Source organism: Maylandia zebra, linkage group LG14 (genome assembly GCF_041146795.1).
Source record: "Maylandia zebra isolate NMK-2024a linkage group LG14, Mzebra_GT3a, whole genome shotgun sequence".
Lineage (NCBI taxonomy): Eukaryota > Metazoa > Chordata > Actinopteri > Cichliformes > Cichlidae > Maylandia > Maylandia zebra.
The window spans coordinates 26,282,247-26,353,177 of NC_135180.1; the positions used below are offsets into that span (position 1 = coordinate 26,282,247).

Below are 70,931 nucleotides of genomic sequence, written 5' to 3' on the forward strand. Positions count from 1 at the left end.
TTAAAAGATCATAAAGGAAACACTAACATTTATGTGAAACTAATTGTAATAAAAAATGAACAGGTGGTTTATAGATGTAAAAGAAAGAATCTGAAAACAACACTTTTTTGGTCTAAGTGATCAAAGTAGAAAACAGAACTGATGTTCAAGAACAAACCGTAGCTGCACTAATATTACACATCTCCATTGTTGTGGTGAACAGACATGTTGCTTTTAAAACCACATGCAGTGTGTGACCATGACTGTTCACTGAGACCATGAACGCCACTTCGCTGAAGCCTTCGCCTTCTTCTTCTTCTTCTTCTAAATTGGAAGCAGAAGGAGCACGAGCTGCTTTGATCTACTGAAAGGAAAAAGCAGAACATCTGAGCTGAAACCATTAAGACAGGAACAATCATTCAATGCAGTGTCTCACGTATCTTAGCCTGTTACAACTGTTGATACAAGCTAAATACGGTTAACACACAGTGTCAGGGAGCTCCAGTGTGGGAACTAGTGGCTTTACGTTTGTAGTCATTTAACTTTCATCCATTCATTCATTTAATTCAGGAGGAAGAAATGTCAGGTTGATGCAGGCTTATTACATGCATTTGGTCCCATGCTGTCTTTAACTAAATGACTTGGTTCACTTTATGGCTGGGCTGTATGTGGGGTTATATCATGTTATTTGGGCAGGAGTTCCTGTCCTCTGTTAGACTTATAAAGTTTCTCCATAAGTAGAGTTTCTAACTCTTCTAGCACATCTGTGGCTGACAGCTTTTTGGTGGCTCTTTTTACCCCACACTGGTTGTGAGTGTGTAAATAGCCCCACTAGTTCTTTTGGGTTGCAGTTAACTTGGGAGGAAGAGGTAGGTCTGCCATGACTAGATGAATAACAATTATCTGGGATACATAAATTTCATAGTGCATGCATGTATCTCTATAAACCTGCCTGTGGGCTGCCATTTTTACATTCAGTTATTTCTTTGTTGAATCTAAATAATGAATGTGTTACAGTTAAAGTGATACTGATCAGTGTAAATGGCTCATTGGTACACAGAAACCTTTAAATTAAACACTATCACCTGATATCGAGTGTCAAACAATATCAGAGCTGTAAACGCTGTTTACAGTCAGAATTTATAAAACTATGATTGTAAATAAATTCAAACAAGTGAGCTTTTCTCTTTGTGCTGAATATCAACACTGTGATTTCTTAGACTGTAAGCTTTACTTTAGCACAACCAGTTGTAGAAGCCGTCACTCCAAATGTCTTTTGATAACAAGACAAAAATACCTTTTCAGTACACGGCCTGAAGTTCTTCTCCGACATCTTCTGCCATCGGCTTTGTCTGCTGGATTGAAGACAATAAACCACAAAAAGATGATTTAGTCACTTTGTCTGCGTCATGCAGCTCGAATGTGTCGTGTAACGATGTTGAATAGCCGTCATTATCCCTCTGCTGTGTCAGTAGGATTGTACTGTACAGCATCTCATTGATATGTGAGGAATGCTAATGTAACACGATAACAGACTTACATCATTAAAACATAAAGGGCAGGAGATATTTAGATATTTTTATATTTATATTACATTTTATAGCTGACGGATATTACTAAATAGATAGAATTTACTAAATAGCTGGATGAACATGAAAAATATGTCTATAATAACAAATGACCATGAGAGCCAGTAGAATTAATTCAACTGGACACTCAAACGACGTCCTTAAATGCTCTTTAAGTGGCAGAACAGATGAACAAACAGTTAATTGCTTACTTGAGATGAAATCTGCTCAGCTACTTTGAAAACAGCTTCTAACTGGTTCCTCCTTTAACAGGATGACGGCTCAGGGGTAAGGCCATCATGCAGTCCAGCAACCTTTATGGTTCTGCTTTGATTCACCAGGAACTATTAGGGAAACCTTCCAGCGCCTCCTGTGAAAGACACAGGCATAAACACACAAACATTTATTAACATGTTCCACAGTCTTCCACTTTGATTTTCTCATCCTGTGGACAACAACGTACATGGATGCAGGTTTATTGTTAACTTTTGTAAGGTTTATTTAGTGAACATATCCAGCTGCAGCTCCACTGTGATCCTGAACTGGATAAGCACTTAAGAAAATGTGTCAATAAATGGACAAACATCAGGTTATTATATTTATCCAAACAGATGGGACCAATAATGCTTCACTGAGTTAGAGACTTCAACAGACTCTTCTATGTAAGAATGTCTCGTGCTGATAGACCTGCAAACTTGACAACAAAGGTTTTTCAGACTGCATGTAGCTGTCCTCTATGTCAGCTCACACATTTGCATTTATGTCACACTTATTTCTGCTTTCCCATTTTATAATTATTACTTACATTTTGATTAGATACCTTGAGTTTGTAAATGATCAGATTACATAATTGGAATACAATGTATCCAATTCAGGGTCGCGGGAGGATGAAGCCTATCCCAGCTGATACAGGACAAAGACAGGCTGCCAGTTTATCGCAGGGCTAACACAATATGTGTAACAGAAAATCCACTTAAATGTTTGATATTTCTTATAATAATCATAATTATGACTATTATTTAAAGGTTTCTTTATAAATACATTTTGATTTTTTATAACCTCTAAAATATAAACCTGAGCCGTTTCAGATTCTGACCTCTGACCTCACTGCAGCTCCCTCTTGGAAGTACGTCTGCTTCTTGTCTACCCCCAGTGTTAAGTGCATATATGAAGTGCATATTTGCTCTTCTGAAATCTGTGTTAAACAACAACAAACATAAGTTAGTAACAAAAATACAGCTGAGTAGAGGCTTTACAAACCACCAGCAGCCATAATGCTAAATTTTAATCTTCAAATGTTTCTGAGCCGTCTTCAACCTGCTTTTAACACATTAAAGTCCCACAGTCAATGCAGCCTGACTCAATCCTAAATGTTCAGCACACAGAGACACAGAGGTGCCGTTTAAAGTTTAGTGATAACCTGAGTCACTGATCATTTGCAGTATTACAGAGTCTGGCAGTCTTTGCATGATGTCCACGTCACTGTAAGTTTCTAGCTGACTCTCAGGTGTGACAGGTGTGCCAGCAGGAAAGAGTAATAATAGCCTGCATCCTGAGGTTTGTCATGCAGGATTAAAGCAGCCAGGCTTTGTTCACACAGCTAGGATTGTATTTTACACTGACCCTGGGTCAGTATAAGTATCATACAGTTTAAACGAAGCACTGAAACTTGCACATATTTATTACAGATGCACTGAAGCTAATCGAGATATTTGCTGTCAGTCTGTGGCTGCGATTAAACACTTTACTGGAAACTTTATTAACTAGTAACTTCATCAGTCATGACAGAAGCTAATATTTCTGTGCTAACATCGTTTAACCAGTAACAGCTTTACTCCAATATAGGCTAACGTTTACACCGCGTAAATTTAAGCTAGCACCATAAAGACGGTAAAACACGTAATAATATCTACAAATGCATCTTAAAGCTGTTATATTAGCACTCTGTGTATTACTAACATAACCACATTAACATTACTGACACTCGCTGACGTTTAATGGTCATTCTATAAATGCTGTCCGTTTAAATGGTCTTACCTGTAAACACTGCTGTATCCACCGGATTCCAGCCAGAGTGGATTCTGGAGTCTTCCAAGCTCCTGTTAGTGATCCTCCATCTGGATGGATGAGAACAACCTTCTGAACAATCTAGCAGGAGATGGCCCATATCTATGGGACTGATTTGTGCTAAAAACGCCCATTGTATGGACTGATAACAGCCGAAGCGGGTGAATAAAGTCACCCAGTAGCTAGCTGTGCCATTACCCAGCATACATCACTCCCTCCATAAATGCAATAAACCATACAAAAGTATCATTCTACCTGTTTTTCAGGTAGTTGTTTACATTATATAATTTATTGTGTTCAGTATACGTCACTACAAAGTGATTTCGGAAATATATAAATATACGGACAACAGGCTCTTCCGCGGCAATCTCTTCAATCGGAGGACCCTTCACGTCAATTCCCGACGCGAGGGGGGTACCCTGCGCGTCCATAAGTGCAGCAGAGGGAGCCTGACCATGCGTCACACGTTTGACGAGTTGGGAGTGAGAACGTGTTGACTATACAGGTCATCGGATGTTCAAGATGGGCTTTACATCTTCCAACAACTGCTCACACTGTCAAGGCAATGGACGCCTGGAGGACCCCTAGAGACATTATCCCTGGAGGGCTTAACCCGGGGGTTGTGTTCATAACCTGGTTAGTGGCTCTGGTCGCTCTTAGAGGTTGTTCTCCTCGTGGCTGCGTGCAGCGGGGCTGGAGGATGGTCTGTGCTGGCAAACGTAGGTTACTGGCCTGGTGGCCTGGCTGCCCCTGAGTGGATCCGGGGCAGGCGTGGGGGCTTGGGGTTCGGGGGTGCTTCGCCTCCGTGCTGGGGCCCCGGTCTGGATGGGCCTGGGCTCCCTTGCCTTGGTGGGTACCAGAGGACGGGGGGTGCCTACTGGGGTCAGCGGGGGAGCTGGCCCTAGGCAGGGGCATCCTCCCCTCCCTTCTTTTCCTCCCCCATCCCCGGCTACCTCCCTCTTCCCGCTCCACCACACCCACCCACACAGGTAGGGCCTTGGGGTGCGGGTGTGTCACCAGGGTGCAGGGGAGACATCCCCCCCCCCCCCCCCCCCCCCGTCCCCTTCTGGCCACCTGTGCCTCAATTTTATCTCACAACTTAGACATCCACATTACTTACACTCTCATAACACACACATATATATAGGGCCTTGAGGGTGGGCACGTTAACGGCGTCCAGTGGACGGTCTGTGTATTCAAACCTACCTCTGGCGCCGGTGCCCACCTCTCAATTTTAAATCCATGTAGACATTGAGGGTTCTGGGGATGGGCCGTGCTAACACCTGCTGCTCTCTGGCAGCAGCACCATGCTCTCCCTTGTTTTAAATGCACTTTAGAGCAACACGCAGCAACACTACACATGAGTGGGAGGAGGGAGGTATGGGGTCTTCACACACCCCCGTTCTCTACTAGCCACCAGGGCGGGGGGGCTGGGAGGAGATGTTGGCTGTCTGATTGGCCTCCCTGCTGCAGAGCCTGGGATGGTCTGCTTGCCTCTACCCCGGGGGGAAGGGTAACATCTCTTGGGTCTGGGTTCTGTTTCCCCCTCTGGGGTCGAGGGTACCTGGACCAAGTATGTTTGGGGAGGGTGATTGTGTGTACATGTCCATTTATGTCAATCCTTATGTTGGGTGAGTGCTGAGTGTTTGTATATGTGTGCATGAGTGTGGGAATGCATGTTTGTGTCTGTGTGTGCCTGTTTGTCTGTGTCTATATGTCATGTCGGGTCTTAGACTCCACCTCTCTGGGAACTCCCAGGCCCTCCAAAGTGTGGAGGCCTATCTCCCCTCACCACACTCCCTGCCGGTGACTGATGCCCTCAGGGGTCGGTGCATTGGTGGTTCTTGGTGTCCGGGGCTGGGCGCTCAGGTATGTACCAGCTCACACCCGGTGGCTACTTGGCGGGGCCTGGCGCCTGTTGCTCGGTCAGGCCTCTTCCGGGGTGCGGGGGGGGGCCCTCGGGCCTCTGGGCCTGCGGCTCGGTTCACTCTGGCACAACTGGCTGCCGGCAGAGTCGGCGGGCACACCGGTGCAGCCCCCTCTAGCTTCTGCTCGGTGGCTACTGGGTGACGCCTCGTCTGGGGATCCTCAGCCCTTCCCATGAGGGTGGCACGGATGCCCCTCCGGTGGTCCTCCTTGGGATCTCGCACTCTGGGGCCTCTGGATGTCTGGGGCCTGGATCTCCTCCATGCCTGCTTCATGCCCTGCGGGACGGGGCTATGGCTCTCTACATCCTCTTGCAGACCATTACATGTGGAAACCATTTGAATACAAGCGCGCTGATCCACACAGGTGTGCACACAGGTGTTCACTGTTCGCACACCTTTCTTGGCTGCTACTTCAAAGCACATTGTGTGCTGGCTCTCCTGCGTGCTGCACAACAACATTCAATATTTAGTATTTACTGCTGTTTACACTTAGCTAGATTAATGCGATGGTGTTGTGTTTAGTATGTTGCTTTTTCTTTTTTTTTTTTGCTTGTTTTCTATTCTTTTTCTCTCAACAGGTCATCCAGGAGATTTTTTTTCCCCTTTCTCACTGTCCCTCTCCCCTTCTGTTTTTCTTTTCCTTACTCTTTCTTTCTCCCTTTCCTATCCCTCACTCATGTCTGTCCCATTTGTAACAACTGAAAATAAAATAAAATAAATAATAAAAACAAAGGTCGATCAAATGGACCAATACGGCAATGCCACGATGATCCATTTGGCAAAATAAATCCATTGGGTATCTTTGTTGGTCTTCAGACAACAATTCTGACGGCTAAAGAACCAAATGGGACAGGCAAAAAAAAAAAAAAAAATAGTCTCGGAGATACAGGTGGGCGGTTCACAGACCTCTGCCAGACTAAAACCCCGTACTTTCTTTATGCGCCGCTTGACTAGAGCCAAGAGAAATTGCGCCGTGGGAGACCGGGAGGGTTCGGAACAACCCTTAATAGTATGGACAAATCATAAAAACGTAACATATTTACATAGTGTTAAAAGACTAAATGCTTGGCAAGCAAGGTGGTCACTGTTTTTCGCTCGTTTTAATTTTTCCATTTCATATTGCCCAGGTTCAAGAAATATTAAAACAGACACTCTTTCTCAGCAGTTTGAGTCAGGTGAAGAAACCATGGAGGTGGCACCCATTCTTCCTGCTAACTGTGAAGTGGGGGAAGTAATGTAGGAGGTGCAGGACACTATCACATGGAGTTTATACATAGAACCAGATCCTGGCTGGGTCCAGCTAACCGGCAGTATGTATGTATGTGGGAAGACTGCCACCCTACTCAAGAGGTATTTTTGGTGGGAGACATTAGAGAGATATGCAAGAGACTACCTGGCAGTTTGCACCGTCTGATCTAGAAATAAAGCCCAAAATCAACCCCAGGCTGGTCTGTTACAACCACTATCCATCCCACATCCATCGCCCGTGATCGCACATTGCCTTAGATTTTGTCACAGGACTCACAGCTTTTTCAGGAAAGATATAGTCATACTCATGATCATAGTCCATTTCTTCAAAGCCGCCAATTTCAATGCCTTGGAAAAATTGCCCACGGCGTCCGAGATTGCCATCTTTTAGTTGAACATGTTTTTAAATTACATGGCATTCTGGCTGAGATTGTTTCTGACTGGGGCCCAAAGCCTGTTTAAGCTCCGGTTACCACCCCCAAACTACAGGCAGACAGAACGGCAAGAACTCGAGACTACTTTTTGTTGTGTCACTGGCTACACTGAAAAAAGAAAATAGTTGAACCAACTTAATTGAATTATTTCAATTGGTAACACCAAATTTAATTAAGTTCTTTGAAATGAAGTTAATACATTAGATTAACACAACTGATTTAAGTTACATGTACTTAATAAATTAATTGTTGTCAAATAAACATTTTGCATTAATCCAACTTAAAATTAAGACATTTCAACTTAAAGTTTTCAGTTTTTCCAACCCAATAATTTGCATAACCCAAAAGTAAAATATTGCTCTTTGCTAACCTAATAATGTGGTTTAGTGTAAATTACTTTTTGTAGTGACTCTAAAATGAAATTTTAGTTTGTTTAATAAAGCTTAAATCAAATTTTTAAGTTGGCTGAAAATATTTTTCAAAAATTCAAAATCCAATGTTTTTTTTTTTAATGCTTTATTGTATAAATGTAATAAAGTATTACCTTTATGGCAACCAACACAGCTTTTGGTCAAACACATTACACATTTGTCCTTTTTAAAACACATATGCACAAAATGCAAGTAACGCTTAGTAGGACCACAAAGTTGTCATCAAAGTGTAAAGTGCAACACAGTATTACACAAATATCAATCTCAACACATATAGTGTCAACTATGAAAAAGTGCCCCAAGACTATACAGAAACTTCCATTCAGCGCTATCTCCTGCTAACTGGCTCCCCGCTTCACGGGGAAAGGCAAAAAGCCCCCAAACAAACCAAAAACCAAAACCCCCCCAAAAAAACAAAAAACAAAATGATGGTGGCTAACCAACTGGACATAGTAGTGGTAGACAAGCAGAAGAAGACCGCTGTAAAGACAGACATAGTGATCCAAAATGAAAGCAACATAGAAGAAAGAACAAGAAGCTGAAGAAGTGTCAAACTCGAGAAGATTTGGAGGGTCAGAGTAACAGTGGTCCCAGTGATAATCGGAGCACTAGGTGCAGTGACTCCCAAGCTTGGTGAGTGGCTCCAGCAGATCCCAGGAAAAACATCTGAGATTGCTGGGTAAAAGAGCGTCGTTTTAGAAACAGCTAAGATACTGCACAAGACCCTCAAGCTCCTAGGCCTCCGGTAGAGGTCCTAAGCTTGAAGGATATTCCGCCTCCAGGAGCGAGAGGTGAATTTTTATAGTTTGATTAGATTATTTTGCAAAGGGGCAAGGGCATAGATTTGGCATGGACGGAAGGGACATGTCCCCACCAATATCCAGCGATTATTGAATTGTCCCCACCAATAATTTGATCTCTTCGAGTAAAGAAAAACAAACCTGATAGAAAGAAAAAACGATCTGTCAACGTCTCATTCACCCAGCGGTGCAGATAGAGTTAAATTACGTTCTCTATTGGAGTCCTACCTCATGTGACAAATATGGCCAATGTGACTGGTTGTGCCTTTCAAGGAGCTCTGTTTAGTTTTAGCAGCGGCAAGCCTGCGCCGCGAGGAGGAGAGGAGGATGGCAGCAAAAAGGAAGAACCTGGATATAAGAAAGTATTTTTCAAAGAAACCTGTAAGTCACTTAAAGCCAAGTTCACTCATAAAATGTGTCCGTCATAATAATGTTACAGGCTGTGCTAGGCTTTGGCCCACATCAGTCTAAAAATGTAACCATGAATAACGTGTTTTGGAAAGTAACTGCACAACATGCATTAGTTCTCTCAGTCTCAGAGCAGCATTTCTAATTTTGATTGAAACTGTCAGAGAAAACGGCAGCCTCGAGCAAGCCAGGATATTAGTTTACAGAGGCTGTTAAAATTGTATGTCTAACGTTAAAATGTTGGTGAGACAATAATTTCATCCTAATGGTACTGACATATTCATAGGGTTAATTTTTGAGACAAAATATCATGAGGTAGTCATGATTTTGCAAATATTTCATCTTGTAGTGCAGTTTACACAAATTGTTTTAAAAATGCACTCACCCTACAAACATTACTGATGAGTCAAGATCTGCACAAATTGACAGAAACACTGAAGCAGCTCCACATTTTATTCTTATTGTCAGGTATGTCCTATTTGTCAGGTGATAGAAAATAATGGTGATACAAGATCACAGGTGAAATTGGATGATGACTTATTGGTTCATTACTGTATTTGAAGCACATATGTGACTGCATGTATTTGGAATGTCTCACTGTTATTTATCAGGTGACAGAGGCAGCTCTGCCATGTTGTAGCTCAGACAGAGGTGAAGATGCGAGGTCACAGGCGACTGACTGATGATTTGGTGCTATAGATTAACTAGTATTTATTATCATGACAATTGTTAGGCTGCTGAAGTAAATTGATTTATTAGTGTATATTTGACAAAGAATCTGAATTGACATGTCTCACTTTTTATATGGCACGAATCAATGTGTTATTTTATCAGGTGGCAATATGTCCTAGTGCAGTCAGAGGGGAAGAGCCAGGGCCAAAGGTGAGGTACATGTTGGGCGACCGTGGCTCAGGGGGTTGGAAATCGCATCTGTGACCGGAAGGTCGCCGGTTCAATCCCTGGGCTCTCTGTCCTGGTCGTTGTGTCCTTGGGCAAGACACTTTACCCTACTTACCTACTGGTGTTGGCCAGAGGGGCCGATGGCGCGATATGGCAGCCTCACTTCTGTCAGTCTGCCCCAGGGCAGCTGTGGCTACAATTGTAGCTGCCTCCACCAGTGTATGAATGTGAGAGTGAATGAATAGTGGTATTGAAAAGCGCTATATAAATCCAATCCATTATTATTATTATTACATCAAGCACATAGTAATAATTTTAATCTGAGGATAAAACGCATGTACTGAGGCTAAAAGAAGCTTCAGTGCTCTCAGAAGACTAAAAAGATGGGTAAGGTCAACAATGACTCAAATGAGATTAAACAATGCTGCTGTATGTCCACCAGGAGACACTGGACAGTATAGATGTAAAACCAATATGCCAGCAGTTTATCTCAGTTAACGAGAGGAGAAGGCATGTGTTTGGCTCCTTCACATAGCGGACATTGAGTTGTGGTGTGGGACACCAGTAGTCCATGTCTGTTGCTGTAACAGTAGTTCATGTTTAGAATAAAACATCTCAGCTCAGTGATCTGATCGGGGCAATGGTGCCTAAAATGTTGCATAATTTTGCTGAGAGATCTTTTACTTTGTGGTAATCTTAGATGAGTAGTTTTAAGGACAAAAACCACCAGGTCATTCAGTGTTCCCTTAGTGCTAATGTATCAGAGATGTTGGTGCAGTATAACTGAAGTAATGTTGTTAAGTCCTCAAAGTCATATTCTTTTATTGTCATGACTGTATTTGAAGCCATTTTTATTTTTGTATGATACCTGATTTATATGGAATATGACTGAAGTAAACTAAAGTCTAAAATACTTAGTCAGCCATTTGTTTAATAGTAATTTAACATTATCTAATTCACATATAAAACCATGAATTGTAATTTTAAATGGTTTAAAAGCATGTAGAATAGGATATGTAGGCAAGTATATTTCTCCTTTTTTTATCAAGAAGCAAAGAGAAAAAGGGAAAAAAAAAGAAACAAGGCACTGTTCGATGGTTGAATCATCTGTCCCCACCAATGCCAAAATCAAATCTACGCCCTTGCATAGGGGAATTGCAGTAAATGTAGTAGTAAATAAAGTATTTTTTTTAATTTACTGAAAATAAGTATGTCATCATTTTCAAAATTCAATGTAGTGTGCATTTCCTTGGCAATGCAAGAAAAATTTTTCTAAAGATCTCTTTCCACCTAAGTGCCACCTAAGGTGAGAGCCTTATATTTTCTTGTGAACTGTAAATCATAGGATTTATATAACCAGTGACTGGCATGTATTTTCAAAGAAATACAGGTAGATTAAGAATAGTCTTCTGATTTTCAAAGCAACAGTTTTTAAAAATTAACCTTATTTATAAAATGTGTAATATTGCTAAGAGCTTGGATTTTTCACAATACCTGCTGATGTAGCACAGTTATTATGAAATTTCTATTATGCCCATCCCACATTACTGTCCATGCCCTGGTGGGTGTGGATCAAAAAGTGATGAAAGGGGTTGACATAGGCTTCTATATAAAATCAAGGAGCCATGAATACAAATAAAAAAGAATGAGGCAGTTATGGGGGGCTTTCTTGTCAGATATTTGCTTATGTTTATCTGTCTGTTAATGATTTTATTGTCTTCCTTTCTGGAGTCTTCCTTTCCACCTTCATCCTGTAAATTGCAAAATAAATTTAATCTCAATGGCATACACAGGCCTGGGGATGTAATTCTGGGAGGGTTATTTGAAGTCCATTACAGTTCTGTATTCCCTGAGCGGACGTTCACCTCAGAGCCAGATCAGCCTAACTGCCGTGGGTAAGTCTCATCCATGTAGCTGACAAAATTCTCTCATTACTATTATTGCTTAGAATTTAGTTACTCTTTTTCATTTTTTGTGTATTTTAGATTTGACACCCCTGGATTCAGACATGCCATGACCATGGCCTTTGCTATTGATGAGATAAACAAGAATTCGAAGATACTTCCTAATGTGACTCTGGGATACAGCCTTTATGACAATTGTGCTACACTTGAGATTGGGTTCAGTGCAGCATTGTCATTAGCCAGCGGTCAAGAGGAGCAATTTTGGCTTCTGGAGAACTGTTCAGGGACCCCTTCAGTTGTGGGGATTGTGGGTGATCCTTTCTCCACATTTTCTATTGCTGCCTCAAGTGTTCTTGGTTTATTCAAGCTTCCTATTGTGAGTTTCCCAATTCTACTTTTTTGTGTGCTTCTGATATACTGCATTTTAATTGATCTACATTGTTAAATAAAATTATCTGAATGTCCCTTGCAATTTGCACAATTGGATTTTATAATATATGCTTCTTGACAGGTGAGTTATTTTGCCACTTGCTCCTGTCTGAGTGATCGACAGAGGTTTCCATCCTTCTTTAGAACAATCCCAAGTGATGCTTTCCAGGTAGAAAGTTGCACAATAAGAATTAAGTTTTTATCTGAGGTTAATTACTGACAGAAAACTTAGACATGAGCCAAACCAGTCAAAGAAATACTTTTTGCAAAATTTTGCATATTTGCAAAAAGTATTTCTTTAAATAAAAATACAATGTATTTAGGTAAAAAGTGTTATCATGAGAAGTTAACTTTTATTTAATGTTATTTTTTAAACTTTCATTAAATTAACTTTTTGATATTAGACATGAACAAGCAAATTTTCACTAAAAGAATATTTACACATGTACACTAACAACTTCAATCTCTTTTCATGTAGGTCCGTGCTGTGATTCAGATTCTAAAACACTTTGGCTGGACATGGGTAGGTCTGCTAGTCAGTGATGATGATTATGGCCTCCATGTTTCCAGATCCTTCAAGTCTGACTTTCTTCAATTAAGTGGAGGTTGTTTGGCCTACTCAGAGATTTTACCTTGGGAAGATCATCCAAATGAATATAAGAAAATTGTGGATCTGATGGCCAGATCCACAGCTCGTGTTGTCATTGTGTTTGCACATCAAATACACCTGATTCATCTCATGACAGAGGTTAGGGAAAATATCATAAAACACATTGCAGGTAATGTATTACAAGAGAGTAAAAACATAACTGCAATGCAATCCACAGGTGGTGAAACAAAATGTGACAGGCTTGCAGTGGATTGCCAGTGAAGCTTGGACAGTAGTTGGTGGACTCCATACCCCTGAATTTATGCCATTCCTTGGTGGAACACTAGGCATTGCCATCCGACGAGGAGAAATACCAGGCTTTAGAGACTACTTGTTAAAAATTAATCCCGCAGAACAGAATAGTGCAAACAACATGGTGAGAGGGTAACTTAATAAACTTCAAGTCAAATTTTCTGTAGGTTATTTTTGTTGACCTGTTTTTGTTTCTCTGGTTGTTGTGCATTTTAGGTGAAGCAGTTTTGGGAAGATACATTTCACTGTAGATTTTCAGCAGACTGGTTGGAAGATGGTGGGACACTTTGCACTGGAGAAGAAGAGCTTAGAAATGCTGAGACTGACCTTTTGGATGTGACTGAACTCAGGCCTGAGTATAATATTTATAAAGCTGTGTATGCTCTTGCACATGCCCTTGATGACATGCTGCACTGTGTTCCAGGGAGAGGACCTTTTATTGGGCACAGCTGTGCCACTTTGCAAAAATTAGAGCCATGGCAGGTTTGATGTCATTTTATACTCCAGTCATTCATATTTTACCAAAACTTTATGGAAGAAAGATAATTGTGTAGCAACTAATAATATAGTTTCATGTCTCGCTGCTTTAAAGAGACAATAGCAAGAAGTTTTATTATTAATTACTGTATGATTGTACATTGATGAACTAAGTAATAGACTTAATTCCAGGTTGCTCCAATAATTGGTGTATAAAAGAAGAAAAAAGTTCATAAGCCTTTATCTATCACTTTTATAGCTGATGTATTACTTGGAAAAAGTCAATTTCACAACTCCATTTGGTGATCAAGTATTTTTTGACGAGAATGGTGATGCCTTACCTATCTATGATATCATGAACTGGCTGTGGCTCCCTGATGGAAGCACTAAAGTTCAGAATGTGGGTGAGGTTAAGATGTCAGCTTTCAAAGGTGAAGAAGTCACACTTGATGAAAACAAAATCTTCTGGAACTTTAAATCAAAAGAGGTAAATTCTCCTATTCATACAATTTGCTTTCAAACAAAAGGATAGTAGAGTACACAATACAAGTATAATTGGTGTTAAATAACTTTTTAAAAATAATAATTTTTACCCTTAAGCCAACTACATCAGTTTGCAGTAATAACTGCCCTCCAGGAACACATATAGCAAGGAAGCGGGGAAAGCCTGTGTGTTGCTATGACTGCATCCCTTGCTCTGAGGGAAAGATCAGCAATAACACTGGTTTGTATCATTTGACATTATAATGCATGAGATGTGCGATGTTTCTTTGTGTTTAGCAGTGTACGGTCCTATGGTGGCTTTTATTAACACCAAGTCAAAATTATTGTGAGAGTGGTTTCCAGTTACACATCAATGAAAATATTACTAGATGAAAATACTGACTGTCCATTTTATTGTACAAGACACTCATAATATGACAAAACAGTGTGAAACCAAATGAAGAAATCAATCTCAATTCTTCCCATTTTTTTAGATTCCTTAGAGTGCACCAGTTGTCCAGAGGACTTCTGGTCAAGCCCCCAGAGAGATCACTGTGTTCTTAAGAGAACAGAGTTCCTCTCCTACCATGAGCCCCTGGGAATCTGCTTGACAACCACCTCACTGTTGGGCACATTTATCTGTACTGTTGTTCTAGGAATTTTCACATATCATCGCAGCACACCTATGGTGCGTGCAAACAATTCAGAATTGAGCTTTCTGCTTTTAGTGTCACTTAAGCTGTGTTTCCTTTGTTCACTGTTATTCATCGGAAGACCCAGACTTTGGACATGCCAACTGAGACATGCAGCATTTGGGATCAGCTTTGTGCTTTGTGTCTCATGTATCCTGGTGAAAACTATGGTTGTTTTGGCTGTGTTCAAAGCCTCCAAGCCAGGAGGGGGAACCAATCTTAAGTGGTTTGGTGCTATGCAGCAGAGAGGGACAGTTCTGGTTCTTACTTCCATTCAAGCTGCAATCTGCACTGCCTGGCTTGTCTCTTCCTCTCCAACTCCACATAAAAACACCCAATACTACAATGACAAAGTGGTGTATGAGTGTGCTGTTGGGTCTACAATTGGCTTTGGAGTGTTACTGGGTTACATTGGTGTGCTGGCTTTCCTTAGCTTTCTGCTAGCATTTCTAGCCAGGAATCTTCCAGATAATTTCAATGAGGCCAAATTCATCACATTCAGCATGCTGATTTTCTGTGCCGTGTGGGCGGCCTTTGTCCCTGCTTATGTAAATTCTCCTGGAAAATATGCAGATGCAGTAGAAGTATTTGCCATCTTGGCCTCAAGTTTCGGGCTATTGGTGGCACTGTTTGGACCCAAATGTTACATAATTCTGCTGAAACCAGAGCGAAACACAAAGAAGGCAATCATGGGTCGAGAGACCACCAAGCCATAAAACCAACATCTGTAGGATAATGACCAAAAATATATTCATATTAATGCAGCCATAATTTGTCCTTTAAATGTTTTTATACAGTTTTACACATTAGTATTGTTTATTTGTACTTTATTTGTACTATAACAAGTACCCATGCATATCTCCCACATCATTGAAAACGTCTCTGAATATCTCTCAGTGCACAACATTATTGGCGCTGTGTGTCAATTTTGGCTGCTCCTTAGCTTGTTATGTAAACATCTACAATCTTCATGGTCAGAATTCTTCTAATGAATTCCACCCATGATTCTTTAAGTGCAGTGACCTCTTGTTTTACGTCTCTAATGATATTATAATAGTTAACTGGTTGAATACTTCACAGCTTTTATCAAGCCCACTTATTATGGTCTACATCTATATATATCGATATAGATGACAGATATATATCTGTCAGTATAGGCTTTTCAAAGAAGAGAACCTATTGTCACAGAATTCACATATGCTTTGATTTTAGAAAAAGATGACTATATCAAAACGTGACTCATTTTCACCATTTTAAATGTAAATTTTCAGCAATGAAAAATGTTAATATTAAATGAGGACATATCAACTTGAATGATTCCATTGCCACAGGAATGGTATTTACTTAGAATAACCCCTTTCTTTCTTAAGATATGGTTAGTCAGAGCACTCAGAGAGCACAACTCTCCATGAAGGCCAAGGTCTATGCTAAAACTTTGTTTTATGTTGTTTTTATTTTGCTGGTGTCTGACCTTTGACCTATGATTTGAATGATTACATATTAAATAGTTAAATTTCTTTACCACAGAACTGGTTTGTTGGTATATTTGGCTTGTATATTGATATTTTAAGATATATTTATGCAGTGGGTAATTTTGCAAAACATTGTGGCATCATTGTGATACATTGGGTGTTGTATTTAAAAAAGTGTGTTGTAAAGGTTTTTTTTATCTGTGAAAAAATTTTCAAGAAACTCATTGTTTTCTTGAAAGTTTTTTCAAGGTCAATTCTATCCTCGGACTCTAACAATGAAGAGTGAAGTCATGTCCCCCAATGCCTAGTATATCATTGTTAAGTTTGAAAATGTCCCTAAAAACTGACTGACAGACAAGCAAATGGAACCAGTTACATATCCCTTCCTGATAATTAAACCAAATATCGATCTGTCTAATGATAAAGGAAAATGGGCTGGTTCTTATAGTTCTAATAGTGCTTTCCTACTCTGAGCACTCAAAGCTCAGAGTGGTACAGAGACACAACATGCCTCTTCCATCTAAAGTTCACATGCATACTCATTCATACTCCGGTGGATGCATCAGGGAGGAACTTGGGGTTAGTATATTGCCCAAGGGTATTTTGCAAGCATACTAAAACAGACAGGGATCAAATCAACCTTCCGATGAGTAGGTGATCTGCTCTACCTCCTAAGTGACATGCTCTACTAAAACAAATACCTGATAGTCAAACAGTCAAATATAGTGATAGCACCAGTACATATATGTAGGTTTATTCATACAAATAGGATATACTCAAACAAAAGACCCTGCTAGGCTATTTGTCATTAAACACATCAAAAATGTATTTGAATATTAAGCAAGATTGACATTCATTTTCCAAATCCAAAAGTACAAAATCTTTAAAGTACATTTTACAAAATATATGGTTCAGTGCTTTTATACATTTATTAATACAGCACAGCATTCAGACTATGTTTATATATTCATATTTATTTCAGTGTGGTGACATGTCTGCAGCCATACCCTTGAGAGTGCTGAAAAAAATTAAACAATGACGCAAAGCATGTTAAAGGGATAACACACCCCTCATATAAAGTAGAGAGACCTTATAAAAGAAACAATGATACTGAAGGTGGAGATCAGTTATGGGGGGCTTCCAGGTCACATATATTTTCACAGGTGTCTCTTTGGTCTTACTTTTTTTCCCTTTTTTCTTTTTATGCTTTGTGTCTTCTTCACTTTCTTTATCTTGTAAGTTAGAAAGAAAGTTTCATCTCAATGAAATGCACAAGCCTGGCGATGTGGTACTGGGTGGGTTGTTTGAGGTCCATTACACTTCTGTCTACCCAGAGAGAACATTTACCTCAGAGCCTCAACAGCCTCACTGCACTGGGTAAGTGTCACACAAATATGACATCAGCAGAGACATGTACAAATAATAACTATTCAAAATATTCATGACAGATCTAAATTATATACAAGATAACTTCTCTATCTTAGCGTACATATGTCAAAATATTAATTACACTTCTTATTTTGTATTAACATACACTCGTTTTAGGGTTCATTTTGTATATCTCTGCTTGTTTTCATGTTTGCAGATCTCTTTTAGTGAACAATACTGACGTAACGTTTGCTTGTTTGTTAGCTTTGATATTGTAGGGTTCAGGAATGCAATGACTATGGTATTTGCTATTGAAGAGATCAACAAGAATTTAAATTTGCTACCTAATGTGACTCTTGGATACAGTCTTTATGACAACTGTGGTGCCCTTGTTGTTGCACTCAGCGGTGCCTTATCACTAGCCAGTGGCCAGGAGGAGCAGTTTCTGCTTCAGGAGAACTGTTCAGGGATCCCTCCAGTCCTTGGGCTTGTTGGTGATCACTACTCAACATTTTCTATTGCTATTTCCAGTGTGCTAAGTTTATACAATATACCTATTGTAAGTTTTAAGTTTCATATTTTTATGCTTGCACTGTGCATTTCATTTAAGTGTAGTATTGATCCCCTGCGGTACATTTTGGCGGTACTTATAATAGCATTTGGACTGGCTTTTACTTGTATGATGTGTTAATATGTCTCTTGTATATTTGTAATAGGTGAGTTATTTTGCCACATGCTCCTGCCTCAGTGATCGTCAGCGTTTTCCAACTTTTTTCAGAACCATCCCAAGTGATGCTTTCCAGGTAAAACATAATTACCAAGTTAAATGAAATATACCATAGTTTCAGGAAAGGACTTTGAAATTATTTCTAATGACTTTGATGTATTTAATGAATAAGATAAATTATAGAGGTTGCATTAATTGGTTTCAGATGTATATTTATAATTTTTTTAAAATAATACACTCATCTCATATCCACTTAGGTGCGTGCTATGATTCAGATTCTAAAACACTTTGGCTGGACTTGGATAGGTCTTCTAGTCAGTGATGATGATTACGGACTCCATGTTGCCCAATCCTTCCAATCTGACCTGGCTAAATCTGGTGATGGTTGTCTGGCCTACTTAGAGATTTTGCCCTGGGACAGTGACCCAAGTGAACTGAAGAGGATTGTACATTTGATAAAGACATCAACAGCTCGTGTGGTCATAGTGTTTGCACATGAGATACACTTGATTCAACTAATGGAAGAGGTTGGAAATAAAAAAATGTTCACATAGATAATTTTTATTGCAGCATTGTACTTTATTTGTCTAGACAAAAATGACTGCCATTGAAGGTAAAATAGGTATTCTAATAATTAGATTAAACTGATAACATTAAAAAGCAGAAACATCACAATGAAACTTAATCAGTTTTATGTTATCAAAATGCCCCAAATGTGCAAGAAAAATAAACATTGTTTATTTAACTAACTTCATATCAATAACTTGATAACTTAATAGCTATAGTGAGAACCTACATAAATTTTGTATTCTAAATTTATTATCATAGGTAGCGAAGCAGAATGTGATAGGTCGCCAATGGATTGCAAGTGAAACATGGACAACAGCATCAGTGCTCCAAACAGCCCACCTCACTCCGTACCTGCGTGGCACATTGGGCATTGCCATCCGCAGAGGCGAATTACCAGGGCTGAGGGAATTCCTGTTAAAAATACACCCAGACCAAAGTGACAATGGAAGATACAACAATAATTTGGTAATAATTCTGAAATAAATATAATTTGAAAGTATATCTAAAATGAATGAGAATGAGACATGAAATAAATAAATATTTTCTATTATCTCTCAATACTTTTATTCCATTACAGGTAAATCAGTTTTGGGAATTCACATTTCAGTGCAGATTTGCACCAGCTCCTGCAGGCTGGCTGGAAGGTGGAGGAGCGCTATGCACTGGGCAGGAGCATATTGAAAATGTGGACACTGAGTTTTTTGATCTTTCTAATCTCAGGCCTGACTACAATGTGTACAAGGCCGTGTATTCTCTCGCATATGCTCTTAATGACATGTTGCATTGCAAGCCAGGAACAGGACCCTTCAGAGGGCACAGCTGTGCTACTTTGCAAACAATGGAACCATGGCAGGTATGGTATCAATTTATACATTTTTGTTTGAAAAGCTACTGTGTCACTGAAGTTTTTGTTATTGAAAAAGGTCCATTATTCTATAAGGGCACTGATATGTTTGCAATGAATTTCCATTATTTTCTTTCCAAAATAAAAGAAATGGTAGAAGTAGTATTTTTTTAAATAATTAAGAAAAATTAGATGAAACAACATTCTGAATTACAGTCTACCTTGATGCTGTTCCTTCTTTTTTTCCATTAACCTTCATTAGCTCATACATTATTTACAAAATGTCAACTTCACCACTCCATTTGGTGATCAAGTATCCTTTGATGAAAATGGTGATGCATTGCCAATATATGATGTCATGAACTGGTTACACCTACCTGATGGACAAATTAAAGTTCAGAATGTTGGTGAGGTTAAAAGGTCAGGCTTTAAAAGTGAAGAACTCACCATTGATGAAGACAAAATGTTCTGGAATTTTGAATCAGGAAAGGTTATTTTTACTTTTCTAAATAACTTCTTTTAAAAAAATACTGAGTGAAGTAGTGTATATTGAACCTTGTATGTAATCAGTTTGTCTTTCTCTAGCCACCCCGATCAGTGTGTAGTGAGAGCTGTCCTCCAGGCACCCGGATGGCTAGAAACAAAGGACAACCAGAGTGCTGTTTTACTTGCATTCCATGTTCAAAGGGAAAAATCAGCAAAAACAACAGTGGGTATTTGTAATTCAAGGATATTTTTATTTTAATTTTGAGAAATTATACATAGTTATATACAATTGATATCATCGATTATATGCCTTCCTATTGTTGTCAGATTCCTTGGAGTGCACCAGTTGTCCAGAAGATTTTTGGTCAAACCCTCAGAATGACCACTGTGTTCTTAAGAAGACAGAGTTCCTCTCCTACCATGAGCCTCTTGGTATTTGTTTGACAACTGCCTCTTTGTTGGGCACATTTATCTGTGCAGTTGTTTTAGGGATCTTTTTCTATCATCGACGTACACCCATGGTACGTGCAAACAATTCAGAGCTGAGCTTCTTGCTCTTAGTATCACTGAAACTATGCTTCCTGTGTTCACTGTTATTCATCGGAAGACCCAGGGTATGGACATGCCAGCTGAGGCATGCAGCATTTGGCATCAGTTTTGTGCTTTGCGTCTCATGTATCCTGGTGAAAACTATGGTTGTTCTGGCTGTGTTCAAAGCCTCCAAGCCAGGAGGGGGAACCATTCTTAAGTGGTTTGGGTCGATGCAACAGAGAGGGACAGTTCTGGCTCTTACTTGTATTCAGGCAGGAATCTGTACTGCCTGGCTTGTCTCTTCCTCTCCAGCTCCACATAAAAACATGCAATACCAAAATGACAAGATAGTGTATGAGTGTGCTGTTGGGTCTACAATTGGCTTTGCAGTGTTACTGGGTTACATTGGTGTGCTGGCTGTCCTTAGCTTTTTGCTAGCATTTCTAGCCAGGAATCTTCCAGATAATTTCAATGAGGCCCGACTCATCACATTCAGCATGCTAAGTTTCTGTGCCGTGTGGGTGGCCTTTGTCCCTGCTTATGTCAACTCTCCAGGTAAATATGCAGATGCAGTGGAAGTATTTGCCATTTTGGCTTCAAGTTTCGGGCTATTGGTGGCACTGTTTGGACCCAAATGTTACATAATTCTGCTGAAACCAGAGAGAAACACAAAGAAGGCAATCATGGGTCGGCTCACTATAAATGAATAGAATTAATATAATTTGGGTTATTTAAATTAATCACTTAATCGGTTGAATTCATTTCACATTTTGTCTCCAACAGTAATAATTTAGGGTCGCTAAAATCTTAAATCTTTTATCAAACAATAGTATGGCTAATAGATTTTTTTTAAGAGCATTATCATGGCAAAATGTTATCTTAGAGAAATTGTAACTTGCTGGATTGTTCGCCTCACCAGATCTTTTCTCCCCTCAAGTTGAAACTTTTGGATCTCAACCAAAAGAATGCACAAGAAATGAAGTTACAAATTCTAACATTCAAAGGAGTTGCAGCTGTAAGCTAAAGATATTCCATTCAGAGAAGATGATTTTTTGTGAATTCATCCTTAAAGGCTACCTGAGAAAACAAACAAACAAAACAAAAACAAACAAAAAAAATGAATGCTGCCATTGTAAAAAAAACTGACCTAATTTGAGCTCCTGCTCCTGAAAGCAATGGGCAGACACACACAGACACAGAAACAGAGACAGGGGCAAACAGAAAACAGAAACTGACCATTTGCCTTAAATGTGTTGTAACATTTTGGTTGTCCTCAGTATTTTAATCTTAATATGGGTGTATTGTTTCTCACAATAAATCGATGTGATAAAATCTGTTTCTGCCTAGAGAACATGAATGTAAAGGGTGAAATTCATATTGAGGTTAACAATTAATTAAAGCTTCTGTGCTTGGGTGTTTGTGTGTGTCTGTGCCTGTTGACAAATTTAGGTAGGGATACTATTAAAATAGCAATAATACATATGCTTTTTTCTTTATTGGGCAAAATTAGTAGGAGTTTCAGGGAGTGTAGAACACTGTCTAAACACCTAGATAAACCAGATCCAATAAAAATGCAGAGTCACAGACTAAACATCTACTGAATCTTAATCTATTCTTCACAGATATTCTGATGAAAACGTCAAATAAACAATTAAAAAAAACAATACAAAAATAGTTAGCATCTGCACTCCTAACTCAAATTAACAATAAGTGGTACCATTACGTCGTGAATTAACCTGTCAATAAAATACTTCAGGTTTAATATCTAACATATCATGTAAAATAAACTAACTTTAGCCAATACTTCCATGATGCTTCAATGCAGATGAAAGCAAATTGTGTTCAGCACATACTTAACATGGCTGCTATGCTAATTCTCAAAACAGGAAGTGATGTCATCATATTATACTCGGACAAGTTAAATGATCCACCCCCACCCCTTTTTTTACACAGAGTATAGCCTTTAAAGAATACAATTATCAAATTTGTTTAAAGTATCTTGGGTCTTATTCACAGCTAACTGAAAAGTATATGAATATATGAAACCAGAGGAATTGTACTTAAATCGTATGCATTCAGCTCTTCCTACGTCACGGTTTCCTTCAAAATATGTCTTTGCAAAAATTGCGTAAAAAGCATTTGCAGCAAAAAAAAACACAATATTCCAGAAACACGCTTTGCCAACTGATCAGCTGTTCATAACACTTCCTACGTTGGAATAAACATCACCACAATCTATCTGATGTTCGCCATTACCTGCCCGAAAACGGAAGGGACGTCATTTTCGCGGAAAACAAAGCTATGCTGCTGTTTTTAAAATTAATGTTTGAGTTTATGCCTTTCTGTATAGTCTCTGGGAAACTTAGAACTCAAATTACATTGTTGGAAATTGTTTATTTTGATGCACATGCTGTTTTTTTTTTTTTTTTTTGGGGGGGGGGTTTGCATATTCGCATTGTAGGATTTATTTTCGTTTTTCCTCCAGTATATAAAAATTGTTGTATCTCAAAAAAAAAAACTATAAAGACATTCAAAATGAATTTCCTGTGGTTGGAAACTATTTTGTGCAACTTCTTTGCATTTACAGTTTTGAGGGATAAACCTCTGAAATTTCTCTAACTAGAAATATATGTTGTTAAAAAACAAAATCAATTTTCAAATTTTTTGTAGTTTATTGCACATTTTTGCAATTTATGTAGTTAGTATGGACTTAATGCATACATATTATTAAAATTTGGAATATAATGTTTGTATTGATGTATATCAACTTGCGGACTTGGTTCTATGGTAGGTCTTAAAGGGTTAATATAGAAGGTTCTTGTGCATTTATTCAGATTATGGTCTTGAATTTATTTATTTATTCATTTGCTCACTGTATGTCTCAATGATTTAACCGCAAGAATATTTCTCCCCCCCCTTTTACTGCACTTGATAAATATGAAAAAAAAAACACAAAAATTATGTTTAACTTTCTAACTCTCTAACCTGCATAGTCACAAGTGAGTGTATGTTCAGTCATAGCATCTGCATCAATAAAAACTGATCTCAAATGAAATGTATTATAGGCCCTGCCCATCTGCTGTCTGCTCTGATAGGTTATTTACAGTACTGCATGTCAATAAGAAGAAATTGCAACGCCATGAAACCTGACTGGGCTGAGAAAAGGGGAAAAGCAGATAATAGTTATGTTGTCACTTGTACACGCCAATTTGCTCTTGTTCATTTTGATATATTGTTACTTTTCTTTTACTGCAGCCTCTTCTCTGTCTTCGTCCTCCTGCCACTCACGTGGACAGTTTCATCTAAATAGCATGCAGAAAAGTGGAGATCTGATCCTAGGAGGACTGTTTGAAGTTCACTTCTTTTCTATCTTCCCTGACCTGTCATTTACCTCAGAGCCACAACAGCCTACTTGCCATGGGTAAGTATGACAGTGAAACAGCACAAAAGACTTTGGGAAATCACTGCCAACAGTGGCATTAAGAACAAATACACACATCTTGCAATATGAACTTTCTTTATTTTTGTCATTTAGCATGTTACTTTAGTTGTTTCTGTTCTTTTCATTTGAGTAGTTGCAAAACGTGTATGGTTGCAAAATGTTTTCCAGGTATACTGCTATATTTTTCAATAGCAGACTGTGTTTTTTTGTTAGTTTTGATGTTCTAGGATTTAGGCAGGCAAAAACCATGGCCTTTGCAATTGATGAAATCAACAGAAACTCCAACCTATTGCCTAATGTGACTCTGGGATTCACTCTTTATGATAACTGCGTTGAACTTGGAATTGGATTCCGTGCTGCATTGTCATTAGCCAGTGGTCAAGAGGATCAAATAATATTACATAATACATGTGTTGGAAATCCTCCAGTCATAGGGATTGTGGGTGATTCATCCTCTACACGTTCAATTGCCATCTCCACTGTCTTAGGTTTGTACAGCATACCTATGGTAAGTTTCCAGTTTAACCATGAAATATTATTTTTGGTTATATTTAATATAAATATATAGACCTAATTGTAAATTTAATGACCAGATTGAAGCTTAAAAAAATGTAAGGAGGCAGTCAAGGCTTTGAATATTTCTACAATATACAGTCTGTATCTTTCACAGGTGAGTTATTTTGCCACATGTTCCTGCCTGAGTGACCGTAAAAAGTATCCATCCTTCTTTAGGACGATCCCAAGTGATGTTTTCCAGGTGAAAATTGATCAGCACAATTATAAACAGTCATCAGTAACTAATGAATAACTAAGTTTTGTCTTGTCTATGCATTCATGTTTTAATCTGTATTCACTTAGGTCCATGCTTTGATTCAGATTCTAAAACATTTTGGCTGGACTTGGGCAGGTCTGCTTGTCAGTGATGATGACTATGGACTCCATGCAGCAAGATCCTTCCAGTCTGAGTTAAGTCAGTCTGGTGAAGGTTGCCTGGCTTACACTGAAATTTTGTCCTTGCACAAAGAAACAGATGAACTCAGGAGGATTGTAAATGTGATGAAAAAATCCACAGCTCAAGTTGTCATTGTATTTGCACATGAGAGTCACATGATAAACCTTATGGAAGAGGTTTGAATTTAAAAGTTTTAAATTTTTACTAGCTATGTAGATTTGCATCACTACACTGTGTAACAGATGCATTATGTCTTTATATATTGATTGAGCAGAGAAAACTAGTAATAAAGAATTCATAATGTTACTAAATTAGTTGCTACTTACAATATGAGTTTGTACATTTGGTCAAACATAATGCACAGGTGGTGAGGCAAAATGTAACAGGCCTACAGTGGATGGCCAGTGAAGCCTGGACAACTGCTGTTGTGCTCCAAACACCTCACCTCATGCCATACCTGGGTGGTACACTGGGCATCGCTATTCGTCGAGGAGAAATAACAGGGCTCAGGGAATTCCTGTTACAAATACGTCCTGACTTGCATCACAACAATAGCTATGGAAATAGCATGGTGAGGGTTAAACTATTTACAGTGGTATTTGCAGGAATTGCATATTTTATTATGTATAACATCTAAAATAGTTTTCATAATATTTCAGGTGAATCAATTTTGGGAATTCACATTTCAGTGCAGATTTGAACCAGCTCCAGCAGGCTGGGTGGAAGGGGGTGGTATATTATGCACTGGACAGGAAGATTTGGAAAATGTGAACAATGAGTTCTTGGACGTTTCCGACCTCCGGCCTGAGTATAATGTGTACAAAGCTGTTTATGCTCTGGCACATTCCCTTGATGAGATGCTGCAATGCAAGCCTGGAAGAGGACCTTTCAGTGGGAACAGCTGTGCCACATTACAAACACTGGAGCCATGGCAGGTGTGATATCAGGTTACACTTTTTGTCTAAATTGATTGTTCTGTAATTACATTTAGAAAAGAATTTACCCTGTAAGGCAAAATGCAGTGCTATAAAATTAACTATGAAAAAGCTGGATTGAGGATTATATTTTCTCCTGAGCAAAAGTAGTGGTTACTGTAATTAGATCAGAGAAACCATTAATGGAATAAGTATGTCGCATTACTATAGGCCTTGTTTAAAAGCAATGAATTCCTATATTCAAATTTAATAGCTCTAATATTTGACTACTGAACAGCAGGGCCACAGTTTACATTGTTAAAAGTAATTTAATTCTTATACATCTGTTTTTAACAGCATGTTTATTACTTGGAAAGGGTAAACTTCACCACTGAATTTGGTGATCAAGTGTCATTTGATGAGAATGGTGATGTGGTGCCAATTTATGATGTGATGAACTGGTTGTGGCTCCCTGATGGAAGCACTAAAGTTCAGAATGTTGGTGAAGTTAAGAGGTCAGCTTTCAAAGGTGAAGAACTCATACTTGATGAAGATAAAATCTTCTGGAACTTTGAATCCAAAAAGGTTTAAAATGGTTTTTCTATCCTTTTATCTTTTGCCATATGTATATTTTTCATTTTTCTCATGTGCACAATATATTTAATTCTAGCAGGTAATATTAATTTCGTCTAACAGCCAGGTCGATCAGTATGTAGTGAGAGCTGTCCTCCTGGTACCCACATGGTGAGACGGAAGGGAGAACCCAAATGCTGTTTCGACTGCATCCCTTGCTCTGAGGGAAAAATAAACAATAAGAGCAGTAAGTGCTTGTCTTTGCATATTTTATTTAATTTATATTAAATGTAAAATGCATTTCACCATCTTAGCTTTTATTGTCAGATTCCTTGGAGTGTACCAGTTGTCCAGAGGATTTTTGGTCAAACCATCAGCGTGACCACTGTGTTCCCAAGAAGACAGAGTTTCTCTCCTACGATGAGCCTCTGGGATTTTGTTTAACAGCAACCTCTTTGCTGGGAACAATTATATGTGCTGTTGTTATAGGGATCTTTTTCTTCCATCGCAGAACACCTATAGTACTTGCCAACAATTCGGAACTTAGTTTCCAGCTATTGCTGTCACTTAAGTTATGTTTCCTGTGTTCACTGCTGTTCATTGGACGACCCAGGCTTTGGACATGCCAACTCAGGCATGCAGCATTTGGGATCAGCTTTGTGCTGTGTGTCTCATGCATCCTGGTAAAAACCATGGTTGTTCTGGCTGTTTTCAAAGCCTCCAAGCCAGGAGGGGGAGCCAGTCTGAAGTGGTTTGGTGCTATGCAGCAAAGAGGAACAATTCTGTTTCTTACATCTATTCAAGTAGTCATCTGCACTGCCTGGCTTGTTTCTGCTTCTCCTACTCCAAATAAAAACACCCAATACCACAATGATAAGATCATTTATGAGTGTTCAGTTGGGTCTAGTGTTGGTTTTGGAGTGTTATTGGGTTATATTGGCATGCTGGCTTTCCTCAGTTTTTTAATTGCTTTCCTGGCAAGGAATCTCCCTGATAGTTTTAATGAGGCCAAGCTCATCACATTCAGCATGCTGATCTTCTGTGCTGTATGGGTGGCCTTCGTTCCTGCTTATATCAGCTCACCTGGAAACCATGCAGATGCAGTGGAGGTATTTGCCATCTTGGCCTCAAGCTTTGGCCTGTTGGTCGCACTGTTTGGGCCCAAATGTTACATCATCCTGTTGAGACCAGAGATGAACACAAAAAAAGTTATAATGGGCCGTGGCACTCGATCATAAAAAAACATTTTCCACATGCAATAGAAAAATACATATGGTGAATACACATTTATATAAATATATTAAATAAAATATAAAAGTGAGAACATATAAAGAAAGTTTGGATTTCTCCTTTACTGTGTATGCTAGAATGTGCAAGCATTGACTCTGTGACACTACATTGTTAAATTTAACTTTAGACATAATTTAGCTATATCTGTCAGGGTTCCTGGGTCATGTTTGTTCATGTTCTGTTTATTTTCCACATGTTCATGTTTCCTGTTTTACCGTGCCAGCTTTATCTATGTGCATCATGTCTAGTTCTACTTCAAGTTCAAGGTTCAAGTTCAAGTTCAAGGTTCTTTATTTGTCACATGCATAGTTATACAAGTATAACACACAGTGAAATGTAGCCTGACATGCTCCTCGACGGGTGCAAAAAAATTTGGGGGGGGGTGTGTAGAGGAAGAACATTATATATATATATATATGTAGTATATACATTGGGTGAATGTGCAGTAGTAGCAGCAAGCAGATGAATTCTGTACATTAATATGAATAGACATCTGACTATTTTACAAGATAGACAATATAAACATATTTAAAATTAAAGGAATTGAAATGTACATTGTGCCTTGGTTTAGTGTCTGGAAGAGTCCTGACTCAGTCAATTATAGATGATGTGAGAGGGCGGGTGTGTGTGTTTATGTGTTATTAGTCAGATTATGTTTAGCTGTGTACTCATTGGTCTCTAATCATCATCAGTGTATTTAAGCCCTCAGTTTCTTCCTGTCCACTGTCTTGTCATTTTCGATTCCGTGAGTGTGTTCTCTGTTCAGCCAGCCAACCATTCAACCAGTCAGCTAGTCCGTTTCATATTCTGTTCTCACTGTCCTTAAAATAAACATCATCTTCATTCCACACTAACACGTGAGTCCTGCATTTGGGTTCTCTCTTTCTTCTCTCCACACTGCGATGCCTGACAGAATGACAAGACCCGTGGGGCGCGAAGACACGCAATGGACCCAGTGGACTCTGATTTAACCCTCTGGGGTCCAGGGTATAACTGGCCGTTTTTGACTACTTTCGATTTTACCTCTATATTTCACCTTTAAAATACGATTTTCTTGCCTTGTTTGGTATCATTATTTTCAGCACAACCTCAAATATCTGACATTTGAGTTATTTTGGCATACTATATTAGCACAGTTGATCTAAATTCAGACAAAAAATTCAAAAATTCGAGTAGAAAAATTATATTTTTTTATTTTTTTATTTTTTTATTGTAACATTCCAACTTCCCCCTTAGTGTGTTTGTTGGGCAGCTTAGATAATGTCACTTCAGAAAAGAATATAGCCCATATGGTTTTCATTGCCCTATGCATAGCCAAGAAAACTGTCCTCATGAACTAGAAAAATAAAACCAATCTTAATTCTAACCAATATAGAAATTATCTATTAGATTACATCAGTCTTGATACAGCCTCTGCCACCACATCAGATCAATTGCTCTGGGCTCGTTTGATCAGCTCCATCACCTAGTGGGGGTGGGGGGTCATAGTTTGGTCCCGCCTTCACTGTTGTGATTGGTGTGGGGGTAGGGACAGGCTTAGGGCGTCGGGGGGTTCCCCGGAGGCATCTTCCTTGGGGGGCTCAACCCAGGGTAGCGGTCATGTCCGTTTGGGGGCTCTTTTGGCTCTCGGGTGACTGTTTACTCGTGGCTGCGTGCAGCGGGGCTAGGGGAGGGTCTGTGCTGACGGACGTGGGTTACTGACCTGGTAGCCTGGCTGCCCCTGGGTGGGTCCGGGATGGGCGTGAGGTTCTGGGGGCTGGGGCCCTGGCCGGGCCTCAGGGCCTTGGGTCCTGGTTGGTGTGTTGCCGGGGTTGTGGGCGGGTGGGTGCATGGGGGCCCATCCCTGGCGCAGGGTGCCGCCGGTGCGTTGAGCCACCTGTGGGGCTCTTCAACTAGTGGGGGAGATTGTCACACCTTGCAGGAGCTTTCCTCTCCTCAGGAACTCTCTCTGCAGGAGGGGGAGATACAGGAGAGGTGGAGGAAGATCTCAGCCTGGGCGTCTGTTGTCTCATGTAGTCTGGAAGATGAGTGGATGGTGGGGTGGGTGCAGTTTTCTCTGTGGTGGGGTTGGGTGGACTGTCCCGGCCGGGGGGCGCTGCTGCACTGGGCCCCGGTCTGGATGGGCCTGGGCCCCCTTTCCCTGGCGGGTCGCGGAGTATGGGGGTGCCTACTGGGGTCAGCGGGGGTGCTGGCCCCAGGGAGGGGTCACTTGGCCCTCCCTTCCTTCCCTCCCCATCTCCAGCTGCCTCCCTCTTCCCGCTCCACCACAACCACCCACACATGCAGGGCCTTGGAGTAGGGGTATGTCACCAGGGAGAAGAGGAGGCTACCCCCCCCCCCCCCCCCCCCCCCCGTCCCCTTCTGGCTGCCTGTGCCTCAATTTTATCCCACAACTTAGACATTCACATTACTCACACTCTCATTACACATACATATAGGATCTTGGGGGTGGGCACGATACACGGAATCCAAAGTACCATCAGGGTGTACACCCCACCCCTGGCGTCGTTGCCCACCTCTCAAGGTTAAATACACGTAGACATTGAGGGCTAGCAGGAGGGACCATGCGCTTACCTGCTGCTCTCGGGCAGGTAGCTCCATGCCCTCCTGGGTTTTAAATGCACCTTAGAACACACATGCATCAACACTACAATGAGCGGGTGGAGGGAGGTTTGGAGTCTTCTCTCACCCCCGTTCTCTGCGACCTGCTGGAGCGGGGGGGCTAGGAGGAGGAGTTGGCCGTCCGACTGCGGTCTGGAGTGTGGGGCCTCCCTGCTGCTGCGGAGTCGGGGCGGTCTGCCTCCCCCCACCGCAGGGAAAAGGGTAACACCACCTGGGTCTGGGTGCAGTTCCCCCCTCCAGGGGCGGGGGCACCTAGACCCGGTTTGTAGAGTACGCTTGGGGAGTGTGATCGTGTGTACAGCGTCTCTTTATGTCTGTCTCCACGTTGGTTGAGTGTGGAGTAAGTGCATATGAGAGCATGAGGGTGGGAATGGATGTTTGTATCTGTGTGTGCCTGTATGTCTGTGTCTATATGTCAGGTTGGGTGTCAGGCGCCACCTCTCTGGGGACATCTTAGGCCCTCCAAGGTTTGGAGGCCTATCTCCCCCTACCACCACTTCCCCTGCCAGTGGCGGACTCCCTCAGACATCGGTGCATTGGTGGTTCTTTGTGTCCGGGGGTGGGCGTCCAGGTACACACCGGCTCACTCCTTGGCGGCCGCTTATCAGGGCCAGGAGCCTGGGGCTCGCTCGGGCCACTTCGGAGGCGGGGTGCCCCCGGCCTCTCGGCCTGGGGCTTGGTCACTCAGGCACGGCTGGCTGCCGGCGGAGCTCACGGGCGCGTCACTGCAACTCCCCCTGGCTTCTGCTCCGCGGCTGCTGAGTGAGCCCTCATCTGGGACTCTCCTCAGCTCTTTCTGGGACAGTGGCGCGGCTGCCCCTCTGTTGGTCTTCCTTGGTCTCTTGTGTTCTGGGGGCCTCTGGATGTCTGGAGTTTTGATCTCCTCCATACCTGATTCATGCCCTGGAGGACGGGGCTGTGGCCTCCCCACACCCTCTAGCAGATCATTACATGAAGGAACCTTTTAAAAAAAACAAGCGCGTCCATGCTCACAGGTGTACACACGGGTATTCACAGACGCGGACTACACCTTTCTTGGCTGCTGCCTCAAAGCACATTGTGCGCTGTCTATCTTGCATGCTGCACAATATCGTTTATTATTTAGTATCTACTGATATCTACTGCTAGCTAGTTTATTGTGATGGTGCTGTTTTTTTTATTATGTTGCTCTTTGTTGTTTGCTTTCTCTTCTGCTTTTTTTTCTCCATACAGGTGACCCAGGTGTTTTGTTTGTTTTGTTTTTTTTTCTTTCTTCCCCCCTTTCTCACCGTCTCTTCTCCCCTTTGGTTTTCTTTCTCTCCCTCTCTTTCTTTCATTCTTTCTCCCTGCCCTATCCCCCAGTCATGTCTGTCCCGTTTGTAGCAACTGAAAATAAAATAAATTCATAATTATAATAAAGGTCAATCAAATGGACCAATATGGCAAGGCCATGATGATCCACTTGGTAAAATAAATCCGCTTGGCATCTTTCTTAGCCTTAAGACAACAATTCTGATGGCTAAAGATCCAAACGGGACACAAAAAAAAAAAATCTATTTACAGAACAATCAGGTGTGCTGCATCAAATAAGAAGGCACACAAATTATTTGTGCCAGTCCAAAAAATGTAGTTTGTGTTCAGTATAAGACAGAGGAGAACACCAAAGGCCTAAACCCTGCAGTTCTGACAGCAGGAGGTGCATCAGTCCAGTTTTCCATGTGGGAACAACGTTTACACTGGAATCTGCCTTTGACGGCTTTTTTAGAGCAAATGTGAAATTCAGCAGTCTAACTGACACACAATACAAAACAATAACTACACAACAAACTAGCTATAGCCTCCAAACACGCTAAAGGTCACTAATGTCTCACATATGTAAACTCGCTCTTTCTCTTTCTTTCGCTCGCCCGCTTTCCATTGCGGGTGTCACTCCTAAAAACTTCCCCTTCTCCCTAAACAACCAAATGTCACATGTTGCCATATAATTTTTTTGATTGGCTGACATGGTAAACTCTAACACCAATAGGGAAGGGGTGTTTTTTCTTCTTCTTTTTTCACTCGCAAAGGGAGAGTGTTTGCTAGCGCTGTCTCTAGAAAACGCCGTTTTTACCGTTTACAGAAAAAAACATTGCGTGTATTTTGTATCATAACTCTGGTTTTATGTGACCCATCGACACAATTCAAAAACTGGTATGTAGTCTGAAGTACGCACTTTTGACCCAAGTTGAAATCGAGACTCTGAATCGCTGCATCTTGTAGCTGGGTAGTCTTAAAATGGTCATGTGATTTTGATGCTCCGGCGCGTCCAGCGGCCCCAGAGGGTTAATTGAGCGGCAGGAAGCAGCGCTTTCTCTTTTGGTGGGAAAGCTCAGGCGGAAACAGCAGCTCTACTCAGAGTATGAGCACGTCTTCGTGGGGACTCGTCTGGCTCTCGGTGGACTTTGGAGATGCAACGGCCCCCCACCTGCTGCCTTACCTGGGGAGAGTGGTCTTCAGCTTCTCACTGTCTCGCAGCTCCACTCCGCGCACCAGCCGCTTCTCTCACCGGTGCTTCCACCTCGCCGTGGCACAGTGGCTCTGACTCCCATCTCGGCTCAATGGAGGCTTCCTGCTGTCACAGCTAAGGGGAAGCGAGGCTCATTTCACCGTCGCTCATACTGTTTGGTGCAGCAATATCACCATAACCCAGGGACTGTTAATCCTCCCAAGACTTTAATGGCCGCTGTTCATAATCCACCTAATCCAAAGACTGTGTACTGTAATCATATTTTGGGCTATCCAATCAATATTAATTGAGACCTGAACCCATTAAGGACATTCATGCTGCTAAGTCTGATAACATTTCTCATCCTGTCATTATTTCCACATCAATCTATCAGCCTTTTCCTGCTAGCAGTGTGGCTCAGACCCTTCCTCTCCCTTCACCTGTTCCAGTTACTCGGGTGAGGGTGGCTAAGGCTCAGCCTGTCCCCACACCAGATCTTCGGGCAGCTAGGGCTCAGCACGTCTTCGCACCCATGCCAGTTCCTTGGGTGATGGGGCAGCTTACGTCCAGCCATCACCTGTTCCTGTGCCAGCTCCCAGGATGAGGGCAGCTAAGACCCAGTCCATTCCTGCACCCGTTCTTGTTCCTCGGGTGGGGGTGGCTAGTGTTCAGTTTACTCCTGCACCTATTCCAAAACCCAGGATGAGGGCAGCCAGGACCCAACCCGTCCCTGCACTTGTTCCTATTTCTCGGGTGTGGAAGGCTAGGGTTTGACCAATTCCTCAACCTGACCTCGCCAAAGCTCAGGTGAGCTTGTCCAGCATTTTCCTCATGTTCTGGAGGCTGGGAAGAGTTAGCTCAGCAACCTGCTGGTCCACCACTTAATCCACCTCTACAACCTATACTTTAGTCATTAGCTCAATCACTAACCTTGTTATCATCTCTGTTACCCACTCAGTTACCGGCTTAGGCATAGGCTCTATCACTCCTACCAGCTCAGGCACCAGCTCAATTACCAGCTCAGCCATCTATTCAGTCACCAGCTATTCAGTCACCAGTTCAGGCTTTAGCTCAGTCACCTGGCCTGCAGCCACAGCATCCAGAGCCGGCTGTGAGCTCTTCCTCGTCCCAGGCAGAAGTTTCCACACCTGCTGGCCCTGACTCGTCTCAGCCAGAGGTTTCCCCACCTGCTGGCCCTGCCTCGTCTCAGCCAGAAGTTTCCGCACCTTCTGGCCTTGCGTCGTTTGCAGCTCCACTGCCGGCGGCTCCCACACCACTGCCCTCCTGACCTGTTTCACCTCAGTTGCTGGCCACGCGGTTGCCCAACAGAACTGATTTGGCCCAGCCACTGGCCACACGGTCACCTGCCAGAACTATTTCTTTTGGGACTCTGGACTCAGGACTCTCTAATCATCATCAGTCAGTGTATTTAAGTCTGTCTTGTCATCGTTAATTCTGTGTCTGTGTTTTCTGTTCAGCCAGCCAGCCATTCAGTCACTCAGCTAGTCTGTTTGATGTTTGTGGTGAGGCGTGGTCGGCGGTGCCGTCTGGACGCACCTACAACTGAGCCAGAGGGAGGAGCTGGCCCAAAGAGTGGCCTAGATGGCGGCCCACAGAGGTGTGCCGCCAGCGGGAAGAGCTGCGGGTCCAGACCGAGCGTCACCTGGAGAGAATGGCAAACCTGGCGATACTGCTTCAAGCCTGGTCAGCATCGCCGCCGCCACCCCCGCCGGTGTAACCTGACAGTGGGGAAGCAGTGGAGGAGCCGCTTTGGGCCACCTTTAGCATTTGGCATTTTCCCAACAACATAATGTAATACCATAATCTAAATCCAGTCAATAAAACAGAATTTTCTTAAAGCAAACATCAGCAACCCAAAATTAGCAACCCCAGGGTTAAGTCTCCAGCTCCACACTCATGTGAAACTACACTCTTCCCCTCTGGTCTCTCTTCTCCTCTGGTCTCTCTTCTCCTCCTGCTCATGGCAAAGCAAAACATAGCAAAACAAAGCATTCACCCTTCTCTTACCGGCGTGGTGAACTGTTTGTCAACCTTTACTCAAAACTTCAGTCCACTTCGTCAGTCCATCACAATTCAGTCACACATACACTCACACACATCCACACAAGATATTGCTGATAGTGGAGACTCCCGTGCAAATAATCAGATTCTCCACCCTCAGCAACATGAGCTCATTAATTTTGTTTTGTTTTGTTTTGTTTTTGTTTTAACTGGATTGACTTGCTACGATCCTTTTGGACGGGAACTCAAACGGTGATCGGTTCCCACAGTTAGGCTTTTCCTCAGCCCATTATAATCTGGAAAAGCTCACCTTATATTTGTTCTCCTGAAAATTTTACAGCGCTGTTAATTCAATCTTGCAGGCCTGCTTAGAACAAAAATCAGAAAAAGAGAGCTGATTATTAGCTCATCTAAGCACAAAACATCGTCACCTGACAGGTTTTCTCTAAGTGCACTGTTACAAAAATAATGGGCCCAGTTACAGACATGTCCATGACTAGTAAAACTCCCTCTATTAAAATAAGAAAACAACCCAAACCTAACTGACAGAATTAACCCATCACTAAAATAACAACCCCAAAAATCTTAATCCCAGAAAAGTTTTGCTTGCTAATCTAACAATATGTTGTGGGAATTAGAACTTTGTGGGCCACAAAAGTTTTGCCCTACTCTTGGCTTAAGTAATACATGGTCTGAAATCAGACTTAAAAATCACTCCCTCTGTTCATTTTCCCCACATCATATTTCAGTGGTTGCTCCAGCGTCCTCACAGTCTGAGGTCAACTGACATAATTTCACCTGCTAAATACACAGAAAATCTTGTTAAAAGCCACACAGTTTTGCACAACCTTAATATTCCCATTACGCACTTTCTAAACACTTTATAACGATCTATTATCACTAAATTCTAGATTTATATTCCAAATCTGGACTACTGGACAGACCTGACCACTTTATTTACTTATCCTGTATTTTACCATTATATATTTTACCAAGCAATTCTTCTCAGTCACAGCTATGTTTCCTTCAGTGGAAGCCTCAGACACACTGCCAGACAGGAAGCTTCTTTGTCACCATTGATTCAGCTAATTTGCATACTGACTCATCTCAGAAAAAGTTGCCTTGACAAGAGAAATGCATATTTAACCCTTTAAGACCTACCATAGAACCAAGTCCGCCAGAGCTTATATTATATTTTTACATGTTGCAGTGCCATTTTTGGGAGCATTTCAAGTTGATATACATCAATACAACCATTATAGCCCAAAATTTAATAATATGTCTGCATTAAGTGCATAGTAATTACATACATTGCAAAAAAGTGCAATAAACTACAAAAAAATTGAAAATCATTTTTGTTTTTTTAACATATATTTCTTGTTAGAGAAATTTAAGAGGCTTATCCCTCAAAACTGTAAGTACAAAAAAGTTGCACAAAATAGTTTCCCACCACAGGAAATTTATTTTAAGTGTCTTCATAGTTTTATTTTTGAAATACACCAATTTTTAGCAGTGCTACCGGGATTTAAAAATAGTTACGCAAAACGGAGCGTGCCCGCTCCGACCGGCTTTAAAGGGTTTAAACATTACCACATTATTGAATTATTTTTACTTTCTACAGTAATCACTTCTTTTGGTCAATCGGCACTATTATAAAAACTAATTTAAGCTTTTAATCACTGGTTTATCCTTTTTTCCTTTTTCACAAAAGTGACTGTATTATCATGGAACTTCCCTGAGTTATTTCTGAACTTCAAGCTTTAAGTGTGTTAAATCTACACCATTTAGCATTTAAGTCATGTATTCACATTCATGAATGTAAGCATGTCTCTTTATTGCGTGTATGTATTTGTATTCAGATTAATATTGAGTGTAAGCTGATCTTCATTGCATATTTGTTTTATAATCAGATTTAATTCATGCATCTTTGTGCTGAGCTGTGGATTCAAACTGTCTCACTTCTGATTCTCTCCAAAAATAATTTTACATGTGACAATTTGTATATGTGTCTTTTCTATTCATTCATGCAACTGTTAGTTTATTTATTTCTTTATCTCTCTCTCTCTCTCTTTTTTTTACCTTTCTGTTGTTATGCTGTGGACATTTCTAAACCTCCATGAGTTCAGTCTCAATCTTCAATCCAATTTCCCATATGCTTTCACTGTATTACGTCTAGGTTCACCTCTCACTGGTCCTCGTCCCTGTTCTCACAGTTTCCTGTGTGGCCTCCCAAATCAAACACAGGCCAAAATCAGCTGTTTCTTCTCTCCATTCCTTCTCTCTTGATCTTTTCAGTCTTTTCTTTGAGGTTAACTCCCAGCATGGCAAATATGAAACTCAGTGTCCAGTGCTGTCCAGTGCGTTCACACTCTTGTCACTGTTGAAGTGCATGTTCCATCCACAATAGTATTCATACATGCTGCTTGACCCTTCAGTATTTTACATCAGTTGCACTGTCTTTTTTGCCTGCTGTTAATTCTTCTTCGTCCACGGTGTTGTTCTGTCTGTCTTCTGTCTTCATCAGGAGATTCACACAATGAGATTTCCTGAATTGTTTTTTAAATGCTGTCTCTCACAGTGGCAATGCACCTACAATGTGAATTTCAGACCCCTCCATGATTTCTAAGTGGGAGAACTGACCTACTGCCGCACACTCTGGTTTAACTGCTGTACTATGGAGGACGAGGAAACTGCAGCGGGTGGTGAGGGTGGCAGAGCGGACAATTGGCACTTCACTTTACTGCTTAAATTTAATTAAAAAATTTGATTTTATTGTTTTAATTTAATTTTAATTAATATTATTTATTTATGTATTTTTAATTTGTTATTGTATCATATTTTTTGTCATGTCAAGTGTACAGCACTTTGTTTTCGGCTGGGAGTTGTCTGAAAGTGCTATGTAACTTAACTGCTTGCTTGTTTACCACCCACCTGTCATGCCTTGTTAGCCTCTAACTCAGGGATGTGAAAATCATTTTACATTGATAAATGTGTAAAATTACAGAGAAGGTTCTGGTAGCTTAACGCCCAGAGTGTCCTGTATTTTTGACACATAACAGTTTTCTTTATTGATGTCTTTTTAAATCAAAATTTCTATATCAGAGAGATACAAACAGGAACCTATAGAAACCTATCTATTACTTAATTAATTTGGTATAGTATGGATGGCTTCCGGGGAGTAGGAAAAGCTGTAAAACCAAAAAAAATTCTTTTAAAAGTCCACAAATGTATACATTTATGGACGACATATTTTCCAACCCTGACCAGTGGGCTGATTGGAATATTTGCCAGGTTGATTATGGCCACCAAGTCTTACGCTTAACACCCCTGGTCTAACTCATCCATCAGATGGGCTCAGGAAATAGAAACAAATACCTTTGCACAGTGAAGTTTACTTAGTGTGTCATTCAAAAAAATTTATAAATAAAAACTAAAACCCTCCGCAAATCACCGGCTTGCTGCAATGGAGGGATTTGTATGATCCTGTGAACTCAGGGGCTATGCTATTTTATTGCCTACTGGTAGGGTTTCCCAAGGCAACCTAGCCCTGGGTGAGATGCCAGATTAAGACTGATTCAGTTGACCCCTATGATAGGAATCAAGGGATCAGTCTACCCTGCCTGGGCCCCACTCTGGAGCCAGGCCTGGGGGAAGGCGCTTGAATGAGAATATCTGGTGTCTTAGTCTTGAGCACAAAAAACCCTGTTTCTTTTGTTTTGTGTGTGCTACAAAACATTCCACACACACAACATGCTCACGGTGTTACCTAAGCCTACCTGGATACAACAACAGTATATGACCAAATGTATTTGAGGCCCACCCCTTTCTTCATCTTTTTCCCTGATGGGCGTTATAAAAGAATAGTCAACACAGCATGCTATTAAAAGGGAATGGGAAAGTAATAAAATGCCACAACTAGGCTCAAAAAACCAGAAAGCTGTCATGTGTTCATTTTTACAAACCAATTTAGTCCTGGTCATTTTATTGTATTCCTACTTCACTCATACTGTATCCTCTTCTTTGTTTCCCTCCTCGTGTCAGCTGCAGGGACAATTTCATCTAAATGGAATGAACAAGGTTGGAGATATCATTCTGGGTGGACTGTTTCCAGTCCACTTTTTCTCAAGTGTTCCTCATCCATCTTTTACCTCAGAGCCACAACAGCCTACTTGCCATGGGTAAGTATGACAGGAAAACAGCACAAAAAAACCCCAGAACAACTTAATGCCAATATGTGGGTTAATGCATAAAATGCATACATTTTATGCGTGTATGCATGCATAAAATGCATACTAATGCATACATTTTATGCATTAGTGCATACATAAATAAGTCATGTATATTGAATGGGGAATCTTCTTGATTTTTCAAATAAAATATCTCATAAATTATTATTCAGGTTTCTTAATTTTTTGTATAAGTCATTTTGCAACATTTTTCCTGATATATTTTTTAATTTAAATTTATTTTGTTAGTTTCTATGTACAAGGATTTAGGCAGGCACAAACCATGGCATTTGCTATTGATGAAATCAACAGAAATGCCAATCTGTTACCTAATGTGACTCTGGGATACACTCTTTATGACAACTGTGTTGAACTTGGAATTGGATTCCGTGGAGCATTATCATTAGCCGGCGGTCAAGAGGAGCAGATTGTATCAAATGGTACATGTACTGGAAATCCTCCTGTTCTAGGGATTGTGGGTGATTCTTCCTCTACACCTTCTATTGCCATCTCCAGTGTCTTAGGTTTATACCGAGTACCGATAGTAAGTTATCAGTTTAACTATACCATATTATTGTTGTATGACTTTAGATATTTTTCAGTGTTTGTATATACTGACTTAATTGTAAATTTAATGACAAGAACAATGTACAATATACAGTCTTTGTTTTTCACACGTGAGTTATTTTGCCACATTTTCCTGTTTGAGTGACAGTTATTGATTTAATTGTAAATTTAATGACAAGACCAATGTACGCAATACCCAGTTTAAAGGAGGCAGTAAAGACTTTGAATATTTCTAAAATATATTGTCTGTATCTTTCACAGGTGAGTTATTTTGCCACATGTTCTTGTTTGAGTGACCATCGAAAATATCCATCCTTCTTTAGGACGATTCCAAGTGATGCTTTCCAGGTGAAAATCAATCAGCAGAATTATTACAATTGCCAGTAGATGATGAGCAGCTAATCCACTAAAATTTTTCTTATTATCTATGCTCTCATGTTTTCTCATGTTTCTCATGTTGCTTTCACTTAGGTACGTGCTATAATTAAAATTCTAAAACATTTTGGCTGGACTTGGGCAGGTCTGCTTATCAGTGATGATGATTATGGACGCCACGCTGCCAGATCCTTACAATTCGAGCTAAGTTTGTCTGGTGAAGGGTGCCTAGACTACATTGAAGTTTTACCTTGGGACAAAGACACAGATGAACTCAGGAGGATTGTGAATGTGATGAAAAAATCAACAGCTCGTGTGGTCATTGCCTTTGTACATGAGAGTCACATGATAAACCTTATGGAAGAGGTGAAGTTTAAAAGAAAACTTGATTATTTCTTGTTATAAAGATCTGTATCTATACACTGTGTAAAAGATGTATTATGTCTTTAAATGAATGACTACAGAAACGTAAAGAAACAATTTATAACATATAACAATTTATAGCAAATACCTAAGTTGGATGTTAATGTCACAAAAGTAGGGGATAGTTACATCACTTTTTGCATTTGGTAAAATATAATGCACAGGTAGTAAAGGAGAATGTAACAAGTCTACAGTGGATGGCCAGTGAAGGCTGGACAGCAACAGCTGGTGTGCTCCAAACACCTCAGTTCATGCCATACCTGGGTGGTACACTGGGCATTGCTATTCGTCGAGGAGAAATACCAGGGCTCAGGGAATTCCTATTACAAATACGTCCTGACCTACATCACAACAATAACAATGGAAATAGCATGGTGGGAGTTGAAATGTTACCGTGATGTTGACAAGAATTTCATTATGCCATGTTTTTTTAAATGGAAAAGAAAAAACAGTTGTCAACAATATATTTCAGGTGAATCAGTTTTGGGAATTTACATTTCAGTGCAGATTTGCACCAGCTCCAGCAGGCTGGCTGGAAGGTGGAGGTGCACTATGCACTGGACAGGAAGATCTAGAAAATGTGAACACTGAGATCTTGGACATTTCCAACCTCCGGCCTGAGTATAATGTGTATAAAGCTGTTTATGCCCTGGCATATTCCCTTGATGACATGCTGCAGCGCAACCCAGGAAGAGGGCCTTTCAGTAGGCAAAGCTGTGCCACTTTGCAATCACTGCAGCCATGGCAGGTGTGATATGAATTTACACACTATGTTAATTAGATATCAATCTATGAGTAAATTATTTGATCTGTAATTACTTTCAGAACAAAATTCACCCTGTATGACTGAAAGCAGGGTGATTAAATTAATTATGAAAAAGCTGAAGTCAGCTAAATGAGTTTTCAATATTTCTGAGTAAAAGAAATGTTTAATATATTTAGATCAGAGCACTTTAACGAGTATGCATGTAATGTATCATTAGAGTTCTTGAAATTGTTAAAGATATTGCATATTAAGGAGCCCTCTTTAATATACAATTTGATTTTATTACGTTTATATGTATAGGTATAATAGGTATAATATTCCATTTCGCTATCAAATAGAGGGTGCCACTGTTTGGATTGTTAAAAATAATTTATTTCTTATGAATCCCTTTTTAACAGCTTCTTTATTACTTGGAAAGGGTAAATTTCACCACTCCATTTGGGGATCAAGTGTCATTTGACGAAAATGGTGATGTGGTGCCAATTTATGATGTGATGAACTGGTTGTGGCTCCCTGATGGAAGCACTGAAGTTCAGAATGTGGGTGAGGTTAAGAGTTCAGCTTTATACGGGGAAGAACTCATACTTGATGAAGACAAGATTTTCTGGAACTTTATTTCAAAAAAGGTTATGTGTTTTTCTGATTTTTATATTTTGTCAGTTGTACAGTATATTTATATGTAATATTTGATTTCATCCAATAGCCACCTCGATCAGTATGCAGTGAAAGCTGTCTTTCTGGTACCCACATGGTGAGAAAGAAGGGGGAACCCAAATGCTGTTTCGACTGCATCCCTTGTTCTGAGGGAAAAGTCACTAATGAGACCAGTAAGGTGTTTTGTTTTGTTTTCAGCACGATATATTTATTTTCATTCATATTAAAAATAGTATGCATTTCACCATCTTCCGCTTTCTTGATCTTTCTCCTTTTGCCAGACTCCTTGGAGTGCACCAGTTGTCCAGAGGATTTTTGGTCAAACCCCCAGCGTGACCACTGCGTTCCCAAGAAGACAGAGTTTCTGTCCTACCATGAGCCTCTGGGTATTTGTCTGACAGCTACCTCACTGCTGGGCACATGTATATGTGCTGTTGTTCTAGGGATCTTTATCTACCATCACAGAACACCTATAATACGTGCCAATAATTCAGAACTTAGTTTCCAGGTACTGCTGTCACTCAAGTTGTGCTTTCTTTGTTCACTGCTGTTCATTGGACGACCCAGACTGTGGACATGCCAACTCAGGCATGCAGCATTTGGCATCAGCTTTGTGCTGTGTGTCTCATGCATCCTGGTAAAAACCATGGTTGTTCTGGCTGTGTTCAAAGCCTCCAAGCCAGGAGGGGGAACCAGTCTGAAGTGGTTTGGTGCAATGCAGCAGAGAGGAACAGTTCTGTTTCTTACATCTATTCAGGCAGCCATTTGCACTACCTGGCTTGTTTCTTCCTCTCCAACTCCACATAAAAACACCCAATACCAAAATGATAAGATTGTTTATGAGTGTGCATTTGGGTCCACTGTGGGTTTTGCAGTGTTATTGGGTTATATTGGTATACTGGCTTTCCTCAGTTTTTTAATTGCATTCCTGGTAAGGAATCTCCCTGACAGTTTTAATGAGGCCAAGCTCATCACATTCAGCATGCTGATCTTCTGTGCTGTGTGGGTGGCCTTTGTTCCTGTCTATATCAGCTCACCAGGAAATTATGCAGATGCAGTGGAGGTATTTGCTATCCTGGCCTCAAGTTTTGGACTCTTGATCACACTGTTTGGACCTAAATGTTACATAATCCTGTTGAGACCAGAACTGAACACGAAAAAAGCTATAATGGGTCGTGGCACTTAGTCATAAACATTTTTCCTCACAGGTTAGAAAAGTAGCTTTACAGTATAATAGAAATGGGAAAGGCTTCAGAAGTTTCTGCCAACAAATAGAGATTTGGAAGAGGTGTAATTTAGTGGGTATGTCTGTGAAGGTTCTCAGTCATCCAGGTCATCGTAGTTTAAGGAGCTTGGAAAGAAAGGTGTCTGGACTTTATTAAGTTGCTTGAAGACGTTTCATCTCTCATCCGAGAAGCCGCTTTTCTTTCCAAGCTCCTTAGGTTCAGTGAGTATTTTTTTATTGTACACACTGAGCATTTTCACTTAAAATCTTCTTAAATCATCTTAAAAGTCTTCATGTTTATCTTGAATACAAATAAACTACTCAGAAAATTAAGAGAACCCTTGAATGAACAAATGAATGTTGATGAATGAAATATTACTAAAGTTGACAGTCTTTACTTATATACATTGTGTAATTTATTAAGAACAAAATGAAGCACTCAGTAAAAACCATAATCATCAATCCTTTAACCCTTTAAGACTGTCAGAGATTTACAGTTAACAAACAGTCAGGTGAATAAACAACAATGAGACACTTGAGATAGTTAACGTGCTGCATGGGTGAACTACTCAGAGAGCAATCACCCCGAACTGCAGTATTCGTTTATTTTTATAGGTTACATCGTCAATATGCAAATATAATCACATTTCCTGTTACGCAGGTCCTGATGCTGTCTGTGTGAAAGCTGTGTGTGTAAGCTGTATGTGTGTGTGTCACAAAGTATGTGTGTTGCAAGTCAATTTCTAAGAATAATATAATGCAAGTCAACTTCTGCGGATATGTATTTCTGGACTGGTCTCTTGTCAGTGTCGCAGGGACAGCTTCCTGTTTCAACAGAAAACTGTGTCTGGTGAAATATGTGTAACATAACTTTTGAAGCATAATCAAATAAAACAATAAAAATTCCTTAACATTCCCTCCTGATGTTAAAATATTTCACCACTTAATCATACTTTATTATCAGCCAACAATCACTTGCTTTCAACACTTTCAATTGTAGCATCATTCAGTATGTGTGAGTGTGTGTATTCCTATACTAAATCTTCTTCGTCCGGTTCATCTTCTTGTGGCAGTCCAACATAGGTGATTACTGTGGCCTGTACCATCTTGCCAATCATTGATCTGATACAGGGTAGAATGCATGTAGAGAACATGCAAAGCAATAAAAGAAGAACTCCTATCAAGACAAGTCCTTTGATCACGAGGGTCGTCCAGCCGCCGCTCAGTAGCCAGGTCAGCCAGTCCTCTGTGTTCATGACATAGTCTTGTTGCTGTGCATTACTCAGTTGTCGTAACTTCTCCAGGGCGGTGGTCATGGTCAAGGAATGCACGTTATCTGGAATATAGGTGCAGCAAGTGGTGTTGAATAAGACACAGAGACCCCCTCTCTCAGCGAGAATCATGTCCAGGGCGACTCTGTGTTGCATGACCACTATTCTGATCGCGTCGATTTCCTCATTCTGAGCCTTGTTTTATCCATGTTGAGCTGTTCAGGAAAAGTCCAAATCGGTAGTCAAGAGTCTCGATTCTTAGCATGTTTTTTCCATTCCCGATCCATGGGAAAAGTGAGTGCAGGACTTTCTGTCCGGTGGTCCACAACTTGAACTCCGCTGTTGCCGTATGCGAAGGTGAAACACATTGGATGTTGTATTCCTGGTTCCCTCCTGACGTTGAAAGATTTTCCCTTGTCATTGGTCGCATTCAGGTGTACCCAGTATTGGTCATCACAGCTGTAGTTCCAGTCTGAGACCTCTGGCGCACAAGAAACTACCTCATTAGGTTTAAAGTTGATCAGTGTTCCATTACACCGTCGCAGGTCGATTTTTGTGACTTGTCTTTTTAACTCAAGCTCGAAGGCGAAGATGTCTTCGGGGGAAAATGTTCCGCTGGTGGCTTTGTAGAATATACATAGGGCTTCGGAAAGGCTGGGTGATTTTCCATATAGGGTGGCTTGCATTGCTGTTGTTGGGAGGTGAGAACAGACGTAGCAGCCAGTGTGGTTGTCTTCTGTATGTACTCGGTTGTAGACGTACCGGTTCCAGGCATTGTTCAGTCAGGGGTGGTTGTGCTCTTTGTCCATATCCTTTAGGTGTAAGTTGTCATATGACCATTTCTTCTGCAGGTGGTGCTGTGGGTCCTCGTCTGTCCAGGTGAGTATCAGTAGGCTCACTAGGAGCGCAATGCCAGCCACTATGAGGACAAGGTTCTTCATGATGACCAGGCACACCCGGGCTCCAGGTGAGTAGACCACTGGCGAGAAGACAAAAGGGCGGGATATACCCAAACAGCCCTTTCGTCCACCAGGGAACACCTAGGAGTCAGGGGAACCGGCGTCTATGCTTGTGTTGTCACTCACTTTTTTGCAGTGGCTTCGGTGGATCCAATCACCTGGTTGCAACCTGCAAAACACTGGAGAGAATCTCTTTATTCTCAAATAATTTAGTCATCCACTCTGCTAGGGTGGTTTCTCTTATAGACTTATTAATAGGCTCACCAGTGAGAGGCAGCGGAAATTGCCTCCCATGAACGATTTCAAAGGGTGTGAGCTTTTGCGAACCCTGGGTTAGTCGCATCCACATCTTCACCAGGCCCAAACACTCAGGCCTTTGTCTGATTTTATCAGAGTAGGAATAAAATGGTTGCATAAACATTTTGCTACTGAGATTACATCTGCTCTTTTTACTGGATAGATTTCTGGCCATTTTGAGAACACATCCACAATTACTAGAGCGTATTTTGATGTTTGACATTCGTTCAGTTCAATAAAATCCATGTGGATTGTGTGAAATGGGTGCGGTGGTGTTGGGGAAAAGCCTCTTTTAGGCCTGAGGTTTCCCTGTGCATTATGTTTCTGGCAAATCATGCATGTTCTGATAAACTCTTGTGCTGAAGCTTCAAAATTTTGAGTATAGAAGTGTTTGGGGAGGATACTCATCATTCCACCCCTTGACAAATGCTTTAAGCTATTTGTCACTAATGCTGCTGTCTTGTGTAGCAATTTTGTAGCCGTGCTCCACACTTTAGCCATTTCTTTCGCTCCGCTATAGGAGCGGCTTCCTATTCATCTCTAAGTACATCAAGTGGTATTAGCTGTGAAGTTTCAGACATTAAAGTTCATATTGGTTGCTGTGCGGCCTTCTTTGCGGCTTGGCCTGCGAAGTTATTGCCTTTAGTAACCTCTGAATTACCTTTTGTGGTGTGCAATGCATATTGACTGTCAGTGTGAATATATATATCTTGACCTTTGCGCAGCATGCACGTATGATAGCCGTTAGTTCTGCACTCTGTGCCGAAAAAGAGGAAGTTAGGGCTTTACTTCTATAACTGTTTTTAGATGCAGAGCCATCTACAAAACGTCTGCGAATGTAGACTGTGGTACTGTGGTAAACTGTAAATATCACTTCTCTGTTTCGTTTCCTCTTCTAGCTTCTTTAGACAGCAGTGCGCGTCTGCAATGCAAGTTTCAGAACATTAAATGCTTTTTCTGCTTCTGGGGTCCATTCTATTTTATCTTTCAGTGCTTGATTTTTTCCATAAATTAAGTTTTGCAATGGACCAGCCAACAGAGCATATGCAGGTATCCAGCATCTGCAAAAATTGCAGAGACCTAAATAACTCATCATTTGTTGTTTTGTGAGCGGTTTTTTGTAGCATTTTGCACCGCTAGTTTTCTGCTGTCTAATAGCTGTCTGCCTTGTCCTGTCAGTCTGTGGCCAAGGTACGTGACCTCTTTGCTCTAAGGTCATGTACTAGCCGATATTTCCCCGTGTTTGCTTTTTTTTTTTTTTTTTTTTACTGGGAAAATCGGAGTATTACATGTTGCTTCAGTTGTTTTTATTAAAAGGCCTATTGTTAAAATACTGCACGCTTTTTCTTCTCTATAGATGCAACATTACATTTTCACTTAAGGCATGTTTAAATAATTTCTTGTTTCTCAAAGAATTCACACATTTCACTCATCTTACATATTTCAACTTTGAAGTTAAAGTTTTCTTATTTCATCTCTCTCTCTCTACATATATATATATATATATATCTATATATATATAGATATATATATATATATTTAAACTTTGAATTGCTCACAGTTTACAGCTCTAAAACTGGGCATTTGTAAATCATATGCCTAATCACTATGTGTCACTGTGATCCAGAAGTATTGCCACAAATTTGTTTCCAAACCAACAAAATAAAATAATCAAATAAAACAAAAAACACAAAAAAACATATATGAGTCAGGACACAAAAAGAAAAATGCTGCTACTGAAACAGAGCAGAAGTGTGAGGGAAAACTGAGCTCACATTCTATCACTCATACAAATAGCAAGCTGTTCTTCATTGCGCATGTTTGTGTTCTTGCTTGTCCTTGTAAGGTTAATGCATTTTCTGCTTGTCCAGGTCTGTTTTGCTCCTGAAGAAACACAACTAAGACATTTTCATTATTATCCTGAGTACTTAAACTACCCGTTTCCCTCTCTCTGGTCAGAAATACCAACTTATGTTATGTGTATAAGTGTAAGCAGGTCTTCATTACTTTTCCTATGCATGTTAATGTTCAGTGAGTGTAAGCTGCTTTCTTCATTGCCTCTGCATGTTATAATCAGGTGTAATTCATGCATCTTTTCACTGATTTCTTAATTCAAAACCATCTCACTTCTGATTCTTTCCAAAAATAATTTCACATGTAACAATTTGTGTATGTGTGTTTTCTATTCATTGACAGACAGCTCCCTGTGCTGTCCTTTATGCAGCTTCTGTTCTAAAAACAAATAAATAAAAATGTTTAACTCGCTCATTAGCTTAGTAGTGTCCACATATTTAATTCAGCTTCTCAATCTTGTAGCTTTAGCTGTCATCTACAGGGTTTGGCTTATTAGTTGTCATTATAAATGTGCTCTACATCTCAGTAATATTTATCTAGGATAAATGACAGATTTTCAAGCAGGTTAAGTAGTGCCTCTATGCACTTAATTGGTTTAGATATTGCCTTTATTTTCTTCATCTCATATGTCATTATACTGAGTTTGAGCAAACCTTAAGCTTGATGCAGACTACTTCATATCAATTATCCATCTCACATCATACTGACTAGGATACTTCTTGTCATTAATATTATATTTTTATTAATATTATCATCTTTTTCTTACTATATAATAACAACAGTATATTACAACATTTTATCAGTGTAAATCACTATACTACTACTGAGCCAATTTAATAGTTAGGATCATCTTACTCAGCAAACAGATAATTTAGAATTCATCCGTACAAATTTGCTTTTTCTCTGAACAGGTTTGTACCTACTTTTTAGACTGGTCTTCTTTTTGCCTCATCTCAGATCCAATCTTCAGTCACATTCATTCTCTCTGTTGCATGTCGAACCAAGTAATTTATTATTATTTTTATTTCTATATTTTATTTTGTATCCATCAAGGGCTCTGGGTGGGCTGCAGTCCCACCCGTCATCCAGGCTGGAGACATTTACCTTTCCACACACTTTCCTTGGCTGAACAATGACACAGCCTTAATCTACCTTATGCATCTCTCTTTTTTATAGAAAAGGTTTTCATGTGAATGATTTCCTTTTATTTATTTTATACAATCTGGGCATGATCGTCATGCAAACTATATTTCATTGTTCAGTTCTGTTTCTAAGGTTCCTCTTAAAATAGTTACTGCAGGGGGACTGCAAACCATTTAGTTTCGTTTTGTAGAAGGTTTGATTACAATGTATTTTATTGAGTTAAATATACAGTCAGACCCGTGAAGCTGTCACTGGCACGAAGGACGAGATAAGTTATCAACAACAGGCTTCTACTTTCAAGCTATTCTTGAAAGCGGTTGTCGATTTTACGTGATGACGCACAACTTTTTTTCTCATTCAGCCAGTACGTGAGCTATCAACGGTAAACAATTCAGTGGAGTAGTTCAGCCACCTTAATGTGCTGTTAAATCAACTTACTCCACCAACAAAACAATGGAAACAGTTTATGCGCGCAATTTCTATCCTATGTTAGTTGACACTTTCCGTACACTTATTTACTTTCCAGTAAAGTTAGACTTCCAGCCTTTTTTACCTGCAAAACGAGTGTCTATTACACTACCAGTTTCGTCTTACAAGCGAGTCTTAAAACTGCCAGTCCCCGTAGGACGAGTTTTCTTGGAACAGTGTCACCCTAAACACCGATAATTTTACGCAAGGTGTGTCAAATGTGGAATAATCACCTGGCTTCGCTGTTGCCGGTCTGTCGGGCGTCCTTTTCAAGCCCCAGCGCCGTGGGCCTGTATGACCTCGGCCAGGACCCGAATTTTAGTGTCCCTGGACTTTCAACCCTTCCTGGAGGGCGCTCTGCAGAAACTTCGACGCAGGCTTGTCACGGCGTCGGGACTTGAGGAAGGATACCACTGTGAAATGGAGCATAATATTATTATTAATACCAGTCCATTAACGGCTTCAAAGGACCAATTAAATGTCAGAGATTTACAGTTAACAAACAGTCAGGTGAATAAACAACAATGAGACACTTGAGATAGTTAACGTGCTGCACGGGTGAACTACTCAGAGAGCAATCACCCCGAACTGCAGTATTCGTTTATTTTTATAGGTTACATCGTCAATATGCAAATATAATCACATTTCCTGTTACGCAGGTCCTGATGCTGTCTGTGTGAAAGCTGTGTGTGTAAGCTGTATGTGTGTGTGTCACAAAGTATGTGTGTTGCAAGTCAATTTCTAAGAATAATATAATGCAAGTCAACTTCTGCGGATATGTATTTCTGGACTGGTCTCTTGTCAGTGTCGCAGGGACAGCTTCCTGTTTCAACAGAAAACTGTGTCTGGTGAAATATGTGTAACATAACTTTTGAAGCATAATCAAATAAAACAATAAAAATTCCTTAACAAAGACCTACCATAGAACCAAGTCTGCCAGAGCTTATATTATATTTTTACATGCTGTGGAGCCATTTTTGGGAGCATTTCAAGTTGCTATACATCAATACAACCATTATAGCCCAGATTTTAATAATATGTATTCATTAAGTGCATAGTAATTACATAAATTGCAAAAAAGTGCAATAAACTACAAAAAAAATGAAAATCGTTTTTGCTTTTTTAACATATATTTGTAGTTAGAGAAATTTAAGAGGCTTATCCCTCAAAACTGTAAATACAAAAAAGTTGCACAAAATAGATTCCCACTACAGGAAATTTATTTTGAGTGTCTTCATAATTTTATTTTTGAAATACACTAATTTTTATACAATGCAGGAAAAACGAAAATAAATATTATAGTGCAAATTTGCAAAAAAGCAGCATATGCATCAAAATAAACTATTTCCAGCAGTGCAATATGAGTCCTAAGCATCCCAGAAACGACACAGAAAGTCATAAAGTCAAAGATAACTTTTAAAAAGACCAGTATAGGCCCTCAGGCCCTGATGGTAAAAAAAGACTACATTTCCGCGAAAATGACGTCACTTCCGGTTTCGGGCAGGTCATGGCGGACATGCGATAGTTCGTGCTGATGGACGTAGGAAGTGTTATGAACAGCTGATCGGATCGGCAAAGCGTGTTTCTGGAATATTATGTTTTTGTTCCTGCAAGTGCTTTTTATGCAGTTTTTGCAAAGCTTTATGTGGAAGGAAACCGTGACCTAAGACAAGCTGATGGCATAAGATGTAAGTACAACTCCTCCGGTTTCATATGCAAAAAAAATTTTTGCGCTAGCTTACGTGGTTGCAGAGCTACCAGGATTTAAAAATAGTTACGCAAAATGGAGCGTGTCCGCTCCGATCGGCTCTAAAGGGTTAAAAGATGGATTCAAAATCACACCAAAACACATGATCCCTCTGTCCATCCATCTGTCTATCCATCTATTCATCCATTTTCTTCCACTTATCTGGATCAGGTTGCAGGAGCAGTCATATGAGGAAATATGCCCAGACCTTCCTCCCTAAAGCCACCTCCTCTAGCTTATGCGGGAGAACGCTTTATAGGCTAGAAGTATAGTCTCTCCAGTATGCTATCGGTCTCACCAAGTGGCCTTCTTCTATGAGATGAGATGAGATAGCCTTTATTTGTCAGTTGCAGGTCTTTTGCTCACAACCGAGATGACAGACCTTGCCGACTGTACATACAATACAAACATCACATTGGGGAGACAGGTCAGGCCAGGTAGCGAGAAAAATAACATTGAAATGTGCAACACAAAAGGATAATACAGGAATGCACAGGTATCAACACATCATAGCACAATAAACACAGACAAGCAACATGGAAAAGTGTTCCAGTGTGTACATTTGATCTGGGACCGCTGCAATCTTCGACTGCGCCTCCAGCTGACCCGATGTCCACATGATGGGGGAGGTAAGCGTTGGAGGTGGCGTTGGATAGAGAGGGTGATGCATCAGTGAGTGCTTATCAGTATCAGTATATGTGTGTGCGTGTCCGTAGTTCAGCTGAGACAGTGTCCTTCGCCCCGCCAGGCTAAGTAAACAGTCTTCCAGCCAACCCAGGTGGCCTTGCATGGAATGGGAAGGAACAGACTCAACACAGTCGTTATCAGGGAGTTTTTGTTCGGCTCCAGCCTTGAGCCCACAGCTGGCGCCGAAGGGGTAGCCGCATTATGATGGTGATTTTTCTTTTGCAAACAACTCATGAGAATTTCAAGCTGTTTTTAACACTCCGACAGTGTGATATGCCCAAAATACTCCATCTAGGAGGCGCCCAGGAGGCATCATTGCCAGATCCCCAAACCACCTCAACTGGCAGCTTTCAGTGTGGAGGAGTAGTCACTCTATTCTGAATCCCTTTTGAATGGCTGAACTCCTCACCCTATCTCTAAGGGAGAGGCCAGCCACCCTTTAGAGACAGCTCATTTCCGTTGCTCCTTCCTCCTTACTCATGAACAAGACCCTGAGATACTCTCTCTTTTCGGACAGTAACTTGGACAGTAAAAGGATAAAGAGTTGGTCCAGCTCTTTATTGAGTAGGACAAAACCCCATTGTTCTTCCTAACCGTGTACCTGACGCTTGACTAAGAATGAAATTTCCTCACCAGAACTTTGACATAGACCTTCCCAGGTAGGCTGAGGGTTAGGGTAGGCTGATCCTCTGTAGTTTTAGCACACCCTCTGGTGCTCAGGAGGTCAGGGTGAACCTCAAGGCAACACTCAGGGGCCCAGCCATCATTTATGTGTGTAAATACATTAATGACGACCTTGCTCCTAGTGATCGGGAAGTTGTCCTCCTTGTCCCCAGACTCTGCTTTCTCTACAAAAAAAAGTGACATCCCCCCCCCCCCACTATGCACAGTGTGACTAGAACACCGCTTTCCCTTCTGAGTAATTTGACAATTTTCCAGTTTGTGTCAGACAGAAAGTCTATGGTGCACCTAACTTATAATCTGTCCTTCTCCGTTAATACGACAACAGTTATCAAAAAAGCACATGAGCACCTCCACTCCCTCAGGAGACTCAGAAATGCAGGACTCTCCATACTTCATCTCACAACTTTTTACAGAGGCACCACTGAAAACATGCTGACAAAATACGCAGAGCTATCTCCATCATCAGAGACTCCCACCACCCCTCTCATTGCCTGTTGTCCCTCCTGCTGTCTGGCAAGAGGTACAGGAGCATCAGCTGCAGAACAACCAGGATGCTGGAAGGGTTCTTTGCACAAGCATGAGAGTGATAAATGGATTGTGCCTCCTCCCCATCCATTCAGCTATTCACACAGCTGTACTGTGAGATCCACAAGCGGACTTTGATGCCCCCTATTTGCACACAGATGGACACACACACACACGCACACACATGCAATATACTCCTCAGATAGACCCACTAGTTGATTTAATTTTCCCCTTCTGTGAAAGGACTGCTGCTACCTGGATGAGTGTGACTATTTAGACTTGAGTTTGTTTTAGAATTTAGATTTTATGTTATTTATCCCTATTTATTGTTACGATTTATTACTGCCTTTTTACTGCTCTCTTTTAAAACTTTTTTTTTAAGTGACTATTGCACTAAAGAGGCTGGTGAGAAACAGCATTTTGTTCCAGCTTCTGTAACACCATACGAAATGACAATTCACTAGCTGGGCCCACGTCTTCATTTTAGGTTTAACAGCATTTTAGTAGGCAAAGTTGAATGCTTGGACATGAATTGAGCTGCAGTTTGGGGAAGGCCTTGAAGGGGACTGGCAATGGCTCTTGGGTCTGGCAGATCCCCATGTACTAAATAAAAGTGAAGAAGTTGAAGAATTGAAAAAGGGAGGCAGGGTGGGGCATGTAAACGAGATTGAACATCTTGGAGAACTGTGGGAACCTATATAGATGAGAACCGGAAGGATCATGTTTGGAGGCGTGGTCCCGCTCCTGAAATTCTGATACATAATTTCCAATAAACTTCTTGAAACCTCAAAACTGGACTGGACTCAAAATTCAGATGTCCTCTACAGGAAAGGGCAGAGCAGGCTGTACCTCCTGTGCAGACTCAGGTCTTTTGGAGTGAAGGGCCCACTCCTGAAGACCTTCTATGACTCAGTTGTGGCCTCAGCCATCTTTTACGGTGTGGTCTGCTGGGGAGGCAGCATCTCGCAGCATCTCTGCTGGGGACCGGAAAAGACTGCACAGACTTATCTGGGGGGCCAGATCTGTTCTAGAATGCCCTCTGGACCCGGTGGAGGTGGTGAGTGACAGGAGAATGGTGACTAAACCAAAGACCAAAAGATTTCCCTCATGGGGAACTAATAAAGGTTTATCTTACCTTATATTAGCTATAGATAATTTTCTCAATGTTATTGTAGGGTCGTTACCTTATTATATAAAGTACATTGAAGCCAGTGTTTTGATTTGGTGCTGTATAAATAAAACCAAATTGAATTTCACATTGTTTTGATAACATTCATTGTAAACCTCTTTACCAATTAAAATATAAAAACTTAAAGTTATGTTTAGAAGATGTAAAATAAATGGATCAAACTTTATAGTCAGTTTGACCATTCAGACATTTTACACTGGAAATGAGAAATAAGCAGAGAGCAATTTTCCCATGGGGATCAATAAAGTATACATTATTATTAAGTTGTCTGTTGGGAACAGGAGAACAATATGACAACAGTTATCAAAAAAAGCACATGAGCACCTCCACTCCCTCAGGAGACTCAGAAATGCAGGACTCTCCATACTTCATCTCACAACTTTTTACAGAGGCACCACTGAAAACATGCTGACAAAATACGCAGAGCTTCGGGAACAGCCTTCCCGAAAACAGAATATTAGAAGCCTACCAAAAAACATGAACTCTATATTACTATGTGAATTCCATAAATGTAAGGTTTTTCTACTTGAAATTCAGTTGTTGTTGCTTTTGTTAAGATATTAAATTTGTTTGAAGGAGGAGAGCACATGCTCTCGCACTTACACAAAGATTAATAAAAAAGAAAAAACACTGATGTTCTCACGTCAGAGTTTTCATGTACACAGCTCTGCACTTGAAAATCTGTCTTCAGATATTTCTTAGCCCAGTCTTGACATTTCAGATTGTACGTTTTGTTCAGTGGTGGTTGGGTTTCAGCCTTGCTTATGTTATGCAAAATCTTGAATAAAACTGCAAACGCCAGGTGAGTGTGTCTTTTGAAGTGACGTTTATTAAAAAGAGAAAAGAAAAGGAAACACTGCAGTGGAGAAAATGTTCAGATCAAACACCAAACAATTTTCTGAGGAAGGACACCAACCTGAACCATTCCCAGAACACTTTCAAAACAAAGACATTCCACATCACATCATATATCTCTATACCTTCAATCCAGCTCATCCTTGCCCCTCTCCCACTCTAAGAAATGTTACGACCACCTGTCACGTCCCGAGAAAGAGAATGTCTGGAGATCTTCAAGTCTACAATGCACCTTCTGTGAGGTGTAATAAAACCTGAGGCCCACTTGTGATAACATTCCACATGCATGTATATAATTGGTGTCAGGAGTGATCTTGCTATACTAAAGTGAGAAAGTGATGTTAGTATTACCAATGTGATATGATTAAAATATGTGATTAATACATAGAATAAAGAAATTTCCAGTACAATTCCCCCCTTGTGAAAACAATCCCATTAAATCACATAAAAAAAAAACATGGAGATTTCCTTCCCAACTCCCGTACCTAACATCAACACCATTGCAAACTCAAAAGAGATTTCCCAATGTGCATCATTCTACAGTGTCAGAAAAAGAAAAACAAACAAACGCACAGAACAATTCCAAACCTTAAATTTCATCCTCACTCTCACTATCCTCATTACTGTCCCTATTTTCAGCCTGCAATAGGGGTAACTGAAATTTAGGAGACTCATCTTCTCTTGTCAGTGCAGTTATGATCAACCTATTCACTAGGGTGCAAAGGCACAGGATTCAATTCAAGTCAATTAAATGTTATTTATATAGCGCCAAATCACAAGAAAAGTCGCCTCAAGGCACTTCATAGATAAAGAGAAAAACCCAACAACCATATGACCCCCTATGAGCAAGCACTTTGGCGACAGTGGGAAGGAAAAACTCCCTTTTAACCCTTTAAAACCGGTCAGAGCGGGCACGCTCCGTTGGGCGTAACTATTTTTAAATCCCGGTAGCACTGCAACCATGTGAGCTAGCACAATAATTTTTTTTGCATATGAAACCAGAGGAGTTGTACTTACATCTTATGCCATCAGCTTGTCCTAGGTCACAGTTTCCTTCCACATATAGCTTTGCAAAAACTGCATAAAAAGCACTTGCAGCAACAAAACCATAATATTCCAGAAACATGCTTTGCCGATCCAATCAGCTGTTCATAACACTTCCTACGTCCATCAGCACGAACTATCGCATGTCCGCCATGACCTGCCCGAAACCGGAAGTGACGTCATTTTCGCAGAAATGTAGTTTTTTACCATCAAGGCCTCATGAGCTTATGCTGGTGTTTTTAAAAGTTATCTTTGACTTTATGACTTTCTGTGTCGTTTCTGGGATGCTTAGGACTCATATTGCACTGCTGGAAATAGTTTATTTTGATGCATATGCTGCTTTTTTGCAAATTTGAACTATAATATTTATGAATGGGATGAAAGACATGCTGTGGAAGAGAGACAGAGGTTAATAACAGATATGATTCAATGCAGAGAGGTCTATTAACACATACTGAGTGAGAAAGGTGACTGTAGTGATGGCCCGCTTGAAGCTGACGCTCCAGTGCGTGTGTCAAAAAAATCAACACACTGCTTCAGAAGCACTGTGTCGAAGCTTGATTCGTTTAGCCAGAGTCACGTGATCAGTGACGTCCGAAGCTTCATTTAGAACCTAACTGCTTCGGTATCTGACTCAATGGTTTATAAGGAAGCGAATCATTCGCGGGATTTGTGGAGTGTTTTGATGGTGACAGATAGCAAACCACTGATATTTTTACTGAGAGATTTGGAGCCAGCGAGGAATAGAGGAGTTTCTGTTGTGTATTTCAAGTTGATTTTGGTCAATCGGGTGGGTTTTCCAGCTTTGTATTCTTGTTGTTTGCTTTTGTTTTGTACATGTTTATTTTATCTGACAATGGGAAAAACTTAAAATGTCAAAAATCTGCTTTTCATAATATAAATATCATTAAATAACTTTAGAAAGACTTCTATTTGACTTTTTACATTTAATGTTATAAAAAGATACATTTTATGTTTTAAATAATCTTAAACTGTTAGTCTGCAAAATGTGCAGCAATTTAATTTATTTATTCTCTTTAGCTGATAGTTTGTGGGGCCCAGTTAGACTGTATAACTGCATCTCTACCAGTTTCTGTGCACTCCAGCCTCTTCTGTTCCATGTGAAGGGATTTTCCTTAAGGCAGGAGAAATTATCTAAATATAAAAGGAACAGGTTCGGCCATGGCACAGTGGAACAAATTTTCTTCATAAATACAAATGGGAAAGGGTTACCTTAAATGCATCATGTTTTTAATTTGCAAGTTCAAAAGCATTTTCCCTTTCCAGTTCACAATCAATTCTACCCCCAGGTCAAAAATATGTATAGGAAAATTTCCCTAATGGAATATTATTTATAAAAATACCCATCTAGCGATTAACTGCATAAGTACATGGAGGCGGGACCTCAATGCAGAAGCATACTCCATAATGTGTTGTACATTATTATATGTATATTATATGTAACGTGGTATTTTTCAAATATTGTATTTACCAACATCAAGCCGTCACAAGCAAAGAAAGACCACACAATGGTGCATGTTTAAACAAGGAAAGTTTACTGGTCAAAATTATTTATTAAAGAAATAAACAACATTTTTGTCACCCCCAAAAAATACACGTTTAAAGTGACACAATGGTGGCCCAATATCAGACAGAATTCCACTCTGTAGAGTGGGCAATCATTACGAAGCAGTTGGTTTTATTTTGTGGATTCAAGCTGCTCTTCATATTTTTAGCCACCAGATGTCACCAGAGAAGACTGCGATGAAAAGCTTCGAGTAATGAACCGTTTTTCAATACAAGCTTCAATGCTTCAGAAAGCTTCATTTGGCCATCACTACCTCTATTGCAGCATAACTAAGGGAGGATTCAGGGTCACCTGGTCCAGCCCTAGCTATATGCTTTAGCAAAAAGGGAAGTTTTAAGCCTAATCTTGAAAGTAGAGATAGTGTCTGTCTCCTGAATCAAAGCTGGAAGCTGGTTCCACAGAAGAGGGGCCTGAAAACTGAGGGCTCTCCCTCCCATTCTACTTTTAAATACTCTAGGAACAACAAGTGGGCCTGCAGTGCGAGAGCGAAGTGCTCTAATAGGGTGATATGGTACTACAAGGTCATTAAGATAAGAAGGGGCCTGATTATTTAAGACCTTGTATGTGAGGAGCAGGATTTTGAATTCAATTCTGGACTTAACAGGAAGCCAATGAAGGGAAGCCTAAACAGGAGAAATATGCTCTCTCTTTCTAGTCCCTGTCAGGACTCTTGCTGAAGCATTTTGGATTAGCTGAAGGCTTTTCAGCGAGTTTTAGGACATCCAGATAATAATGAATTACAGTAGTCCAGTCTGGAAGTAATAAATGCATGAACTAGTTGTTCCGCTCTTAATTTATTGCAATATAGGCGCTCTTTGCAATGAGCTAATTTTATTTTGAAATTCGTTTTATTTTGAAAACCAGTTTCAGGAAGTGACAGGATGTCAGCCATGTTTGTTTAGTTCCTAGCGGATCACATGTGGGGAAATTTGATCCAGCGACATCTGCCTTTTGTTTGTGCCATCGACACCACCGTCTGTAAGTTTCATTTGTATTGAATTGTAGGATTGTATTTTATGTATATTTTGTGGAAATATTTGCTGTAGATGAATACTTTAGTAGCTGTATGCTAACGCTAATGGATGTGTATTGGAATCTAATTTTGTTGTGCTAATGATGCTAGGTTAATTTTAGCTATGTTATTTGTATTTCAGTTTTACTCCATGAGGAAATACTCACTAATTAAAAGGAGTTGGACGCTACATCCTGACTTCGCGCGTTATTTCAAGTGGAGTTAGGCTACTGCTGAATTGTGTAGCGTACACACACAAGGAGAGCAGGATAGTAAAAAGACGGTTAGCAGCTGGCAAAACAACTCTACGACAGCAAGCTAAGTCAACAAACATGGACGAAGCACACCCCGAAGGTGCAAGACTTAAAGAACCAAAGCCTCCTCAAGACAGAGCATCAGTTAAAAGCACTGGTTCAGTTTCCAGATATTCAAGCAGATCAAATGTCAGTGCAGCAGCAGCACACGCGAGAGCCAAGGCAGAAGCTGCTCGTGCACGTGTTGCCTTCGCACAGAGAGAGATCAGCATTAAAGTCGACAAAGCAAGATTAGAAGCTAATCTCGAAGCCTTAAATCTTGAAAAGGAAGCTGCAGCTGCAATTGCCCAAGCAGAAGTTTTGGAAGCAGCAGCAGAGATAGAGGTTGAAGCACATCCTAGTTGGAAAAGTCTCCCAGTTATGGTGCAGAGTACACATGAACGTGTAAGCGACTATATCAGAGACCAAACTATGCAGCTTAACCAACGCAATGAACCAGTCAATCTCTCAATATCAGAGCATCCCATCGAGAAGAGCCCGCCACCATCGGCTAAGTACATCATTAAAGAAGAGTATATCGTGAAAGACTCATGGCCCACACCTTTCCAGCCACAACCAAGTTCTGAGGTAACGCATGCATACCAAACCGCTCACACCTCTATCCCATCAGCTCAGCCAGACATAGATGGTCGCCTCCAAGTTAACAGTGAGCGACTCCTGCAAGAACAAAAGAGCAATACGCCCTACCCTAAGCCAGAGCTAACTTTTCCTCAGTACCTCAACACTTCTCATACATACCCTCCAGAGTCTTCAGTGATGATGGACATGGCGAAGTACCTGGCAAGAAAAGAGCTTGTGAGCACTGGCTTAACCCACTTCGACGATCATCCAGAGTCATACAGAGCATGGAAATCTGCCTTCTCCAATACCATTAAGGGTTTGGACCTTACTGCAAGCGAACAGCTGGATTTACTTTTAAAATGGCTCGGGAAGGAATCTTCTGTGTATGTCAAGCGCCTAAGAGCAGTTCATATCGACAACCCAAATACTGCACTCAAAATGGTCTGGGACAGGCTCGATGAATGCTACGGTGCTCCAGAAGTTATCGAAAGTGCTCTCTTTAGGAAGTTGGACAGCTTTCCTAAAATAACAAACAAGGACAATTACAGGTTAAGGGATCTTGGAGATCTATTGATGGAACTACTTTCAGCAAAAGAGGATGGCTACTTGCCTGGCTTAGCATACCTGGATACCGCCCGTGGCATCAAACCCATCGTGGAAAAACTGCCATACAACCTGCAAGAAAAATGGATCACTCAAGGCTCAAAATACAAAGAGGACTACAAGGTTGGTTATCCCCCCTTTTCATTTTTCACTTCCTTCATCTGCTATCAAGCTAAAACAAGAAACGATCCCAGCTTTGCTCTTTCTGGAAGCAGTCCTGTCACAGAAAAGCCTATCTCACGCCACACAAATTTAAGAACCCCAGTCTCAGTTCATACGACCAAAGTAGTTTCTGAGGGCCCACAAAGCGATCCAGATCCTAGAGAGGATATATCCAAGCATTGCCCCATCCATAAAAAACCCCACCCCTTAAAGAAATGCCGTGGTTTCAGGCTAAAGACCATTGAAGAACGCAAAACGTACTTGAAAGATCAAGGTGTCTGTTTCAAATGCTGTGCATCCACATCTCATCTCGCACGAGACTGCAAAGTTGTCCTGAAATGTGATGAGTGCAACAGTGACAAGCACATCACAGCTCTTCATCCTGGTCCACCACAACTGTCAACCAAGGCCTCAAGTTCCCGAACAGGTGACGGCGGGGAGCCGGGAAAAGAGGACACTATCCCAGAACCAGTTGCAAGCGCTCTGTGCACTGAAGTTTGTGGCAATGGCGCTAGGTCAAAATCTTGTTCCAAGATATGTCTTGTTAAAGTTTATCCTAAAGACTGCCCACAACAAGCCATCAAAATGTATGCTATGCTCGATGACCAGAGCAACAAGTCTCTAGCCAGGTCAGAGTTCTTCAACTTATTCGGAATAGAAGTTGGCTCATACCCCTACATCCTGAAAACTTGTGCTGGCTTAGCCGCAACCTCCGGCAGGAGAGCAAATGGCTATCAGATCGAAGCAGTAAATGGTGAAGTTAGCCTTGCGCTACCAACACTGATCGAATGTGATGACTTACCAGATAATCGTGATGAAATACCGACACCTGAAGCTGCCCTCCATCACCCGCACCTCAAGAGCCTTGCCAGCAAAATCCCACCTCTTGATAATGATGCCAAGATCCTTCTTTTGCTTGGGAGAGACATTCTCCAGGTTCACAAGGTGAGGCAGCAGATCAACGGTCCTGGTGATGCACCCTTTTTTTTTTTTTATTTTGGAAGTGACATCAGAAACAGCAGCATGTGACATCACGTGATGGCGGAGCTTCAGTTCATCCTTTGTCATCCTTTTTTTTTTTTTTTTAATAGGACAGGGGGAAAGAATGAAAGAAAGAGGGGGAGAGGAAGAAAGAAAACCAAAGGGGAGAAGAGACGGTGAGAAGGGGGGGAAGAGAGAAAAAAAAAAAAAAACTCCTGGGTCACCTGTATGGAGAGAAAGAAAAACAAAAAAAACAGGGGAGACAGCAAACAACAAAGAGCAACATAATAATAATAAAAAAAAGCACCATCACAATAAACTAGCTAGTCATAGATATCAATAGTTACTAAATAATAAACGATATTGTGCAGCACGCAAGATAGACAGCGCACAGTGTGCTTTGAGGCAGCAGCCAAGAAAGCTGTAGTCCGCATCTGTGAATACCCATGTGTACACCTGTGTGCATACCTGTGTGGATCAGCATGCTTGCATTCCAAAGGTTTCTCCATGTAATGATCTGCTAGAGAGTGATGCACCCTTTGCTGAAAGGCTTGACCTTGGATGGGTCTTAGTAGGTGATGTGTGTTTGAGAAAGGTTCATAAGCCCATTGTCCACTGTTATAGAACGAACATACTGGAAGACGGAAGGCCATCATTGTTCAGACCTTGTACGAGCCACATCCATCTCAAGCAAACTGTCAACTCCAGTCAAGTCAAGGGACTCTCACACAGTTGCCGTAGCACTACAATGGACGACGACTCACTCGGCAACACAGTCTTTGCAAGAACAGCGGATGATGACAAGCGTGCCTTCTCCATAGAGGATGAACAGTTTCTGCAGATAATGGGTGATGAGGTTTTTCAGGACGAGTCGAATAGTTGGGTGGCTCCTCTTCCCTTCAGGCCCCCCAGACCACCTTTGCCCAACAATCGTGAGCAAGCAATGACCCGCCTCTTCTCATTACTTCGCACACTAGAGCGTAAACCAAGGATGAAGGACCAGTTCATTGCCTTCATGCACAAGATTTTCTACAACAATCACGCAGAACCAGCCCCTCCACTCCCTAAAGGTAAAGAGTGCTGGTATTTGCCGATGTTTGGGGTCTATCATCCCAGGAAACCCGACCAAATCAGAGTTGTTTTCGACTCAAGCGCACAATGCAATGGCATCTCGCTGAACAACGTGCTACTCACCGGACCAGACTTGAATAACAGTCTAATGGGAGTCCTTATTCGTTTCAGGAGAGAGCGAGTAGCAATCATGGCTGACATCGAACAGATGTTTCATTGTTTTGTCGTGAGAGAAGACCACCGAGACTACTTACGCTTTCTGTGGTATAGAGATAATGATCCCAGCAAGGACATTGTTGAATACAGGATGAGGGTTCACGTATTCGGCAACAGTCCTTCTCCAGCTGTGGCAATATACTGTCTCAGAAGAGCTGCAAAGGAAGGAGAACAGCAGTATGGGTCAGACACCAGACATTTTGTGGAACGCGAGTTCTATGTAGACGATGGTCTTGTTTCCACATCCACAGAGGAAGAGGCAATTTCTCTGCTACAGAGAACCCAAGCATCTCTCTCTGAGTCAAACCTGAGACTACATAAGATCACGTCCAACAGCGTTGACGTCTTGAAAGCCTTCCCTGCAGGAGATCATGCTAAGGGCATTAAAGATCTTTACTTAGATGGAAGCGCAGTACCCACACAGCGAAGCCTTGGATTGAGTTGGGATGTTAAAAGGGACACATTCACCTTCCAAGTGTCAGTCAGTGACAAGCCATTCACACGACGTGGGATTCTCTCCACCATAAACAGTCTTTTTGACCCTCTCGGCTTCGTCGCTCCTGTGACCGTTCAAGGCAAGTCGTTGCTGAGAGAGTTGACCTTAGATGGAACTGACTGGGACAGTCCACTCCCTCAGGACAAATGTAAGGTTTGGGAGACATGGAAAAATTCGCTTCAAGAACTGCAACATCTTCATATCCCTCGAGCGTATACCACCACCTGTTCCAATGCCAGTCGTAAAGAGGTATGCATCTTTTCAGACGCTTCAACCAAAGCAATTGGTGCGGTGGCGTACCTCAAGACAACAGATGCAAACGACCAGGTTCATGTGGGTTTCATTCTTGGAAAAGCTAGACTTGCACCACCAACTGAACCTACCATACCTAGACTGGAGCTGTGTGCGGCAGTGCTAGCCGTAGAAATTGCTGAGTTCATCGTTCAAGAGATCGATATCCAAATCAATGCAGTCACCTTCTACTGTGACAGTAAAGTGGTGCTGGGCTACATTCATAATCAGTCCAAACGTTTCTATGTGTATGTCCACAACAGGGTCCAGAGAATCCGCCAGTCCACACAACCGAATCAGTGGAGGTATGTACCTACGGAGCATAACCCAGCTGACCATGCTTCTAGGTCCGTTCAAGCCTCACAGCTCACCAGAACCAACTGGTTCACGGGTCCAACATTTCTATACAAGTCACAGCCAAGCAGCGAGCAACAAGAGACCTTTGAGTTTATCAACCCAGACGCAGATGTTGAGATACGACCACAAGTTACAACCTGTGTTACAAGTCAAAAGGACAAGTTGCTGGGTTGTGAGAGATTCACGAAATTCTCTTCCTGGAAGTCCATACGGAGAGGAGTTGCAACACTCATCCATGTGGTTTGTTCCTTTAAGGCAAGCAGCCGAGGAACCAATGGATGTAATGGTTGGCATTGGTGCCCTAAACCTCTCACAGCTGACGAGTTGTCCAAGGCAACTACAGTGATTCTTCTTGCTGTGCAACAAGCTTCTTTCCTTGAAGAGCTAGATGCTCTTTCCAAGGGAGCCGATGTTTCCAAGAGAAGCGCTCTAACGAAACTCAACCCGATCATAGATGCAGATGGTCTGTGTGGGGATGAACAAAAAGTATTTTACCAGCATAATATAATCTGCAGTATGATCATTGCTTTAACAATGTAATAGATAGCTTTAAGATGGCCTTAAGATGTTTATGATGATGCTAACTTTGTATTTCAGGGGCAGTTATAATTATTTTATACATATTGCATATCTGTGCTTATTTGAGTTGATGTTCAGGTTCTTTAAAGGTCGTAAGCCTCACTGACGTGACTGTTCAGGTGATACATGCTGAGGGAAAACTAGAACATAGAAGGAATTGCAATACATGCTTACAAAACACTTATATCAGTTTATTTTATTATCTTTTATATGTTCATATTCTTGTATTAAGGTTTTAGTAGAGGTTCTTGGTTAAAACATTTATTTAGTAGAAGACATACACATAGTCTCAGTGAGCTTCTGGTCTGGTAAAAGGTCAGAAGTGCAACAGGTGAATTGAGAAAGAGCATTTGAGGACGAGACACAGACAGTAGGTGAAGAGGTGACACAAAGAGCATGTGAGGTCAACATACACACACACACACACTTTAAATTAGATTTATTTAGAGGAGAGGTTAGTTATGTTTGGCTGTAACTGCAAAATTGTCTTGGTAAAAGAGGAACCGTTTCTTGGTGTCTCGGCAAGAAAGAGGAACAAGACAAGAACTGAAAGGTAGACAGGAAGGGCTAGCCATGAAAATAGAAGATGATTTTCTAGGTGAAAAGTCATGATGATGTTGATCTGAACTATGTATAAAATGTATCTGTGACGCATGAAGGGGCGTCAGTAAACAAACCCTGATGTTATAAAATAATTGTTTGTGCCTTAGTAAGTCGAAGATCAATTGCTGTGTTCAGTGATCTTCCCACATGTGAATTAAAATCTTCGTTTGACTTCACCCGGCCGGACCAGTGTGGTTATTTTTCGATCACCTCTTGTACCCTTTCTCAATTCTTGAATCTTAACATTTGGGGGCTTCGTCCGGTGGTTGAGTAAGGGAAAAAAGTGGAGGTGTGAGCGGTGGTCCGAGGTGGTCAGACGGGCAGACATGAATTCCAGTGGTTGAAGTGAGTGGGCATAAGCCGGCTTATCCAAAAGGTAAGGCACTACCTGTTGAATTATTTCCAAAGTGTGCCAAATTGGACATGATAAAATTTAAGTCTACTCACTGAAGTTACTGGTGGATGTCTGTTTTGATTTTGATGAAAAATCTCATGAGTTGAAGCAGTTAGAGTTCTGCTAAGAAGAATGAAGAAATGAAAGCAGTAAAGTCTGCTAAAGCAGTTAGAGTCTGCCAGGAAAAGTTTAAATACTGGGTTGAAGTCCCAAAGAAATTGAGTTAGAGTCTCAAGTAGTTGGTAGGGAATTGGTTATTGTGTTGGTTAGAGTCCAAATTTGGTCATAAGAGTGGACCTGAGCGGTCATTTTGTGAGTTGGAGTCTCCATTTGACCACTAGGTTGCACCTGCCTCAGTTATACACTTGTTTCGGGTGTTGATTGTTGTTTCAAAGTATTATAAATTATTCTAGAACGGCAGTTCGAGTCTGCTAGGAAGCGCAGTGCTCAGAGGTAACGCTTGCCAATGCAAAGGACGCTTATGCATTGTCCTCGAAGAGGGATAGTCAGTTGGTCACTGTGGAGCTTGGGGCACTCCAGAATAACTAGGAGTTAGAGTCTCCTTACCGTTTGCAACGGTATCTGCGCTTTTTTGGCCAGCAGAAGTGGACTTCGGGCGTGTAACTTTAACCTAAAACTTCAAAAAAGTTTGGGTTGGTTGACGCTTTTAAATTGAGTTAGGGATTTTAGAAATGAGGCCAGAAACAGTTAAAGTCTTGATACTGGTTAATTGATCGCAAAAAACTCAGGGAGTTTATCGGTTAAACTGTTATGTTAAATTTGTCGAAATTCGATAGGTGTTAAAAGGTTTAAAATCTGTGCAGTTGTAAATATAAGACGTCTCTGTAATAAAAAAGATCTCTGTGGGTCGAGTCAGCAATGCACTGACTGCCTGCTGCTATTCTTAGATGAAGAGTGTGTGTGCATGCAAATGAGGCAACTGATGCAGAGCGCATGAGAGGACTATGCTTTCGGTTTTGTGTGTCATTCAGCTCTATAACTATTGTTTGCAAATGTGGATAAATGTCTGCAATTAAAATGCTGGCTTAGTAAATAATAACATTGTAAATATATGAATGGTGACAGCGTTTCAAAATAGAATATAAGAATTGTTTGTGTTTAAAACCAACGTTTAGGTAAGAAGATTTAAGGTGGATTTGAAGGCATAAACAAAAAATAAAAGGGTTACAGTCTGCAAGGGTTGTTAATTCATGAGCTGACTGGATGCAGAGTAAGTGGAGTGGTCATCCTGAGAGGATTGAATGATGCTCTAACTCTGTGGTCAAGTCAGACATAGGCTTTAAGCAACCATGAGCCACTAATAAGCGTGACAGATTAATGAGTATGTGTAAATTGAACTTGTTAAATAGCTTTAATAGAAGTAACTCAATGAACACGCAATAAAGTGGACTTTTTAGGGGTAGTTTACCACTGATACCATAAAAAGCAACTTAATTAGTAGTTCAATAACAAATTGTAAAGATAACCTTTGTTATTTGATAAGAGAGAGAAAATTCAGGTTACATATAGTGAATAAATAAGGAAATGTTAATCTCTGCGTCATTCCACACTGAAATTTCAATTGTAGGGGATCATTTGGAGGTGAATTGTGTAGGACACGGGGAGACAGAAGAATCTCCCCATGAGTTTTCGGTGTGCATAGAAATTGAGGAGGCTGAACTGGAAGCCTGCCTGGGTCGTTGTTTTTGTTTATTTGAGGGTCTGCTGGAAGTTTGTGAAAACGACCACCTTGATATGTGGGAGCCTTCTCGGGCAGCGATTTTTTGTTAAACCTGTGGCAGGCTGTGCAACATGGAGAAAGCTTTGACATAATGTCATAAAGGTGATTTCTTGGTTTTAGACTTATTAGTACGGGACAAGTTGAGGGACCCTTGAGGGTGTGTTGCTGTAAAGTATATAAGGGACGCGCAGCGCCGTTAATGGGTTTAAAATAAATGAAAAAAAACACTAATCCGAGGAACTATTGGAGAGGTAAGTATACGGAGGTGAGCGCGTTGCGCATAAGGGTTGCTGGTGTCATATATTAACACTTTGAGGGCGAATAATTTTGATTGAGTGTCAACGCTTGAGAACGCAAGGACAGCGTCTAGAGTGCTGGGTTAAACTTTGTGTATCACCGAGCAGGGGAAGAGGAGCCAGTGGTTGCGAGAACAGCGAGACGAAGACTGAAACCGAAAGTTAAGCGTGTCTGGGTGACCTAGACCAAGAAGGTAGAGTCGACCAACGCCATTGGAAGAGGTAAGTCTGTGTTTCAGAGAATGGCTGACAGCTCGGGTGCGACACCTAGTGGGAAAAGGGGATGCAAACCTCTGAAGGATCAGCTTGAACAGCTTAAGAAAGCTATTCGTTTGGCTTCACCTGGAGCATTAAAAGCAGCAGAGAAAGAGTGCCAAGCGATGGAGGTTGAGGTAAGTAAACTTATTACATCCCAACAGAAAGGGCTGGGTGATAAAATACCTCTGAGCTTGGTGTTAAAAACTGAAGGAGAAGTGTACGGACAAATGCATGAGGCCCTACGTGTGTCCATAGAGGCATTAACGGCATTGGAGGTTATAAAGCAGAGAGTAATGCAGGGAGGGCCAGAAGAGGAGAATGAAGACCGTGCGACGTCATCAGAAGAAGAAGACGATGAGGAGGACGAAGATGGAGGAGCTGAACCTCAACCAAGTACAAGCCTAATTTTGAGGAAAAGAAGTGTGAAGAGAGACCAAGCACAGAGACGGCCCATATTTAAGAGCTCAAAGAGTAGAAAAGTGAGTTTTGAACAAGGAGCTCCTGACCCTGGTTTAAGTCTGCCTCTAATAGCAGGTCCAAAGAACGAACCAGTTTATCGCGCCTATAAGGTGAGAGATTTGGAAGCATTGGTTAAACAACTTCCACCAATAACCAAGGGAGAACATTGGGAAGGAGAAGAATTAGCGCTGGGCGACTTTCGCGCTTTGGCCGGACGTTGTATGCTGGGTGGTGGGTTAGCAGATGTAGAGCAGATAGCTCAAACAACCAGATATGCAAATGACCGGAAATATCATGAGGTGCAGAATGACTTAGCAGATGCAGTCCGGGAGAAGGACCCAACTCCTAACTCTGGAGCCATTCCAAAAATTATTTGGGATCCCAAAAACACACCCAGAGAGTGTTTAGCTAAAGCAAAGGAACAATGGTTGTTAGGAACAGGAATACATCCGGGGAAGGAGGGTGAAAGTAGAGCGTGGTTTCGTTCGGCGGTGCTGGCAGGGCTGCCCAATCAGGTTGCAGTGGATTTGGAAAAGAACCCAGATTTTGCCGTTGCAGACTCGGTGCAGTGGGACAGACATGTGACCCACAGACTTCAGCAGGAACAGGATTTGGCAAACAAACAAAAGAAAGAGTTGGAGGAAGCCCAGGCGTGGCTGGTCAAGTTGCAGCTGGCAGAAGCAAAAAACAAAGCAGGAGACAGAAAGAAAGAGGATAAAGAGAGCGCAAGGAAAATAATGGTGGCAAGGCCTCAGCCCGATCCTGTGCCTGACTGGCCAGATCAGGATCCGGGTCTCTACCCTGATGACCGTTGGCCCGCCAATGCACCAAGGCAGCGTCAACCAGTAGGGAATTGGGGGACCGGTGGACCGCAGAGAGGGCGTGGTGGATCCGTGAGGGGAGGACAAAGGGCTCGGAATCCAGGGAATCCTAACAATGTGTCTTGGACTGCCTGTTACAGCTGTGGAGCAGAAGGACACTGGTCCCGAGAATGCCCTGAATCGCAGCGAAATTATCAGAGGCGAGGCTATCAATCCCAGGCACGAGGAGGCCCAAGACAAAGAGCTGCTTACAGGGGAGCATATCAAGCTCCAAACCCGAATGCAGCACCAGCCGCCCAGTACCCAGTAGCTGACTGGGGCTGGGAGAGGGAGCAATACTGACGGAGCCCGGAGAAACTGAACAGCGTGGGGGCGGCAGAACCCATGCTGTCAATGACCGTGGAAGGCACTGAATTGCCCTTCCTGGTGGATACTGGAGCAACATACTCAACTTTGAAAGACACACCAGACAGTGCAACACTCTCCTGTCACACAGTTAATGTGGTAGGCTTTTCCGGGATTCCAATGACACTGCCATTGACAGATCCAGCATTGACACAGCTGGGAAAACAGACTTTGAAACACCAATATGTGGTGTCCTCACAGGTGCCTGCAAATCTCATGGGCAGGGACCTGCTTGTGAAACTGGGAGCCACAATCATGTGCTCACCAGATGGACTGATTGTTACTCTGCCTGGAGGAAAAGAATTCCCGTGCCTGGGATCACCTTCAAAGACTCAATATTTAGTCCAGAACTCTGAACAACCCACTGCCGAAATCTACTGGGGGAGGCTAGTGGAAGAAGGCATTCTGAGACATTATCAGCTGTGGAAACCCTGGATAATGAGCCTGGCCGTCTATTCCCCCCCGCGAGATCCTTTCCACGTTACACTCTTTTATGATAGGGAAGATAACGATATCTATCGGGAACAGTTCCAGTCTGATCTTGAGGGACAGACGTGGAATGTGCAAACACATAACATTTATGTTGGACCAGAAGGTGTGGCCGCGGCTGTGAAATTTACTGATGAACAACTGCCTTGGTACAATGTGGGAGAGGATTCAGCCCCTCACATTACATTGGCGGTCCACGAGGGTCATGGGCCAAGAGATCTGGGACCAATGGTCAAGCGGGCGCTGGACAACGCATGCTGGCAAAGCACCCAAATTCCAAATGTCTGGTATGCACCAAAATGTAAAATATATCGCATAACTTGTTTGTCCAACGATGCAGTGATCTTAGAACATAAAGAAATCTCCAGAATACATGGCAGGGAAAGAATGGATCATCCTGATGCAGTAGCTGAGCTCTCAAAATTGCCTGGTACTTTGTGGTCCGCAGGGCCCACAGATGTAGGTCTAGCTAACTGTTCGCCTGTCCTGTTCCAGCTGAAGTCTGACATACCAATTAACAGACCACAATATAAGCACAAAACTGAAGCAGAAGAAGGTATAGCTGAAACCATTGAAGGACTGTGGAAGGCAGGAGTGCTTGAGCCCTCATGGTCATTTTGGAACACACCTATTTTGCCAGTGGAAAAACATGGGACAGGGAAGTACCGTATGGCACATGATTTGAGAGCAATAAATGCCATGCTGAGGACTGACACTGTGCCTGTACCAAATCCCTACACGGCTCTGACCGAAATTACTGGGGACCAAAAGTGGTTCACATGTATTGACCTAGCGAATGCATTCTTTTGTCTCCCACTGCACGAGTCACTCAGAGACATTTTCTCATTCACATACAGAGGCCGCAAATTTAGGTACACACGCCTACCACAAGGCTTTGCACTCTCACCAGGAATTTTTAATCAGGTGTTGAAAGAGGCATTGTCCCCATGTCAACTGCCAGGGGGCTGTACATTAATACAGTATGTTGATGATCTTCTTATTGCAGCCCCGTCAGCAGCGGCCTGTACGGCAGCATCGCTCGTGGTGTTGAACAGATTGGCGGAGTGTGGCTTCAAAGTGAGCAAAGAAAAACTGCAGTTGGTCCGGCCAGAGGTAACATTCCTGGGCCGGGTGATCGCACACAGATCAGTGGGGTTAATGAACACACACAGAGACCAAATTCTGACACATCCAAAACCAAGAACTGTGAAGGAGTTGCTTTCCTTTCTTGGCTTGACAGGTTACAGCAGGCAGTTCATTCCGAACTATGCGGGTAAAACGGCCCCTTTAAGGGACCTGATCAAGAAAGTTGGTGTTCGAAATCTGAAAGCTGAATTGCCTTGGACGCC

General features: G+C 41.3%; 4 protein-coding genes and 2 long non-coding RNA genes across 7 annotated transcripts in view; 4 read left to right on the plus strand and 2 right to left on the minus strand.

The window, feature by feature from the left end:
* Positions 1–2,703, minus strand: part of LOC143421954 (uncharacterized) — a 2,833-nt gene extending 130 nt beyond the window's left edge. Inside the window, exons 1-4 of one of the 2 annotated variants that reach the window (XR_013101556.1) lie at positions 2,644–2,703; positions 1,760–1,917; positions 1,277–1,331; positions 1–343 (exon numbers count right to left, since the gene is read on the minus strand). The exon at positions 1–343 is cut by the window's left edge and continues 130 nt beyond it. This is a non-coding gene — a long non-coding RNA (uncharacterized LOC143421954). Of the gene's footprint in view, positions 344–1,276; positions 1,335–1,759; positions 1,918–2,643 lie in introns of both variants that reach the window. The other variant, XR_013101555.1, reaches the window with a different exon arrangement.
* Positions 2,704–10,171: 7,468 nt separating this feature from the next.
* LOC101475053 (extracellular calcium-sensing receptor-like) lies at positions 10,172–15,365 on the plus strand. The gene is made up of 10 exons (XM_024805047.2): positions 10,172–10,192; positions 11,495–11,658; positions 11,749–12,043; positions 12,179–12,265; positions 12,575–12,844; positions 12,924–13,121; positions 13,214–13,480; positions 13,734–13,961; positions 14,075–14,198; positions 14,452–15,365. Exons 1-10 carry the CDS (start codon positions 10,172–10,174, stop codon positions 15,363–15,365), a joined length of 2,568 nt encoding a protein of 855 aa, XP_024660815.2.
* Positions 15,366–17,388: 2,023 nt separating this feature from the next.
* Positions 17,389–21,357, plus strand: LOC101474764 (extracellular calcium-sensing receptor-like). The gene is made up of 9 exons (XM_004575551.4): positions 17,389–17,498; positions 17,754–18,048; positions 18,206–18,292; positions 18,474–18,743; positions 19,045–19,251; positions 19,364–19,639; positions 19,893–20,120; positions 20,216–20,339; positions 20,444–21,357. The coding sequence occupies exons 1-9, from the start codon at positions 17,389–17,391 to the stop codon at positions 21,355–21,357; spliced, it is 2,511 nt and encodes an 836-aa protein (XP_004575608.2).
* Positions 21,358–23,958: 2,601 nt separating this feature from the next.
* LOC101474490 (extracellular calcium-sensing receptor-like) lies at positions 23,959–27,766 on the plus strand. The gene is made up of 9 exons (XM_012916140.3): positions 23,959–24,068; positions 24,303–24,597; positions 24,760–24,846; positions 24,948–25,217; positions 25,406–25,612; positions 25,701–25,976; positions 26,313–26,540; positions 26,652–26,775; positions 26,856–27,766. Exons 1-9 carry the CDS (start codon positions 23,959–23,961, stop codon positions 27,764–27,766), a joined length of 2,508 nt encoding a protein of 835 aa, XP_012771594.2.
* An 11,174-nt stretch (positions 27,767–38,940) lies between these two features.
* LOC101474214 (extracellular calcium-sensing receptor-like) lies at positions 38,941–43,123 on the plus strand. The gene is made up of 9 exons (XM_014408478.3): positions 38,941–39,104; positions 39,402–39,696; positions 39,981–40,067; positions 40,191–40,460; positions 40,682–40,891; positions 40,990–41,265; positions 41,682–41,909; positions 41,987–42,110; positions 42,219–43,123. The coding sequence occupies exons 1-9, from the start codon at positions 38,995–38,997 to the stop codon at positions 43,121–43,123; spliced, it is 2,505 nt and encodes an 834-aa protein (XP_014263964.2). The 5' UTR covers positions 38,941–38,994.
* A 16,180-nt stretch (positions 43,124–59,303) lies between these two features.
* On the minus strand, positions 59,304–60,239 carry LOC143421955 (uncharacterized). The gene is made up of 3 exons (XR_013101557.1): positions 59,985–60,239; positions 59,713–59,880; positions 59,304–59,576 (listed from the first exon to the last, which is right to left on the minus strand). It is a non-coding gene; the product is annotated as an uncharacterized LOC143421955 (long non-coding RNA).
* Positions 60,240–70,931: the final 10,692 nt, after the last annotated feature.

What these genes read in the sequence shown, in the direction of transcription:
- LOC101475053 (XM_024805047.2), top strand. Translation starts at nt 10,172, where the DNA reads ATGAGATTAAACAATGCTGCT. An exon ending in GATCAGCCTAACTGCCGTGG is followed by an intron (nt 11,659 to 11,748) that starts GTAAGTCTCATC and finishes TGTGTATTTTAG; the next exon opens with ATTTGACACCCCTGGATTCA. An exon ending in AAAAATTAGAGCCATGGCAG is followed by an intron (nt 13,481 to 13,733) that starts GTTTGATGTCAT and finishes TCACTTTTATAG; the next exon opens with CTGATGTATTACTTGGAAAA.
- LOC101474764 (XM_004575551.4), top strand. Translation starts at nt 17,389, where the DNA reads ATGCACAAGCCTGGCGATGTGGTACTGGGTGGGTTGTTTGAGGTCCAT. An exon ending in CAACAGCCTCACTGCACTGG is followed by an intron (nt 17,499 to 17,753) that starts GTAAGTGTCACA and finishes CTTGTTTGTTAG; the next exon opens with CTTTGATATTGTAGGGTTCA. An exon ending in AAACAATGGAACCATGGCAG is followed by an intron (nt 19,640 to 19,892) that starts GTATGGTATCAA and finishes AACCTTCATTAG; the next exon opens with CTCATACATTATTTACAAAA.
- LOC101474490 (XM_012916140.3), top strand. Translation starts at nt 23,959, where the DNA reads ATGCAGAAAAGTGGAGATCTGATCCTAGGAGGACTGTTTGAAGTTCAC. An exon ending in CAACAGCCTACTTGCCATGG is followed by an intron (nt 24,069 to 24,302) that starts GTAAGTATGACA and finishes TTTTTTTGTTAG; the next exon opens with TTTTGATGTTCTAGGATTTA. An exon ending in GTTTGTACAGCATACCTATG is followed by an intron (nt 24,598 to 24,759) that starts GTAAGTTTCCAG and finishes TATCTTTCACAG; the next exon opens with GTGAGTTATTTTGCCACATG.
- LOC101474214 (XM_014408478.3), top strand. Translation starts at nt 38,995, where the DNA reads ATGAACAAGGTTGGAGATATCATTCTGGGTGGACTGTTTCCAGTCCAC. An exon ending in GTTTATACCGAGTACCGATA is followed by an intron (nt 39,697 to 39,980) that starts GTAAGTTATCAG and finishes TATCTTTCACAG; the next exon opens with GTGAGTTATTTTGCCACATG. An exon ending in TTCCAAGTGATGCTTTCCAG is followed by an intron (nt 40,068 to 40,190) that starts GTGAAAATCAAT and finishes GCTTTCACTTAG; the next exon opens with GTACGTGCTATAATTAAAAT.